Below are 72089 nucleotides of genomic sequence, written 5' to 3'. Positions count from 1 at the left end.
CTCCTTATTATTGCTGGCAGTGTCTTCGAGTGCGATTCCCTGCTCTTGCTTTCACATGCGCCACCTAAATTTGTTTTGATTACAAATAAATAGCAATTAAGATTCTATTATATTTCACGAAGCTTTTAGATCTTTTAAGTCGCCTTATTTAATCAGCTGTTGGCATGAATGCTGCTACTGTCAGCCTGTTTGGTATCGCTGCACTTTGAGCGAGGCAGTTGGTGTGGAGCAGAAAATGATGAGACATGTCAGAACAAGACTGATATTTTCAAGCAGCACATTTTTCTCCCTGTTGGAGACTTCTGTCTGTCTGTTTGGACAAAGAACTACACACACACACACACACACACACACACAAGTGTACTCTCACATATGCATACATTCAGACTTATACGCTTACTTGTGTAATCATACACTCACGCTCTTATTCACACTCACTCATGCAAGCAGGGATGAAGAAAAGCACACACACAATAAGTTTTGTCAACAAGGTTTAGTTTCAGAATTAATAGTGTTCACATTTATGTCTATATTACAGATGCAGAAACCAGGCGATCTACAACTTTTGTGATGACAGTCACTTGGGAGACAAGTACCAATGCCAGAGGTTTGAATGTCAGAATGTAAGCTTAATTAAAGATAATGAAAAATATTTGCAGTTTAAAAGACACCCTCTTGGGAAAATCAAGGTTTGCTTTGTTAACATGCACATGTGGTGTTTGTTTTTTTGTTGGTTTTTTACATGCTGGCAGGCAAATCATGAGTGAAATAAGCAGCTAACGCCAAGGCTGAGCATTTCCACACTGACACTGCAGTGTACTGATGACAGTTTTGAAAACACTTATTCTGACTTCTACAGTTTCGAAACCCAGGTAAGGAACCAGTCCTGTCAACACACAGGGTGAGACTTATACTTCTTCAGAATTGGTTTCCGTTTCAAGCATTTATGGCTGAATTTCTGAATTTTCTCCACTATTACAAATTGCCATTGTAGCGTAGAGTAGTTTTACAGTAGTTTTACAGTAGTTTTACAGTAGTTTTACAGCACTTTAGCAGAGTTGCGGGAGAGCAGGTGTACTCGACCTGCAGCAAGTGGGCATAATTTCTGTTTGTGTTCCATATTGTAAGATCATGAGGGGTGTACTGCAATGCAAAATAAATGGCTAAGCAAGGTATGTTTATGCCTAAAGCCAGAGTTTGGTGGCTCGCTTTTACCTGGTTGGATCACTTATGCTCTGGAAGAGGTTATAGATCCGGTTTAAATCGGCTCCAAGAAGAGTCTCACATGCACCAATGAATTTTCTCATGTTTCTCTATTCGTGATTCAGATTCTCAGTTGACAGATTGTGTTATATCTACACTTGCGTTGCGTTAGTAATGCCATCAAAGGCATCTGTGCAGCTACAGTATCGCTTACTGTACGCATTGCATTACCACAGAAGCTGACATGTATTTAGTTGGTGATGCAGAAAATGCATAGATGTGTTTTTATGTTTGGTCCTGATTTGCTGCTCTTACACAAAAACATTTTTCTATGAACATTTCTTTCTTGCAAAGTCAGTCTTAATACCTCTCTATTATGACATCCTGTTCCCTCTGACTGAAGTAGGCGGCACACGATCGGACCATTTTACGCAAAAGCAGATACTCATGGTGCTTTAAAGGCCCCTTAAACAGTTTTTTGGAGTCTGAAGAAGCAACAAACAAAGAAAGCTGACAACTACCGTCACAATACTCATTATCTCTCACTGGGGGTTTAGGTTTTGTCCAGCTGACTTACACAAAGAAAACCTGGCGATGCTAAACATGTCATGCATGACAAAAAATTTCAAATTGTTACATCACATTACAATGAGATTTAAAATTTATGCTTGCAAAATATAATGCATAAAAATTAGATTGGTATGACACACTGAACAAAGATCATGATAATGGATACTCAGTTTTCCATAACTCATACATACATGCACACGGCCATCTAAAACAGGTGCTTTTATACTCTGTCTGACTCATACAATTCCTGATATGTTAGAATCAATTTCCCAACAGCTTGACAAGCACTTGTTCAAATATAAATGATGAAATATGTCATCGACTTCCTATTTCTCCATATCCTGTTTTGACAAAGCTGCTTCTTGTAAATGTGATCCATGTGGAAAAATGTTTCTTGTTAACTCAGGTTTGACACCCATGGTATAGAAGAAAACGGAGCCTGTGCATACTGATTTCAGTGGGGTTCTTTTTCTTGTTTTTTTTGTTTTTTGTTTTTTTTTAGAGGGATAAGTAGCTCTGCATCAGTTTTAAGGCTCTAAGCAAAAGCTTTGACAAGTGAGACACCTCTGTTTCTCACCAAACAATCAGATAGTATACAACAGCAGTTCTCTGAGTGTAAACATGCTGAGATATGAGCTTTATCGCCCTCATATCACTGACATCTGGGATCTCTCAGCTCTCTTTTCCTTCTCCCTTGCGCTCTTCATGTTCCTTTTTTTTTTTTTTTGTTCTTCTGACATGCCAGTTTATCCGGCAGGGGTTGCATCAGCAGAACCGTTGTCTGTGGCAGTCACGCTCTAATTTAGCCCTTTTTGTTCTTTTTTTAATGTTCTGAATAGGCAGGTGCATGCTAGTGCACACACAAACACACACTTACAACACACTCACTCACTTTATCTCTGTCTCAAACGACCACATATTAACACAGGAATGCAAAACACATAAGTAGAACAGACGTTGAATGCTTTTTGAATAATTATGTTTGAAGTGAAGGGATTTTTTTCAGTTTCTTACACTGTTCAAACAGTCACATCTCAGCTAGTTCAAACGTTGGACGTTTTATGCAAATGTGTGTTTGCCTGATTTAGCGTACACACAAATACAGATTCACAAATGCTCCACACTTTCCACAGACACAGCCTGGAGACATTTGTTACATTCATCTCAGGTCCATGTCCAAACATCAGCATATATTTCAGCTTGTATTTCATTTTGGTAAATTTCCCCATTTCTCCAGATCAAATGCCAAAAACACCCGGCAAGGCTGATTTAAGATGTCTAATAGTTTATATTTCACATTTCAGAACATTAAATCCTCATTCTGTCTGTACCTAACATAAACCACAGCACAAAATAGCTTTGCTGTTTCACTTTCTTCCTCTCTTTGTTCCTCTCTCTCTCTCTGCTGTTTAAAGGCACACCGATCTGACAACGGACACTGACACCTTTCATCACCACCTTCCCTCTTTATGCAAAAACAGCGTCGTGGCCGGATGCCATGGGTAGGTACTGTAAACATCGCTCCGTTTCTCTCCCTCCCTTCAACACAACAGCATCCAACATAATTGAGGCATGCAAGTTTGTGGCTGCCATATGCCAAACATGGAGTGGATAAATTGCTGAAAAGGAAGAAATGAGCACAGAGAGGAAAGGAGAGAACAGTTATCCTTTGATTAAATCATTCATGAGTAATTCACTTAAACGTTGGAAGACAAAAGTTGAATACAGCATTTTTTTTTTGTTCTTGTTCATGTTCTTTTAATCTCTGTTATAAATTGATTAATTCTAAATGGTCGCAGCTTGTTGGCATCCATTAATTTCTTAGTAGCACAAGGCTGTCAGACTGCTATTCATGTAAGTGTTACAAGTTGCTTAAGTATGGCCTTTCCCTGTCAGAGATGAGTGCATCTCTCTCTCTCTCTCTCTCTCTCTCTCTCTCTCTCTCTCTGTACACTATCCTGTGCACTGCAAACAAGTCTGGACAGCTTTGTATCTCATCCCTCTTTGGATAAACACAGGCAGGAAATGAATGTGGTTTTACAATGATTCACTCCATACTGGAAGCATTTGTTGTCAAAGAAATCCATTCAAAGCAGCTTTGGCTTCACATGTTTACTATTTTCTCTTGCTTTGGAAGATATGTATCTTTTCATTTGGCTGTTTCCTACCTCGAAAATGCACCTTACCAGAGACATGTTTCGATTTTTTTTTCTTTTTACTCTCTAACTTGGATAGCTGTGTCTGACTTTTAAAGATTTTTACAATTCATTTTGGTCTTTTTCTTGTCGTCTTTTTTTTTTTCTTTTTAGCTTTCTCCCTTTCTTTCTTCTTTGCAGAATCCCACATTGCTAAATGTTTCTCTTCTACTCTGCTATCTTTATTAGTGGAAAGTCAAAGCGCCCAAGGCCAGAGCTTAAACCATGAAGTACAGCTGGTTAGGGACTGTCGGCCAGAGTAATGAGCTTTACCTTTAGCTGAACCATAAAGGCTGGTTCCTGCCTATGGGCATTCCTGCTCTGAAGTGAGGACAACACACAAACACATGCACGTGGACGCTCAATGCCCCATCTCCCTGGTTGTAACAACTACCACTTTCAAGCTTTAAAATGTTTCCCCTCATCGTGTGCAGCTTAAGATGACAAGACGTGAGTTGCTGTTGGGTGTTAAGGATTAATTGTAAAAGAATCATAAAGAAACTCAACAACTTTGTACATTTCAATGTGTTGACTCTCCATAGATGTTATGTTTGAGACAGACATCCATAAATGTTGTCATAAACTCTTTACTGGCTTGCCTGTAGACCATAGAATTGATTTTGAGGTTGTCAAATCACCTAATGAACTTGCTCCAGATTACAACAATGAAGTTCTCATCCTTCATGACCTTAACAGACCACTGCTTTCAGCTGACTAATTAAAGAATTTGAACGCTACACTGATGCTCACTGATGCAGAACTGCCTCAAATGTGGAAATGTCGACTTCTACAACTTTTAAAAGGAAATTTCTTTTACTGAATCTATTAGTTCATTTGTACCTCAATGTTTTTGTTTATTTTTCATGTTTTTTGAGGTACATTGTGTTATTGAAGCTGCAGTAATTCAAATTTTGTATTAATGTGGGTGAAATTACTGAAAGTGAAAGAAAGATGTTACTGAAAGGTGTATTTCAGGTTAAATTCATACACGCTATTTACATTTTTGTAGGAGCTTGAAAATTCAGTCATCTCTAAAGAGGACCATGTGCCATGCAAGAGACGGCCAAGCAATGAAAACAAGTGGAATAATAAAAGCTGTATTGACATTTAAAGGGCATTTATTGAGCCACAATGTCAACTTATGCATTGAATTACACGCAAGAAGACACTTTTAGTAGCTGTAGTAGGCTTTGAGCATCACAGTGAATCACATTTTTTGAAAGCGAAAGTTAAATAGACAGTCAGCATTAGTTATGAATGCACCTTTATGTGCTTGACAAGTAGTAGAAATGGAATCATTTAAAACACAAACCACTTCCTTGTATTACTTCATACCAAACTAATTTAACCTGCTACATCCATGGTATTGTTTAAAGCTACTTCACAATATGTTACATTGGTTATACTCGCAACATGATCCATGGATGAAACTATTCATAACGTCAGTCTGACATTTGATTGTGTTAACTTGACTATTGTATGTAAACTTGCCACCACAGCTTAACTGTGCACTTGCAAGGACGCATCATAGTTGTACTCAGCCCTTAAACAAATAGCTCTACACAATGGCCTGTATTGACAAACTCACAGAGATTTACACTCGACTCTGCAGTTTCTCTGATTTCTGCAGCACATTTTAACGTCTTCCAGCTCATCGTTTTGGTTTTACAACTTAACCAAACTTACAACCAGTTTCACTCTCTCATTGCTGTAATCAACCGTGATCCAACCCATAGCTGCTGTCAATAACAAAGCCAGATAAAATTTAGCAACTAGCTGGTGGACAAGCATTTAGCAACTAAACAGTGATATTTCCTTCACAGGACTCCAAATGAATGAGATAATGTCAGAATAATGACAAATGTTGGCATTATATGATTAGTTCCTCCGATGAGCATTTCAGGTTTTCATGGATGGTCTCACTGAAGGCTCATCTTAGCCAATTGTAGCTGCTTTAAACATAAAGATGATGGAATAGGTCATACTGTAACAAATGTGGGTATCAAAATATGCCAAAACACACACACACACACACACACACACACACACACAAGAGTCTGCCAAGATGCAGAGATTAAAGTTGTGGCGCAGTGGAATTCATGTCGAACCATTTTGTCCTTAGAAAAGTGTGTAATGTACCTTTTGTGGACTGAGAAAAACAAACAGTGTCATGTGACCTTGACAACAATTGAACCAGTTTCACAGCCAGCACCTTGTGATCAGCAGCATGTCCATAAATTGACTTTTTTTTTCCCACAAGGGTCAGTGTGTGCAATTTCAAGGTGTCAGTAAATCCATATTAGACTGTCCAGTCTATTGTCATATAACAACCAATGATGCAGCATGAGCTGTGCGTAGGATAAGATGTTAATGGGGGGTTTATGTACAGCGAATTTAGTCAGCAGGGCATGACCAAGAAAGCACAACATGCATGCAGGACTCGCAAGACTATGTTGGACAACAGCTTTGTTGAGTCTTGTGATTGTTCTTGTGCTTTCTGAACAATTTAATTTCATTTGCACACGATCTGCGTGACACTCTGAACAAATTATCTTAGAAAAGCGAGAGGAGAAAGATATTAAATGCTTTTTTTAACTAATAAATGTTTTTTTTCTACATTTTTATTGGTAAAAGGTAAATGTTTTTATGTGTGCTGCCTCAACTGGAACAAACACCTAATCTGCTATTAGCATTTTTTTTTTAATGGATAATAAAAATACAGAAATCGTTAAAAAATACACTAAAAAGTTTGCTTCAGGAATAAAGCCAAGGGGTGTTATGTTGCACAGCAAATACCAGATATTTACTGAATCTACCTGTTGAGCTAATTAGAGGACCAGAATTTTACTGGCTTATTGCATCTGAAATTGCTATTGAAACATGTACACTGGTAGATGGTTTCTATACACAATACATCCTTTTTAAATCATATTTGCGCTGTAAATGATCACAAACAACCAGTATCAGTCTGTGTGTTGTGAGAACAGCACTGTAATGGCAGCAGGTGGTTTCTGACATGATTTTAAATGCTCCACCAATGGGATGCAATAAAGGTGACATTATCCTCTGTTTCAGGCGCACATTCACAGGCTCCATTCACTGGGCTTGGGAATCAACCATGTGTACGCCAATGATGATGAAAAACGGATGAACAGTGAGACGGACAGATCAATAATCCCTGCTAAACCATAATCCCATTACGAGTGACAACAATGAGCGGCAAATGTTTCATTTCGAGGTTTTCTGTTTTCTGTTGATTGCTTGATTTCTTGTATCTGCATGAAACCTTTTGAGAATCACTTGAGTGACCACTGAGGCTACACGTGTAATGTCTTGTTGCTGCGTCCCTTTGCTTACGATCTCTGACTCTGGTAAACCAGTAAATAGCACTGTGTGTAAAGTACAATACTACAGCTCTCTTGTGTTTACAGGCCTGTTTGTGGACCAGACAGCTTGTTCTGATTACTGCGCTCAGACCTAGGTGAACAAGACTTGCTTGTATGTTGGTTAGCACGGGGAGACGCCAGATGCTTTTCATTAGATAGATGAGCTGCGGCAACCATCCTGTGTAATTTATCTGTTTTTGTGTCGGGGTAAATAAGAAAGAAGAAGGGTCTTTTACTGGTGGTGGACTGGACTGTTTGTGTGCGAATGAGTTCGTATGTGTTTGTTAGAGATCATCAAGGCCTCCTCTACAGCTAATCCTTTTCCAGTTAGCTAAGAGATGGAGCAGGTTTGGAAAGAACGCATAGGATCTGTATTTTGTAGCAGAGGCTGCAAGAGGCCAGCAAAGAGACACACGTTCCCTGAGAAACCGAGACATCTGTTGTCTGTGAGAAGAGAGCACCGGGAGGAGAGCAGGGATTGAGGGGTTTCTGCAATCCTGTCCACACCGGCAGTGGCTACGATGCTAACTAATTGGTAAGAGGCCTATGCGTGAGCAAGTGAAGGAGGGGTGTCTGGGTGGCAAGCCAAAGAGGAAGCAAGACAGGCCACATCATTCCCACAGGATCGAGGAAAAAAGAAAGGAGGAAAAAAAAAAAACACAAAACAGCAACCAAAATACAGAAAAGGACAGGAGTAATGGCCCCTCTTCCCCCCTCTTACCCTCCTTTCCTTCCCTCTGTAGCCCTTCCAGACCCAGTCTCCAGACTAGCTTCATCCTTGTAATTTAGATTAATTTCTTCCACATTTTCCTCAGGGATTAGGCTGCAACCCCTAACCCCTCCTCCCCCCAACACACACATACATGCACGCACAGTCAGCTCACCCCCTACCGTAGCAGCTTAATGCTCTCATTATTGAACTGCGTCCCCCCCCCTCCCACATCCATCCCCACCCTACCCCCAGCCTTCACACACACACAAACACACACTCAGAAATGTGAAAACTTTCAGCGTATGTCAGTGTTGATGGCTTAATGTCATTAGATGACTCTTCTGATTATATGAATAAAACCATTATATCTTACTTAGCGTTGCTGGTGCAACACTGTCTGTCTCAAAGTGTTCAGTGTTATTATCACTATTTTAAGACTCTGTCACCAGATGCATTGTTGAGCGTTGTGCTAAGCTACTTTGAAATGGCAGCAATTATTGGCTAAAGTGGCTTGTTATGGAACAATGAGGAGGATTTTCCATTTAAGTTTGTTTGAACCCATTTTCCCTCCTAAGACCATCTTTAAAAGGGTTTTCTCATAAATTAAAGGTGACGACCACTTTGGGAAGAATTAATGACTTGGATAGGGATCATAAAACAGTTTGTCTGGATGCTACAACACCCATTTCACAGTGTGTAAGGCGACCAGTATCCTCCAGACACAATCAAACTTGCCATGTTTGTGAAGGTTGTTGAATACAGTGCAGTGGGCAAATACCAACAGAGTATACTTACTGTAAGTCAAGTGTTGGTTTATTGCCAGTGAGTCACACTGGGAGTAGACACAAAAGCTCCTCAAAACAACAAGCAAACCGGGAAAGCAAAGCAAAGACATCTGGGAACTGAATCACGACACCCTAATTTTGTTCTTTTTTAAAAATGTATCTCATTACTTAATGTAATTAACCGAAAGTTAATTACCTTTTCCTTTTTATGTCTGCCAAATTAAAATGACTAATTCCTCTGCCAAGCATTCCTTGTTGTACAGTCAAAAGCAACTGAAAAATCCCAGAGAATCTAAATCTGTGCATGAAAAAACTCTTTGTTTTCTTTGGCTTTCTCTCCCTTTTGTTATTGTGCATTCTGCCACTTTTACATGGATACACTGTCCTTTATGCCTCTTTCTTCTGTCTCTCTCCCATTTTCTTCTTCCTAAAAGGCACCTTTTAGCTTCAGATTTGAAAATGTGTTCATGGTGTCATGTAGCGCTCATGCCATGTGTGTTTAAGAGACACAAAATGCTGTTCAAGTACTTAAAAACTATTTTCTTATAACATCCCATTGCAAACAAAGAGCTGTCCTCTGTCCCGCGCTTGACAAATGAAATCTGCCACAAAAAGGTTTCCTCTCTACCACAGCAACAACCTGTGTCTTTGGGACAAATGATAAAAACATTGTGCCCTTAAGTCATCACACACTACAGTGGTTTTCACACTTCTCCTTCAGATACAAAAAAAAAGAAAAGAAAAAGATACACACCACTCCTGGTAAAAATAGATTAAATTAGCGAACATTAACAGTAAACTAGTATCAAAACAAGGTGTATTTTATGGAAATAATATAAAAATAAAATAAGATAGTCTGACTTTTCATTGTTTATGTCAGCACATTTATCATATTCACTTAAATCTATCATTTACAAAACAATAATGGTCTTCATCATTAGTTTTGCCTAAATCACAAAACAGACAAAGTCTTTTTATCCCAGAAAAAACTTTTTTTTTTTTTTAGTGCTAATGGTGATGTGCATAAATATTACTTTACACACCAAGAGCCTTGTTTTTTAATTAATCTTAAACCAATGTATTAAACATTTGCTTGAACAGAGTTTTTGTGTTAAATGTATATGGCCAGCCTGCATTCACAGTAAAGGTTGAAGCTAAATAAAGGTAATATTGCTTTTTTTCATATTAATTTCACATTATCAGTAGAAAAGATACTGACAGCACTTCGTCTTAAATAGGACATTCCAGTGCTTTTTGTCATGACTGATCAAGTTGCAGTTCATTGTGCAACTTTTAAGTTTCGAAAGTTGCTGTCATCTCTTAATTGTTGCTCATTTCATCCTTCACATATCTCCTCATAACTTGATCTTATTTCTTAGAGGCACCAAAATGGCAGATTTAATCATCTGATGATTTGATTGCTACTCTGTTTTTTTTTTTTTTCTCTAAACGAAACAACACTAATTTTGATATTTTTAATTATCGTCTGCTAACTGTGTTTACAAAGCTGGGAAAGACTTCAGTTCAACTCCTGATTTAGTCATGAAAATCTACCACTGTCATCTGTGTGATTTGTCACTTATGACATGGGAGGTTAAGACTATGGTTTAACTCATAAAGTGGTTTCAGCGGTCAGGAACTGCAAGCAAGCGATTAGTCTGACTGCAAATGAGGCTTAATGTACAACAGATTTCAAAGACAGTTGTCGAAGGGAAGTGGTTAACTAAATGGAAAAGGGTGAAAGCAAAGTGCTAAGTGTCTGAGAACATGTTGGTCAAAATCTGTGAAATTTGTAACAGTGAAGAAATCTATAAAAATCCGACTATTTTCAGAAACTGTTACACAACTCTCTCTATCAATATCTCGTTGTTAAGCTAATAAAACGGAAGTCTTTGTATACTGCTCTTATTTTTTTGCAGAAAAAGCAATAAAAAAAAAAAGAAGAAAAAGAAAGAAAACATGCTCGTACGATTATTCTTTTTTGGTGCATTTTTCTTCTTTCACGGCAGTTTTGTCATGTGACTTGCTGTGACCTACATAGAAAGGTCATTCAGTCAGAGTTGGCATGAAATACAACTACAGTTCAGTGACTCTGGCGTTGACAAGTAGCCCTGGGCATCCTAATGAGATCTAAAGATTATATTAGCATGTCAGTTATAATCTCTAATAAAACACATATTTGAGTTTCTCTCTTTTTTTTTCCATAAAAGAAGAAGAAGTGCAGGTAACAGGTAAGCTCAACATGCCTACGCTTGCCTCCTTTTCCCAGATATATTAGGTGTGTCATAGGTGAATTACTCACACTGCCTTACAGTTGGAAGGAAAATCTTTGACCAGTTATCATGTTGCTTGTGTTTTGGAAAACACTCGATGAAGAAAGACGCATAATAAGCAGGTGCATTGTGGTATGATTCTCAACTCTTTTTTTTTCTGTTGGCATGTTAATGATGTGTATATGGGCTCATAAAATCAGGTGTATCCAATTTTTGATAGGACACCTCTGTTTCGTATCTGCTCAGAGAGAATCAACTCCATTGACAAGAAAGATGAAGAAAGTAAAGAGGACATATGTGTGTGTGTTTAATAACTCACGGCTGCCAAAAACAAAAGCCCTGTGATGTGACAGACTGACAGCATGCAGAGACAACAGAGAGAGAAGAAGAAGGAACAGGGTGAATAACCTCCAATCAAATTGTCAGACACAGGGAGGTGTTTCCTCAACCATGTTGAGCCACTCATCAAAGGCTCTAGGAAAAATCCTCTTGACTCCTTCCACCAACCTTCACTCATACGTCCTTTTCTTTCTCCCACCATCACCTCCTCCTCCTATTATGAGCCCTTTCAGGGCCAAGTGTACAAGCTAACACGAGTAACTGAAGGCAGATAAAGTCAACCGCTGTGAGGGCAGTGAGCCACTGGGTTGACAGGTCTGGTTAAACAGGTTCTGAGGGGAGAGGCTGATACTTGTTTAACTGCTAGGTATCTGCCGCTGCTGCTGCTACTGCTGATGCCTTCTCTTACCTGTAGCTTTGTGAAATGCTGGTTTCACCTACTGACCCCCAGAGCAGGATTTCTGACTATTTTAGAACATATGAAAAGAAATGTTGATGCAGTATATGGTTGCGGATTACAGTGCTGTAGGTAAATTCAACTATATGTCCCATGTTACCACAGAAAAGTGTTTGAGTCAGCTCTGGTTTGGTGTTACTCTGGCTCAGACACTTAGTAATGAGCTCCTGAAACACATAAACAGACAGACCACATGAATCAGCAAGGACTGGCTGGGCAAGTGATGATTAAGCAACCTTGCGCCACATGTGAATCCCATCTACAGTTGTGCATCACTTCTTTTTTTTTCTCACAGACTTCAAAAGAATTGTCATCTGCAGTGAGAAACTTGCAGCGCCGCATTTCCATACGTGAAGTGTTCTTTGAAACTAAAAGCAGACTGACACACCTGTTCCGAACACAGGAAGAAGAGAGGAACTATGCGTTCAGGAAGATTGGACGTTAAGTTATGGACCTTTGCTACGATCTATTCAGCGTGTGCCAAGAATTTTCTAAGTTTAAACATAAACCAGCTATTTGTCTGCTCTCAGCTGCACGACCTTGTTCATCACATGATGTACTTTTGAGGTCTGTGCCTTCACTGAGCCACACAGCCTATTTGTGAAGCTACGTAAGAGCAGATAATGATGGCTACTGTTCCCGTTAGTTTAGTGGGGGGATTTTTCTTTGCTGTTTATTAATAGGAAAATCTTGCAACACATGACTTCACCATCATCTGTGAAATATCGCTAAAAAGGAGGCTACAGAACAATAGTGCTATCCATTAACTTTAAAAAAAAATGTGTACCTATGTGTTTGTGTGGTCTGGGACACATCACTGACTCACTGGATCAGGCTTGAGGCTTTCATTTTATTTTTTATTTTTCCTGAAACTTTCAAACAGTTGTTTTTTTGGGGTTTTTTTAAACATATTTTCAAAAAAAGTATATCATGCCCACTTCCTAACCTCTACTCGATAAAAAACTAACCCATTTATAAAAGTTTAACACGTCATCATAAAAAGTTAAACCATACACCAGAATGATACCATTATTTACACAAGCCCATTAAATTACAACATAAATTAGAAAATATTTACATCCAGGACAAGACACTGGATAAAATTCTATGTTTGGAATTTAATGTCTAATTAAAAACATTTTTAAAGAAAGAAATATGTACATTTACACACATTCTCACAACATACATACACTCTGGCAGGACTGAGCTTGTTGGTTGGTTGATGTTAACTTAGGGTTTTTAAATATTAAGGATAATGAATACCTTCGTCACAAAAATATTCTATTCTCACTGCCATGTTTAAAAGATAAAGTAACAATGGAAGCATGGCTATGCCTGTAATCCACATGAACACTGAAGAGGCTTCTATCAGAGCAACTTTAAAGTCTCTGGTTTCTGATCGCGCACAGACTGACAAACCAATAATCGTGTTTTTCTCATCCAGGCCGACACAAGATTCAAATCATCTCCCATGAACAAAGCACAATAACACTGGAGGCATTTTGAAGTTTGAAGTTGTCGTACAAATCAAGCACAAAAAAGTAAAGAAAATTAAGTGGATTGTCTTTTTTCCTCTCTCTCTCACATATAAAAAAATTGTCCTTTGCAAGTCCATTGAGACACAGGAAATCAGTGGATTTGCCTCCAGACAGAGCAGGAGGGGGAAAGCTGAGAGGAATTCACAGCCACAGCAACTCATCTTGAAATGATGTCCTCTTGGGAGAAAAAAAAACACAAAACACAGAGTGTGCTTTTTTTTTTTTTTTTTTTTTCCTCTTCTTGACAACAAAGCACAGGTCCTATGGTTGTAGCATCAGCCCACTGGCACTGCATAGTGGTTAGTAAAATGTGGTGTGTGTTACTCATTCACAGAGTGGGCTCCCATTAAGACCAATCCACAGCATTCACCATTGGTGCCAACGCCCGGCTGTTTTGCGGTGAGCTGTGACAAGCCATCAAAAATCCTCAACTTCTCCAAAATAGAAATTTACAGAGCAAGCACACATATACACTCACACACAAATTCAGCTCTCAAAATGACAATACTAAATATTGATTTTTAAAAAAAGTCCAAAAAAGGGCAGACAGGGCGGCAAGTTTAAGGGAATCGGAGGGGTTTCTGAAGTTCATAGGGATTCTCCTTTGAGCTCTCATTTCCTGTGCTTGTCCATTTTGTCGGTAGATTTGCTCCCACTGTCTGAGGATCCCTGGGTGTCGCTACCAGAGCTCAGGTACATCTTGTCCACTTGTTTGAGCGCCTCGTTCAGGTAATTCTGAAGTGAGGTCATAGCGGCACAGATGGCCGGCGAGCCGAAGCCATGAGTGATGAGGCTGAAGTGAGTCAAGCAGCCTTGGATTCCAGGCTCCAAGATGGGCGCGGGTCTAGAGTTTCCCAAAGGTGAGCGGTCCTGAGTGAGCAGGTCAGTGAACTCTTTGCAGATTTGCCTGAAGGTAGAAAGCCAGAATTAGAAAAGATACTGATTTATTGTGGCCTGCGAGAAAATCCCATTGTTACCACTGCAGGAAAGGCAGTAATCAAAGAACACTAGAAAACTTGCTTTTGAAAAAGGTCTAAAAAGTCAGCTTGCTCTTGCTCCGTATAAATACTGTACATGCAAATCGTAAAGAAGAGACACTCACTTGGCAGCAAGGAGCATGTTCTTGCGAGAGTTAACCTCGTTGCGCTCCACATGCGGTCTACCCAGGTATTCAGCAATTGCCTTTGCAGGGAACTCAGTCTCACACACATACCCAAAGTCTCTTGCTAAATGAACTGCTTCACCTGAGAGAAAAGGAATAAACAACATGTCGTAAGAGACAAAACACTTAAGTTTCGCACAAATCCAAGACAAACCTGAAGTTTCTCAAACCAAGAATGTATATTCAGGAATAAATTAGGATTGTTATTATTTACACAAACATGATCACAGCATGTCTTTTGACACATTGCAAAAAACATGGAAGAAAAAAAAAAAAGTGCCCCGCTCTAGACCTGATATACACAAGTATCAAGGCGCATGAAGTGAAGCAGCTGAACAACAGAATAATCAGCTGTGCTCAGTCTTCTAGCTCGAGGGAAGAAGAGCTAGTGAGATGAATATATTTCCATCTTGAGGCTGGTTTGACTTGCATGGTCATAATGGGCTTATGTGGATAAATGCTAGCAGAGAGTGCTGAAGGCGCCAACAGCACCGCTTATTGATAGACACGCACATCACTTCGGGATGCAGGCAGCTATTCAGAAGCACAAGCTTTAAGGTCAGCTGGCCCTCCTGGCGAGTCGAACACAAGATAACAAGGCTTAATTCAGCTTTGAAGGTCTCTAAATAACACAAGCCTCCAGTCATTCTCCTGCACAGAATCATCAGCCCATTTATAAAATTAGGCGTGTAGGGAGCAAAAGAGGGAAAAAATATTCAACTTCAGCCGGCGGCAGGTAGATGTGATTAAAGTGATACTGCGATCGCGGTGGGGCGTCACTGTCTGGCTAAGGTACGAGTGTTGATGTACGAAGGTGAAGGTGTCATGTTGTCATTTTGACTACAATGCAGAGTCAAGATCCCGAAAATTCCAAAAGTGTGTAAAGTGCTGTGGATGTTTAACAGCACGCAGAGATTTAACAGAGCAACTTATTTGAGAACATTTAACTTGAATCTCTCCTGTATGTACTTTGCTGCGCTTTAGGTATGTTTGTGCAAACATGATAATACGCTCAGTCACTCTGAAGTATTCTGTTCCTCTTTTAGTGTTATACAGACAGCTGCTAACCTCAAAAGATCAAATATTGAGCTGGAGATTATCATATCAGGTCTATTTTGAATGCTAAAGACAGATGACATCTAGTTTGTATTCACACACAAGTTTAGTCACTCTGATTTTGGCTAAATAAACAGAATCACTACGGGAACCATAAGACAGCTAATGTGCTGCTGACGGTCGAGCAATTACAACAAATTTTCTCAAGAAAAAAAACATAAAAACGCTCCCATTCGCAACGTCTTTATGACATACAGTAACTACACAATGAGTGGGGTTTGGAGAATGGCTTTAGAAAACGTACTGTGCTTTCAAACACACATACTGTGCCGGTGACACTAACATTCCCACATTCTCACACTATTAGGGCGACATTCCAGTCAGTGAAAACAGCAATTATACTTGAGAAGGTGCTTCGCGCTACTGAGTGACATGTCATACCTTCTACGAGTGAGGTAAGTAGAGTTACGTTGGCTGCCTTCCTTCTTCCTGCTGGCAGGTTGAGTCCAATTTTATCCAACTTTTCTCTCAGAGAACGACCTCCGTTTTTTGACTTGGCTCTGTGAAAGAACACAAAAAGGAAAAGTGAGTCCATAGTCAGGAAGGCAGTCACAGAAAAACAACTCTTCCCACACACTGTGTTGAAGTTTGTAGAAATTTCTTAGTGGAGGATTCAGAGTTTAATGTGGCTTTTGCAAATTTATTCACACGTTAAAATTACGTTTTATCGCTCTATACTGGTCTGAGTGTGTGTGAACAGGTGAATGAGAAGCGCTTTAGAACTTAAGGTTTAAAAAGCTCATTATAAGCGTGGATCATTCGCAACTTACTATTTATCTGTCTCCTCAAGGATGTTTATCCCAAAACATTAAGAGGAATAAACTGGACATATTTGTATTTCTATATTATATAAAAATAGAACAAGCTGTCAGAGAAGGCTTTGCACTCACTGCAGAAGTCTAATTTGACACTTACAACAAACAAGTCACACACAAGCAGCCTCTCTTGACCTAAAAATCCCAGAAACAATTGATGCTTACACTCAAAAAGCGCAGCAGAGTCATCACTCATATATGCATTTGCAGAAGCTCCCCACTTGCCACGGCCGATTCAGTTTTCTGCATGACTGGCTTCTCTCTTTCCGTGGCGGGTGAGAGAGGGAGCATCTTTAGGGAGGCATGTGTGTGTACGAGTGGCCCCCATCCCTTCTTCCCCTTCTCCCCCCTTGTCCCTGTACTAACAACCCCCCCACCCTCCTATTGCTATATGACCTACTTAAAAATGACTGCAATTGTGTATGTGGGTGCGTGGGTTCATGTCAGCATTAACACAGGCACATGGGAAGTGGCAAACATGCAGTCCAAGTACAAAATGCTCGAGTCAGGGGTGCTGAGTACGTACTACAACCTCACAGTCCCTCAACAGACTGCCACACTAACATATGTGCCATAAGGTCAACCGCTCTGACACAGATAAACCTACGCACGTTGTAAACTCTGACAAACACATAAATACGTGAAAAAAAACACACCCACAGAGTCTTTGGATTGGTACTAACTGTGTTGGTGTAACCTATCCCCAAAGGAAACACCGAACCAAACTTGCAGACCACACAAAGAATGTCACAAACCTTGCAAAAAAAAATAAATAAATAAAAAATGATGAGCCAGAGCGACTGAGCCAAGCTGTGCTGTTAAAAAAGCCTTTCCCATGGGCTGCTGAGCTTTGGTCTACAGATCGCTAGAGCTACAGCTCCGCAGCTTGATGATTATTTACATCTGAGACAATCAGACAAGCTTACAAACAGCATTTAGATGAGAGAATTATTGATTAAATTAATTCTGTTTGGCTTAGTTACTCGCAGTCTTTGTGAATCAGCGGTACTGTATTCCGGTGTTATGTTAAAGACTTGTGTAAATCACAGGGAAGGGAGAAAAGACCATTAAATCCTGCCCAGCTGTCAAGTTGAATCAGTTTGAGCACTGACCTGCGTAAAACGCCTCCCAGAAGTGATGCGTTGAGACACTCCGGGGGTGACAAACGTCTCTGGACTTCTGCTACGGTAACCTTGTACTTGGATGTGGAGCTCAGCAAGGAAAGGCGGCCCGGTACAGAGCAAAACACCTCTGTGGGATTTGATACCATGCCCAGCAGGGACTCTTTCTGGAAGGGGAGACCAAGTGCGTTGCCTTTGGGTAGAGTGACAGGACCTGGAGAGTGAGGGGGGGAAAAAATTATAATAAAGCTCCAAAGCAAGTCAGTGCAAAAGAAAAAACAAACTGATTGTGGTTGGGCAATAGCATTTGTTTATATGTGCACTTTTTTTCTGTGTTTGTGCATAAGTTCTAATCTTCCTAATCCTTCCTGCGCAACAGGGAATCTGTGTTTTCTTGTACATCATCACAAGACACAGTGCAGCTCTGCACGACTGAGGAAACCAGTGTCTGCTGGACGAAAGTATACAAGAAACGACTACTGAGACCTTTACATATTATGTGGTTTTTGACACACTGGATGCCTGATGGGTAAACAGCTACGATGTCCTCATGCCAAACACCATCCACAAACAGGTACGCACATACAGACTGGCCCTCCTCTTAGCCACAGATACACCTCAACACTGTAAATTACTTGGTCTCACAGACTCCGGGTGATGTCGACAATGTGGATTGATTGTAGATGCACCAAAGATTTGATGAAATTTAGAGCACAGATGTTTTTTTTTTTTTCTTACGCCACCACAAAAGCACTGACAATCATCAGACAAACAAAACAGTACAGCACACTACAATACAAAACATAGCTATCTTCATCCTCACCCGCAAGAATGCCCCCCTGATAATAAGTCCTCTGTAAGCGATCAAGGTTCCTGCCACCTCGTAGTCCTAATACTGAGACAGAAATCACAGAGTCACATGAGTGCTTTATTTCTCCTCTGGGGCACATGGCTGGGAATGACAAGCCATTGTTTACAAGTGGAAAACCTAGATCGCCCATAGCGTGCCCTTGAGCATGGGAACAATATAATGAGCCATCGCTGATTTCCGTAACAAATGCAGACTGGTTGGTTTATTGTGCTGTGCGAGTGGCTTCTTCTTTTTGTTTTTTTGCTTGTAATTATACATCGTAGCAGCGTCCAACTTTTTTTTTTGCTAGCACGCTTTCAAAAAACAACATTGTATTAACTGTAAAATGTCATCGAATTAACCACATCTTTATAATCAAGATGGTGGCCGACGTTGTTTAACAGGCATGTCGATGAGAAGCTAATGCATGAAGTCTACACTTAAACCTATCTTTAACTCATTCAGCACTGCACAGTATTTTAAAACATTTCCATCTATGTATCTACTTAACTATCTATCTATGGTTCAAATAAATGTGCAAAGCTAAGCAGTAACATATCGTTGCTCAAGCTAATCTGGCACTTAAAGTCTGTTTAATGAAGCCCTGATGACAAAACAGCACGAATAAGTTTCTCCCTCAAAACAGGTCATGTCTCAACAAATTACTAAACTGCCCTTCACATGCAAGCCTAATGCCACACCCCACCAAAAGCTGGTTTTGCAGAGCCAAACACAGCTTGAAAAATCAACTCATAATTTCCTTTTAACGTGAACAGAAAAGAGCTGCAATTGCGAGCTTAACCAGCCTAAAGATGATCCAAAGCTTTCCTCTTCTCTCACAATCAACACTGAGGTTGTGAGATTGCTCAATTTTCGTGTCATGTCAGCTAGAGCCTGCCGAATTTGAAAGGGATCAGTTCTTTCCCACTGGGCATCCATTCAAGCACCTTCACCGACAGAATGGGCTGAGGATCACGCCGAGCTTAGATAAGTGCATCTCATGGCTATGAGGATTATGAGTGTATGCAGTGTGAGTACAAACAGAAGACTCCTCCTTTGCTGTAACTCTCACACTGAGTGCCCTGACATGCCATTATAGAAGTATGACATTTCGAAGTATGTAGAGAGTGAAAAACTACCATCCTTATGGTAAATTTCCAACCCTTGTCAGTAATTACTGCACATGTACCCCAGGCAGCATTTTCCAACAGACGTGCAGTTCTTTTTTTTTTTTTTTAATTTCTTTTTGTTTTGTTCTTTTCAAATAGTAAAGTTAGTCGTAAGCAGCAAGGCAAAACTCACCTTTTTTGATGACTGTCTGATCTGCCATAATAATACTGTGGTCATCTACATGCTGATAAAAAAGAAGAAAAAAGTAGCATTAAGCAAACATACTCACTAAAATAATTGAAGCAAACCTAAATTAATTGTGCAATGTAGGACACACACACACACACACACACACATATATATATAGAAAATGCAGTTGGATGGAACTGCATTTCCAGTTGCATCATTTATTGACCTAGTGACCTTTAGTTATTTCTAATCTTCTATATTATGATGTCCCGCTATGATATTTAGTAGACTCATCAAATTGCATGACTGCTGATTTTTATTTTTTGTTTGTTTGTTTTGGAAAATTGTATAAAAATGGTATTTGCATTGTACAATTCACTTCCTCTCGTATTCTCTCTCTCTCTCTCTCACACACACACACACACACACACACACACACACACACACAGTGACTTCGTGACTTTCGACACACCTTTGCCTCTAAGGCGTAATTTCAGACGATTATATCAATCAAACCCACTCACTTGAACGTCCTCCAGTCCGTGGCCCATGTCGTGCATCCCCATGTTATCACTAAGAACCGACGACTCGAGGCTGTGCGTGTGGGGCGGCAGGAGCTCCGGCCGGCGGAACCCTTCCCTCCTCACCCCAGACGAGCCTCCCTCCAGGCCCAGGATCTGACTCGCCAGCCCGCTCCTCCCGTGGGCGCCGAGTCCCTCCTGGCCCTGCCGGCCGGGCCACGGCTGCTGCTGGTTCGACGACGGCGACTGGTGTATGGAGTTGATGTTGAAGGGGTCGCCGAGGTGAGAGTAGGGGTCGCTGGACTGCGGGTAGGAGATGGGCTGGTAGGGAGGCGGAAAGTACGGGGGCTGGAAGTCCGAACTGGCCGAGTGTGACAGGGAGGGAGACGGGCTGTAGAGGTGCTGACTGACCGCCGGCAGGTGAGGCAGCCGGGGGTTCCCGTTGCTGTTTCCATCGTGCCTTTCCTGGGGGACGGAAGAGACAAGGCAGCTGAGAGAGATGCCAACAAGATGGCAGATGGCAGTGACATTTGTCACTCAGGGGAGCTGAGTGTCAGGTATTCTCTGGCAGGACGTGCACTGAAAATGATGCATTAGAGGAAAACCGTTTTACAGTTAATTTAGTTTTAGGGTTTTTATTTTGTTCAACATTATGGTTTGTGAATACTAAAAATATTACATGTTCTCACTTCTTAACAATGACCCAAATAATAATTCATGATGCTATTTTGGGGGAAAGGACGTATATTTAAACATGGCCTTTATTATTAAGCTATTTTTGTTGATGTTGTTATTATTACTGTCATTTCAGGAAATTGCAATTAGACTATTTTTTAAAAACTTTTTTTTTTTTTTAAATTAAAGTTGTAGACGTCACTCAACTTTGAACTTTTCTTTTTTTTTTTTCAAAATGTGTACTTTTTGCAGCAGCAGTTTGTCCCCTGGTTTTCCTTTTATCGCCACTTATTTCATCACTGGTCTTAGCATAAGATTTAAAAATAAATAAATAAATAAATCAAACCACAAAAACTTTTTTTTTAAGTCGATGCCACTTTCTGCAGCTTTTCTCTATCGAAACTCACCTCACAGTCATCTTCATATTTCACGTTGTCGGCTAATTTCCACAACATTTTGACCGAGAAAAGTCTCTCCGTTGCAAGAAAGCAAAGACAAGAGAAAAAGACACAAAATATATGTGTATATATATATATGTGTATCGCGAGTTAATCCCCAAAAAACAGGAGCTTCCTGGTGATCATGAACCCGCTTGTTCTTCAGCTGCAGCGAAGAGGCAAAGTTGCGGGTTGACGGCTGAAGGGCGAACTGACCCACACGCTGACTATCCGACCGCAGATATGAGTTTCCACAGGCACGATGGGAGAAAAATAATCGTTGTCAAGCAATATTTCCCCCTCTCCGGTCAGTGGAGCTCTGTTGTGAAAATGGGCGAAACCGGAGTATAAGAAACTTGACTCCCTCTGATGGACAAAACTGCGATGTTCAGTCTTATTGGTTCAAACTACACAATCTGCTTGAGCCGCACAGCCGCGCGCAGGGGGCGGCACCCCGGCCCTGTGACGTCAGCGAGTGAAGAACGTGAAAATATTGCTGATTGGCGGGGCGCTGGACCAATCAGAGTTCGGTCCGTCTCCGCGGCGTCTTTATGTGTGCGGTGTGACACATTAAATCCCATGAACTTTACTGTAGCTGCACTTTTCGTGTCTTACAGTGAGTGAAGTCTTTCACCACCCACTAATTTGTTTTACTGTGTTTGTTTTTATCTCCTCCAGTCCCATGGGCGGCTCAACCGCAGCGCCTTTCATTTCCTCGGACACTGTTCTGTTTCGGGATTAGGCTGTATTTTATGTACAGTGAGATTTATGGTGATCATTGTAGAATTATTAAAATTAATTCCATTTATCAATATTGTCTTCTTGCGGACTAACCCGTGACACCAAATACAAAAACAATACTTTGCCTGATCTTGTGTAGCCTATAATTTCATAGGAGTTGGCATAGTTTGTGTCAGAATCAACACAATGTGGTTTGATATTGTTGCATTGACAGGTTGCTATAGGTTACGGAGAGCTTTGACGCTCAGTTTAATGCCTCTCGGCCAATCACATTGCTCGGTTCGAGCTGATCTATAATTTTAGTAATGTTCTGGGCAATTAGAGGGGAAGAAAGCTTCATTATTATAAATAAAAGCCTTTATATTTCATGCATTTTAACAGTAGGTTAATAAAACCTAGACTATTAATTTGTTACTGATGTCAAGATCTGGTAATAATGAACATTTTACCTTTATTTGGTATTGTTTATAATATTTATTTATATCTATTTTAATAATTGCTTTGCATTGTTGTTGTTATTATTGTTATTATTACTATTATCATTATTGTTGTTGTTGTTATTGTTGTGTTGTTATTATTTATATTGGTAGTATATGTATTTACAATATGGAAGATTAATAGTGTGTTTACTGTACGTCCCTTACCTGTGTCTCCTAACTAAATCTTTTTGCTTATTATTCTTACTAACTCAAACTGACTTTATTTGATGTTTTTCTTTTGTTTTATTTTTGTTTAGCTATGTTTAGATTTTTTAATCTTAAAATCTTTTTTGTTTTTTTAAAATCAACATAATGCATGTCTCCGGTTTGAATGCCTCAATAGAATAATAGGGATTGAAAAAGGCCTATGACATTTTAATGTTGTCTTTTCACAGTGGTGGTTAAGAGCTCGTTTCAAACCGCAATAAGCCCGGGGGCTTAGCAGCATCATTCTCTCAAAAATCTCCAAAGCTCAAAGGATCTCAACAAAACAGCCCTTTCTCAACTTCATTTTCAATTTAGTCCAAAACAAGGCTACTTTGAAGGTTTTATATTCATCTAAACCCCAAAACACCACACACATTATTTTTGATTCCTTTGTTTAATCTCCCAGGTTTGATAAATTGGCCTATTTTATTTCGATGCTTGCAAGTTTCACGTTTAGCTCAAGAAAATACACCCTTCCTCGATCATCACTGGGCTGTTTTTGGAGTTAGATTAGATTAAATATAACTTTATTGATCCCTTTGGTAGAGTACCTAAGGGAAATTGTTGTTACTTTACTGCTTGGTTTTATATTAAATAAATGTCAGATTTGAATTTGAGAGCGTACTGGACAGACTGATGTCTCTCAGGAGAACAGCCTGTGGCGTCCGTCCGTCCACCCAAGCTGTGCATGGAAACAACAGGACGTGGGCAACAGAGGATTATCTCTCTTTTTTTTTTTCGCGTGTTGGTCCTTGGCTTGTTGTGATGCCAAGCAGAAGTGCACCACGCGCTGATTAAACGTTGTTCTACGTTGGAACAGGCACAGATCAGGCAGGCCTAAAGAAAGTTAGTCACGCTTGGTCAGACGGTAATGTCTTCAACAATCCTGATGCCCAGCTTGTCATTTTAATGACAGTCGGCTCCTGTGACAACTGATGTCAGGTGTAAAGATTAAATGGATCAGTGCCCGGACAAATTAAAAAAAAAAGCCACACAAGTCAGTGGGCGAGTTCTGCTTAGTGATTTATCAGCTGGCTCTGCCCTGAACGTGGAGCCCAGACTGCAAAAACAAAAGATAGAGCTCAACAATTATGAGCTTATTTTGAACTCTATTTGCTTTTTATTACAGACCAACAAACACCACACAGCTCCAATAAACATCCCAGTTTTATCCAGGTTACAGACATGTACTGATAATTAACTATATAATGTAATGCAAATGTATATTATATATGTTTGCATCAATCAGTGGGTAGTCAGTGCTTTCTCCTACATTTCTTCTAATTTTAAACACATTAAATTAAATCCTACTGTTTATAGGAATCATAAAAGAAAGTGAAAAAAACAAATACATGCCTATTGTAATAAAGAAAGCCAAGTCATTTCAACGTCTATTTCAGTTTCGACCGTAAACAGCATCACGGTTTGTAAATCTAGTTGCCTCAAACCAAATTGCTGGAAGTTTTCTGAGAGAATAAAGCCTTGGCCTCCTTGACATTAATCACGGGTTATTTCAAAAGCGCACACGGCGCAGCGCGATTACAAACAGGTGATTACGGTGGAAAAGTAATAAAACAAATATAGGCTCAGCAGCAAAAGCGATAAACATGAAGCAGGGTTTTTGGTTCAGTTAAATCAGCTGTAAGATGAGAAAACACACGAGTAAACTCACCCTCCAGTCTATCCTCTCCAGCACAGACATCTGCAAGGCTCCGGTCGCACCAATCCCGCTGAGAGGCAGCGAATGAGTGAAACCATGAGACTTTTACGTAGCTGACTTCACCTGATGCTCGTGCAGTGCGCATGCGCCATCCGGTGTAATACACCTGAGTGGGACAAATGAAAACAATTCACGCAGCTCCTTGAAAAAACACATTTATTTCGAACTATAAAAAGCAACAAGCACGTTAAATTGCTTAAGGGGAGAAAATGAGGGCATGAATGAGTGAAAAAAAAACACATTTTGAAATATTGTATGTTTAATATTTGACTCATAGGATTAAATCTATAATCGAGATTAAACCTAATCTCATAATTACCTGCAACTGTTGAATAAAGAAAAAAAAAAGAAAAAAAAAGAAAAAAAGAAACAGTGTCAACGAGGCTAAAGTTTAAGAAAAGGTGAAAAAAAAGACGTGGGGAAATTTTAAGATGAGGTAATTCCACCCCCAAAGCCTCACCGCCTCAGGCTGACCAAAAGAATCTGCTTTCAAAAGCCACTGGAGCTTTTTAAGGCCTAAAATGGCTCCTGTTATCTGATCTCCTCAAATCTTTATCTTAAACTAATGAACAGATCAAAGTGTCTTTGCTATGTGGTTGAGAATGTAGCTTACATATCTTGTTCTGAGAAAATAATCGTACACCTTTCTGATCTGCAGGCCGACACCTGCCATAAAACAGAAGCCTCATCAAACAATGCGATTTTAAACAATAGGAATCAGTTCAACAACAGATACGTCTGACACTGATGCTTTTATAGTTATGAAAAGATGCATTTAATTCCAAAACATGTGAAGCCTTTCGGCCCTAATTGCAAAAGACCAGCTGTATGTACCGTTTTGTGTTTTTGACGAAGAAATAATAGTTGGATGTGGGGGGAAATCCCCGAAATGTGTTTGAATCACAAACATTTGCGTTGTTTGGTTAATTTTTTTCAAAGAAATTTTACAAAGTCTTACAAATTAGCATTTACTTTAGAGTGAAACCGTTGAGATAAACATTTTTAAAGAAGCATCCAACAACAGCAAATCTCATAGTTGCTTCCTCATGCTGTCGGAGGTAAATATCTATTTACCCAATATTATGCGGCAACACACAGTCAATAAGGCTCTTAAAAAGAAAACCGCTACTGACAGTTATGTATTTTTGCCGTTTTGCAAAGACAATGCGATTTTTCAATGACAAAAAAACAAGAGGTTAGTGAAAAAGTGTGCTTTTGTGGTTCCTGCTATTGATGCACTGATTCTTTGTGAAGCAGCAGATGTTGGTTCAAACGCGTGCGCAAAGACGTAACAGCAAAACGCAAGACAAGACGACGATGTTTATTTCAATTTTTAGCCACAATAATTGGATTATTTATGGTATAAGTTACATTTAATGGGAAGCAGGCAGACACCCCTTTCTGTGTTCTTTTTATTCTTTTTATTTATTTATTTATTTTTTTTTACTGCAGCCTTATTTCTAGAATCCCAGTCGGCGATAAGGACGCCTCTGCTGCCCCCTTTTGGATACATCCTCACATTACCACTGAGAGCTGGACCGAGAAAGGATAAACATCACTTGGGGTCCAGTTGATCTTACCTGGTTGAAATTAAAATTTTCGTACTGATCTATTCATTGGAGGAATGGAAATTAAGGATGTTTACTCAATCACTATGCGGCAGTTTAACGAAAGTGAATTATTTTTTTTATTAATGGCAAGTACTTCTACTTTACAACATCAGAGAGAAATACTGTACTTTTTCACAGCTATATATACTTGTTACATTTCAGATTGGCATTTTTACGCAAAATGAACAGACGCATATGTGATGCACTTGTACATGTTACAGGAGAGAATAAACAACCCAACAATACACGTACAAAGTGCTGCTTAAACATGAATGCATCAGTCATAGTAATACGCTTAAAAATAATCACACGGAACCATTTACTGCCCTAAGTTGTTTGTTTTTGTTTTGGAATCATAAGTTGTCTGTCTCTCAGCGTAGCCCTGTGATAGACTGGTGACCTGTCCAGGGTGTCCCCTTTCATCACCCCAAGTCAGCTGGGATAGACTCCAGCCCCCCGCGACCCCAGTGAGGATTAAGTATAGATAATGGGTGGATGAATAGATTTAAAAGTTAAATTACATCATTACATACTCACCCTCTCTGACATTGAATAATCCAGAATTTATGTATATGCAAATACTGCATGTTTTCCACGTTTTATGTTCTCTTAAGTGTGTCCTCAGTGTGTGCACTACAGGCTTCAAGTTTTCACATCACATTTGTGGAGGTTGCAGAACGGAACAAGACTGCTTCCATGTGATGTGGTAAAATCGTGCTTATATGTATCTGTGTTTAACTGAAATTGTACAGGTGAGCACAGGGAAACTTTCCATCTTCAGCTGATGAATGTAAAAAAGTGCCTTTTAGTCAGAACTCATTCTGCACAGACCAAGTTAAACATCCAAAAAGCATTCACTGGAGCATCTTGACGCCATTGGGAATTTTTTGTGTTTTATTGTATCTTTTATTTAAGCAAAAAGATCTGAACATTTTCAATCACACAGAACACATTCACACCTTCTGAAAAGACATGCAAGCTACGCAACAGGAGCTTTTTATAGCTTGTTTACGGTGTGAATTTTCCCTTGAAGGGCACAGCAGGGGGTTGATGTTTTTGTCATCTCAGGTAGTTACTGCACGTTCTTGCGCTTAGCAGCACTGTGTAATCGATGATAATACTACAGATTAGAGACAAAATAGTAGCAACTAGTGCATTGTGCTTGGAATATAATTTGTATAACACAAAGTGAGAAATTAACATCAAACAGCTTAATTTAATTGAATGGAAACTTGTCATGACAGCTGCATGTTACGTGCAAAAAAAGAGAGACAATAATAAATGACTGGATTGCAAACTGGATAAAGCAAAATGTTTTTAATCTCCTTTTAAAACACTTTCTCAAGAAGAGTGGTTCAGTTTCAATATGAGTATAACTGGAGACCAGTGTAACATCCTGTGTTAGTTTTCACATCAGAAATCATCCACAAAGGCCAAACACTTAGACAAAGGCTTTGGAAAAAAAAGAAAATGCTGACATTTGTGATGCTGAAGACTGAAGCAAAATGTGTATTTTCCAGCTTCGAACTCCTTCTTAGTAAAGCTACAGTTTGTCTTTTGATGTGTGTGGGCTATATTTCTGCACATCAGAAACTTGAATAAATAGATCAGATTAATATATGATCTTTGCTAAGCTCAGTTCCTCCCCCACCAACCCACTTTTGAGGGAAAATAAAATAACCAACACAAAATAAGAACAATTCTCTGCAAAACCTAATAATATAAAATATAAATGACAGTCCAGCACATACTACCAGCTTAGAAGGAAAGAAGATGTAGCTTAAGTGTTCATTCACAGGCCACATGCCATGTTGAGATGTCATTAAAAAGCTGCACTCCGTCCACTAGGAGACAGCAGAGTGACAGAGTTAATAAAGTCACCCATGCATTAATTCTCAAAGCACCTTTGAGGGAGAATGCAGAGCTGTGGGTGAATACATGGGGGAGGAATTAGTCAACAAAACAAATGGTATGAACAGCTTGGGGAGCTGTTAACAAAATGTTCACAACATGTAAACACTAAGCTACTGGGGACTAAAGAGTCAAGTTGGGAATGAGTCCACGCATTGGTGACATTATCAGAGCTCATGTGGGTCTGTGTGTGTGTGTGTGTGTGTGTGTGTGTGTGTAGGTGTGTGTGTGCATGTGAGAGAGAGAGAGAGAGAGAGAGAGAGAGATTAGATTTCTAAAGAGTAATGAGTCTTTAAATGGGTTGCAATTTCTAAAGTAATCTTGAATTGGTGGCCTCTGCTCTGAGCATTAGTTACTAGAAGTGATAAGGGGTGTGGGTGACCCAGTTGGATGTCTGGTCTTTAGTGCGCTTGGCAGAGCTGTGGGTGGTAAACAGGGATTTAAAAGCCTCGGACTTCTCCTTCATATCCTGGATCGACCTCTTGGTGGCAGATGTTGTGGAAGACTTGGTGGCTTTAGAGGAACCGGAGGATCCAGAGGGTCCAGCCACAGCTGGGTGAAAAAAAGACCGGTGACATAGCAGGATGAAGAAGAGGACAAAGCCAGACAAAAGAAGAGAAAGCATTTGTAAAAACAAGGGAAATACGACAGAAAGGAGGAGAATTTTCTCAATAAGCATTTATCTTTCTTTCATCTTAAAAGTTTGTTAATGCACTAATACAGTCTACTTTACCTCTGTGATGTACAGACACTGTATTGTAACTAGAGTTATTTCAGTAACTAAAATAGCGCTTAATATGATGTCAAGAGACAAAGAGCCTAAAAGAGCATTTGAGTTTATATTAACTGCAAAAACAGTATTCAAAACCAACCTGTTTAAAAAAAAAAGAAGAGTTTTTCAGATTTTGTTTCTTTTTATACATAGCTAAGGATGCTTTACTGCAGTTTAAAGTGCATAAGACAAGCTTTTTGCGATAGTTAATTATTATGAAGTAAACCTTGAATGCATGAGGAATAATGACATGACTGACATTTAGATTGGTTTCCTATGACCCTTGCTTTTATGTGAAGTTCTGTCTGACACCAGGTCTGTGAATATTTGATTTAATTCTGAAATTCACAACCAGAGTGACTGGAAGTAGAAACGAAAGAGGAAATACAATGGACACAGAGGTAACAAACGATGTGAGCCTCAGATGGCCTTCCTCAATTGAGAGAGCTTCGGCATTTGAAAGGGATCTAAAATTACATTCAACTGGAAATATTTCTGATAGACTGGTGACCTGTCCAGGGTGTCCCCTGCCTTCGCCCTAAATCAGCTGGGATAGACTCCAGCCCCCCAGCCCCCCCACGGCCCTCGTGAGGATTAAGCGGTGTATAGATAATGGATACATGGATGGATGGATGGATGGATGGAAATGTTTCTATAAGATCTGTAAGTAACAAAACCACTCTACTTAGTAAATGTACTTTTCCTTTATCATAACACTGAACCTGGTGTTTCAATTTTAAATTGAGACTCTTGAGGTTGTTTCCAGCTTTGGACAATCGCCTGGCTGTTAAAACTTTAGATACTTCCTGATGTCTCGCTGATTACACTGGGTTACAAAAATGTTTTTTTGAAGGTGTCTAGGATTTATTAACTGATTTAGGTCATTTTTGCAATGCTGAATCTGCTTTTATGTATCAGGTCAGGTTTTTATACCAACTCCATTTAAAAAAAAAAGAAAAGATTTTGCCACTAAATCGATTACATTTTCTGACATTAGTGATTGGTTTATTTTAGTATGTCTCATATGCAATCGGATTTCAGAGGAAAAAAATCATTTTCTAATCCTTTTCTTAAGCTAAATGATCCAGAAGTTGATGAGCGTAAACATTTGTAAAGATAAATACAAGTTCACAAGTTCATAGGTTCATAAACCAGGGAGTAAACTTTCTATCTAAATTTAATTCACCTGCAAATATTTATAGTATCAACTTGTTAAGGTTTCAGAATTTGTTCATTTCAGGAACTAGAAAAAGAATTTTGTATGATGCAAAGCATAGATACCCGCACATGTACATAAAATATATTTTTTAAAAAGTGCATGTGGCGACAAATCAAAATGTTGACCTCATTGAGCAAAACCAATGTAATATTTGGATTCAGCACATTGCAACTGTCCAAAATCAGCTCAAAAAACTTTGACAACAAAATGGGTGTAGACCAGTGTTATATATAACAGTTCTCTTTCGGAAACATTGCTGTTTAAAGGTGGAACATTTTTTACATGAATTCTGCTGTCTTCTGAACAGTGGCTGGGTTTGTATTTATGAGAGCAAAGTGTGGTTATCTACCTGACTGGCTGCTTTCACCACCATTCTGTAGTGAGCTCGTTCCAGTCGCATCCACAGGTGGAGACTCTGTGTCTTCTGTGGGAGACAGGAGAATCAGACAAGACAGATCATGTCATTCAGTGCAACTGGTGAACAGTCTAGAGTGTGCCCTGTGTTCTGAGACAGGCTCCAGCCCCAACACGACCTTCTAAAACTATAAGGGGGTACAGCTAAAAGATGACTGCTACACTGATTTAGACTGATACATTTGTTATGAACTTGTAAACATTACAAAGAAATTGTAAGAATCTACTCCAGCCGTCACCAGTATATATTGCATGAAGATTGTGGACATAGAGAGCAGGAGAGGTTGTGGCCTTAAACCAAAACTTGTCCGTTTTCTAGTGTTTAAGCCCAATACTTAAAAAAAAACAAAAAAAAAACATAACCTGCTTTCATAATCACAAAGAACTTTCATACAGGCAGGAGGAGGAAAGAGCACATTTTTGTTGTTTCGGTGCAAAGTTTTCAGGTTTAAGTCAAATAAACATCAGGTGTTTCTTAGCCAACATCCTGTTCATTTGTAAGGTTAGAATCCAGTCCTGTACAGGAGAACTAAACAGGAAACCACACCAACGGTCTCTGAGGACACACAACACTGGAAGCCTCTGAAAATTCATAAACACAGGGCCGACGTTAAGGTACAGTACCTGCTCTATTATCACTACTTTAGCATTTCTTTGCTCATTTATGAATAAATAAAAACTGGGATTTGTAATACATGTGTTCACAACTCTGGGAATCATAAATAATAGGACAGATAATGAAGACCTAATCCATAACGATTCCACTAAATATTTGTGTTTTTCTCTTAAAAGAAGTTATGATTCCCCAAAAAGCCCACCAAAATCAGGTTGTTATATGCATGAGGTACTTTACAAATAGACACTGTGGGTCTGTAAACCATTACAAAACCAATTTAGGAAATCATGTCTGACTGACAATGACTGTAAAACCACAAAAAGCTACTGAAACAATTTTAAAGTATGACTATTGTTTCGACTAATCTACCAGCAATTGGTCATGAGATGCGATGCGTCAGGATCCAGGTGGCTTACCAGAAGATATGTATGAGATGCAACTATTAAATAATAACTCTAATGCTGTAATCTAATTATATTTATTTTAATTTCACTTATTTTGAGCAGATTAAAACTCTCAAGGGTTTTCTGGTCTGGTGCCGGCACAAATCACGCTGGGGTTCTTACACCTTGTGTATCATTAGTGACTAGACCTAGAGACTTAATGCGAGTCAAAGGTCCAAACAACCTGACTGCTGCACTTTCAAAACATTATCCAAATGAAGGAATACCTAATCTGGTGTTTTGCAAGTTGCATAGTTTTGCTTATGTAAATGCCACACATTTGTCTTAAATATAATACCTTACTTAGGCTTTACACAAACCTTTTGTTTCTGATGGAGTGGACACGGTTTCAGCTGCTTTGCTCTTCTTTGTTTTCTAAAAAGGGAAAGGCAATGTACAGAAGAAAATCAAGCTTAGCTACAAACAGCTTGACTGGATGAATCATGTTTTTAAGCATTTAATTGTAGTGAAGAAAAATATTTTAAAGCTGACAGACACCAAATCAAGCTCAAGAGTCCGGTAAGATAATTTATATGTAGCCTATTTGAAATCATAAATTGGTTCAAAGTAAGACCCACCTTAGTTTTGGCTTTGGCCCGCCTCTCATCCATCCTGTCCTTTAGCTTTTCCACTTCCTCTTTAGTGCCATTGAGCACCACAATATCTTCATCTTTAAACGGATCCCCACACTGAAACAAAGATAATATACCAGGTAAGACACACTGACTGACTAATACAGAAAAAACTTTTCCAACAAATGCAAAGACAGTTCATATTCTGCCTTGAAACGTCAGTTTACTAACTGTTATTTATGTTGATTTACCATTTAACTAATGTTATTGTAATTATGTGACTAATTGATAAATGTTTACAAAAATTAATACTGATTGTGCAGATATTGAAGCTTGTAATGAATAAGAGTTAAGAATTTTTCTTGAGTACCAGTAGATCAAGAGCAGAACAAAGCAGATTTAGATGAACATCAATTTGACGTCCTGTAATTTGGGGTACATGTTTTGCTGTTATATAGTGATTTACACTGATTCTGTACAACTTTACACTGCTGATTTCAACAGATTTAATGCAATATTTCAGTGTTAAATAATTAATTAGTTAACTACATCAAGTGCATTAACATCCTAAAATCCAAGCTGCTGTATTTTTGTGGTGAGGTTAAACCTTACACTTCTTAAAATATGTGACTTCAAAGGACACTGAATGTGCCCCATGGATTTTTCCTCACCTATACCTTGAGATGTAAATTTCACAATTTGAATGTTAGGCTAGTTTGAAGACACAAGTCTGAAAAGGTCAAAGATCTTTGTGTTTACCAGCTCAGGTAGAAGTTCAACTTTACAAGTTCAGGTGCACAACAGGGAAGTAGATATAGTCCTGCTTTGTCTTGCAAAACAATTGTTTGTTTATTCTGCTGGATGAAAACCTCTAAAATTGTTCATGAGGTATTTGTGGCAAGAATTAGCTAGGCTGAAAAAGCAAATAGTAAAATAAGTCAAGTTATTTTCATATGCAACTGCATATCTCTGCTCTGTGAATATATGTGAATGTGAAATACAAACACAAGGAGATGAACACAATTATGAAAGATCAGCATTCAAGCCATTTCTTTGCCACATCCCTTTTCACTATATTTGCATGCAGGCTGCATTTCATGTACTCAGAGGGGAAAGCCATCTAAATACAGTGGAGCACAGGGAAAAAGGCAAATCCAGTCAGACAAAACATACACACTGATACACACAAGCCTAAGGATGCTGTAGTTTTCCACTCTGAGCGCTCAGTCAGAATTCATTAGAAGAGGAGATTTTGTCAGACTTCATCAAATATTTACTCGTTTGTTGCAGACCTAATAAAATTTTGACGGATAATTCATCATTTTTGATGAACTGATTTCTCTATAAATATTGCTAGTAGTACCAACATTTGCTTTATCCACAATAGTTTATAAAATGTTTTAAAGCCTAGCCAATAACCAAAGCCTCATTGTAGTGAGTCTAACCTATTAAAGATGAAAAAAGTCTTTACGCATAATTATGTGTATTACTAAAACAACATAAGTATTGTGACTGCTTTATTTAAAAAAAAAAAAGAAAAAAAAAAGAAAGAAAACCCACCCATATACAAACACAAATATTAAACCCCTGAGTAACCAGCAGGGGATCTATTGTGTGTTCGTAATGCGGGCTCAGTGGGTTTGAACTCAGGCCATGTGCTCTGTTCAACACAAGAGGGATAATCTCAGAAGCTGACCAAGCAGCAAACAAACTCTGTGGGTGCTGCTCTGAAGTCAGTCACTCTGCTGTTGCTATTACTAGAAATGACACAGCTCACCAGTGAGCTGAGCACTATACCATGAAGTCAGGAAACAAGAATCCTGCTTTACATTTAAAAAAAAATCTTGTTTTACTTGAAAGGCAACAAGCAGGTGAACAAGACACAGAGATGTGCTCAGTGAAGAGACACTGCAGATAATTCAGTACTAACTTGGCAGACTAAATTTAGAATATTGAAAAGACAAATGAAGGAACTAGACGTAAAGGGGTTTAAGGAAAAGTAATGGAAAGCAAGAGGACAAAAAACAAACAGATGCCACACACCGGTGAGTAGAAAAACCTCAAGAAAGACGTGTGAGTGTGAGTGTGTGCGTGTGGGGGGGTGGTGGGAGGGGGGATGTGCGAGCATGTTCTTGTGTGTGTCAGGTGTGTGATTGGGTGTTACTGCTGGTAACCAGGCAGGGACGGACCTTGTCTCCTGGGGGTGTGGGGGGAGCAACTTAATCAGGAATGAGCACAACTAGAAACAAAACACACACACACATTCGCAAAACACTGTGCCTCACCCAGACGGGGTCTCAAGCTCAGAGAACGAAGCCTCCCAGCCAGGATATAACAAGACAACAACCAAATTTAGCTCTAAATTAGCAGACGCTGCTGCTGCTGTTGTTCCTGCTGTTGCTGATAATGGCGCCAATGGAAACTACTTCTGTTCACCGCAGCACTCTGGATGTATTCTAATAACTCTGAAGGTTTACTTCTTCATCATAGGGACCACAGACTCAACTGCCTCGAAGGTAACTGGCTAAACTTATCCTGTCTTTGGCATTCTGTCCTTACATACTGTATCTACATTTTTGTGTGTCTTACACTGATATGATCTTTAGATGTGCGATCTAGACACCATAAACATGACAGCAGTTGTAATCCCAAAACAAATGTTAAGAATCACCTTAAGCAATGGATCTAAAGGTTACAGACTGAGAATAAAAATCTCTGTCTACAAACAGTAGGAGCAAACAAGCAGGAAGCTATTTCTTATCCGTTTTCTTTCATGCTATGTAGTGGCTGCTTTTTTCAGTGTCTCGAGTTAGGGCATCTTGGCAGAAGATTAAAAATGTGCACATTTTCATGGCAGCCCCCCCTGTGGATATCTGCATCGTTGGTGCTGCTCTCAACTGGGATTTACCATCGGGGGGCTAAAGTGAAGATGTGATATGTGATTTAGAATAGTCTTTAGAGACCTCCAAAGCTTCTCTGCTCTCTAGCACTGGGACATAAAACCTATTGTTTTACCCATAGCCTAGTTTGCTCAACACAGAAACACCCAGCTCATCAGCTCAATTAAAAGCAACTATATGCCTGTTACATCCTGCAATATGTTGAAATCATTAACCATTCAAAAGTGTATCACAATTTGAATATCACAATTTGAATATCACACTTTATACACTTCAAAGGTGAACTGTGCAAACTTAATGTTGAGTTTGCCACACAAATGCTACCCTTAAAAGAGATTCAATTCAATTCAATTCAATTTTATTTGTATAGCGCAGTTTACAACACATGTTATCACACAGCGCTTAACAATATAAGGAATAGACTTTACAAATGTAAAAAGAGAACCCAACAACCCAAAGTAGCCTTTGGATTGTTGGGTTCCCACCCCGCGGCAGAACCAGGCTCAGGGAAGACAGCCATCTGCCTCAACCGGTTGGATTAGAGTGGGGATGAGGAGGGGTGGGGAAAACAGGATAGCAGACGGAGAGCAAGCAATAGAACAGAACAATAAATATGAACATCAGTACAAAACAAACATGCAAAAAAATCGATAAAATTGTAATCGCTTGAGTGAAATGATTAAATTGTCCATGTGCCTTGAAAATCCCTTTCATAAAAAGTGGTCAAATACAATAGAATATATTTTATTTATCCCAGACCTGGGGAATTATTGTAAACAGCAGCATCCAAAAATCTTGAAAGAAAGTACAAGAAAATAACAAAAAAGAGGCCTTATTTCGGTGGAACATGTTAATATGGGGCTTCAGTATCAAAAGTATGTGATATAATGTTCTCCATCCAAAGTCAGTCGGCTCTTAAGTCCAGACAAATGTCTCTCTACTGAGCAGCTTAGGAGGTTCCACAGAAATATTTAGCAAAATATGTTCCAAATGACACAAACTGCGTTTTAAATAAAAACAATCTAACAACATACATTGCAAGGTATCACACTTACTCCCACAGTGCTGCCCTTCACCGAACTATTCTAGTCAACATAATGCTGTTTGTTTACCGAATGCTATCTGCTGTACCTTGCACATGTAGCTCCTGATGAATTCCTTAGGTTTCAGACGATCTGCTGAAGGTTCATTCAGTGAGTCTCAACTAAGGCTTTCATGATTTTTTATTGCTTCACCGCTTTCAGCACTGCTAAAAAATGTTTAAACTTTTAGGTATGTTTAGTCTATCAATTACTCTAGAAGCAACTTCTGTCTGAAAATACCATCCTCAAATACCCACATCTTTATCTCAAGATTTGTTTTCGTTTTGTTTGCAAGATGCTTCAGCTTATGTCGACCAGACAGTTTAAATAGCAAATGGGCCATTTTTTAACTTGATAAGTAATTCAACCTATTATCAAAATTGTAAGTCTGGCATTTTTTATTGATCAAACAATGGAATAAACAACTATGTAATCATGGTAACGCTTGCCTAATATTATGTATTTTAAAACGGGAATTTCATGGCTGTGTTGAAATTGTTTAAGTAATCCATGCTTTGCCAATTTTCTGTCTATTTCATCTCTATTTCTCTATTTTTATTCATTGGTTTGTTGTGATATAAAATAGAAGGACAGCTCTCTTCAACTGAAATTTGTCACTGCGTTATGATTTGAAAAAGGGACCTGACAAAGTTTGCTATAACTACTATATGCCACAGTACGATAACTATTTGAGAAAGAGATAATGTGCAGTCAGTTAATGTGTCACATCTCAGATACGAGTTATTAATAGACTAGATTTGAACACTAAACTTCTAAAAACTGGCTTCATCAATTAGACTCAACCTACATATTTAACCCTATTTTACATTCCTCAGGGGGTTTAGGACACTTTTGCAAATAACCAAAGTGGATGTCTCTATTGCAGGAGCTTCATCTGTGGTGGTGATACTGACAGACTACAGAGAAACAGGGCTATTATGCGTCAGTTTGAACGGAAAAAACGCAGCTTCCTGTTGTGCCTGGGGATGAGCGTTATCGTCAGTTCATTTATATATTTGAGGAGTAGGATGCCCGCTGAGACAAAGCCCCTACAACCTCCAAGTTGCAGACCCTTCTCCTCTGAATGTAAAGCTTTTCTGCTCGGCAAGGAGAAGGAAGTAGAATGGAACCGGCGTGACTGCCAGGTATGTTTTTTTTTGTTATGTACGTTTGTGCAATGGAATGCAGAGAAAATTCTGGATCAAATGAACCTGTGTTAGCAGAGTAATACTTACACACTTATGTAATTGCTCTAGTAAAAACAGAACATCAAGTTGAATTTTTTTTTTTTTTTTAAAAGAACTAAATAAGTCTGGTCACCACAAGAGTGGAGACCAGACAAAATAGATTCTGTAGTGGCAAAAATGTGTAAAACAGTAAAATAAAACAATCAGTCAAACTGAACAAGTACTTTAGAGGATTCATTACCTGATAAAGCCCATAAATGTGAGCACACATGGAGAACGAGAGCCCTGTTTTATAACAGCAATAATGTTAATATGTCTGTCAACAGGTGGAAAGCTATATTCTCAATAGCAGTGTGCAGTGTTCCAGTTTGACCACAGATCTACACTTTATCACAAGACCTCTAAGTCGTGAAGAGGAGGACTACCCTTTAGCTTTCATTGTGACTGTTCACAAAGAGCTTGAGCTTTTTGTGCGCCTACTGCGAGCTATTTACATGCCACAAAACGTCTACTGCATTCATGTGGATACCAAAGCACCATGGCAGTATCGAGCAGCCGTACGGAAGCTAGTCAGCTGCTTTCAAAATATCTTCCTCTCCAGTCGCAGTGAGACTGTGACTTATGCTGGGTTTTCTCGCCTGCAAGCAGATTTGAACTGCATGGAGGACCTCGCAAAGTCCACAGTAGGCTGGAAGAAGGTGATGAATCTATGTGGACAAGATTTCCCTGGCAAAAGCAATCTGGAACTGGTACAGTACTTGCAAAGCAAAGAGTGGAGGGACAGAAACATGACCCCTGGGGTCAAACAGCCAGTGACTATGAGCCACAGAACACAACTCCAGCACAAGGAAATTGTGGGGTCACATGTGGCTCCAAAAGGGCCAGGACTGAAGAAAGGTCCTCCTCCACACAATCTGCAAGTATATTTTGGAACAGCCTACTTTGCTCTGACGAGGCCTTTTGTAGACTTTGTTCTGGAAAGTCCAATAGCACGTGACTTCTTGGAGTGGTCCAAAGACACATTCAGCCCAGACGAGCACTACTGGGTGACACTAAATCACATCAAAGGTAAACTCAAAAACACAACACCTACATACTACTTCTGACATAACCTGATTCTACTTTCTACAGCATAAACCCTTGTTCAGATTAATTATTAACTAGTGTGATTATGATGTTTAAACAAAAGGAGACAAAAAAAAAAAATCAATGCAACAAGGTCGAATGAGATCAAACAACACATGTGATCCTTAAACTTTACATGCTGGCTCATTCATTGACTGTGCTTTTATAGCACAGCTTAAAATGCCAACTTTGCATGATAAATGTGATGGACAGCAATCAGAGATTATGGAGGAAGACATGAGCTAGGTTCCTTTTCAAGTGACACATTTTTGAAGAGCAAAATAATTAGCTGACATCAAAGATGGAGAAATTGGCTGACAGTAGAACCACCAATTTAGAAAGAATGGAGCCTGGACTCTTAGATTTACTTGAAAGCGAGTCATAACATGAATACGGTGATTTACGTACATTTCCATTCATCTACTTTGATGTGGGAATGCCAGACATTTAAACCAAAAATAAATAAATATTACAAAAATATTTTACATTTAGGTAAAAAAGTTGCTGCACTGAAGTGCAACAAAGACTGGCCCTCTTTGACTTATTTTATCTTGTTTTACACTCTTGCAGTGATGTAACTGCACTCTACTGAAGAATTAGCACCACCGAGTGTTTCTCTCAATACACCTAGTTGTTAATATTTGCATAATAATGTTGATAATAATAATAAAAAAAATAATCTAAAAAGCCACATTAATTCATATTTTCATTTGACTTTTTTTTAATATACTGTACTTCTGTTTAAAGTTGCATTAAATGTTTAAATGTGCTCTAGCACATAAGGAAAATGTGGTATGAAATACAATCGTGACTCGATAATGCAACACTACGTGTAAAACCTTCTTTTATGTTGATAGCAAGGCTGTCGGATTGTCAAGACGGAGGTTGAGATACAAGGAGGGCTTGATGCTTGAAGGGTAATTTGTTGTTAATATTTATTGTTTATAGTTGTTATGATAACTAGGGTATTGTTAGAACACTACGCTGGATTCCACGCCTAATTGACCGGTGCACTTGTGCACATTCTGGCCACTTCCACCCCATCGGAGCGCACCCCTGAGGTGGAAGTGGCCGGAACGCACAGGCAGTACTGGGCTGCTGATGCCAGTTTAGGATAGCAGTAACAGTTCTGTTTTCACCATCGGTGGCGGCGGCGGCAGAGGAGTGGCGGGCAAGATACACTCCACCGTTACCACCTGTGTTTACTTCTGAGCACACTCGCTGCGTGTGATGTCGTTGTGTCCTCTTCTGTGCAGGCAGGACACTTTTGGGTCGTATGAAGTTCACACAGCAGATCACATACAAGTTGCATTTAACTGGAAATGTGAACGAACTTGCAAAAAAATCTGACTTTATAAAAAAAATCCGAATTGAGCATTAAATCCTGCAGGCTGAACAAAGCCAATCTGTCAGATTGTTAAGTCAGATAGTACGCTGTTATCCTTATATGTGACATAAAATGTCATGTCGGAGTTGGAATCCAAGGCTGTCGGTATATTAAGGCTAGTTTTAATGGGTTCAGTTCGTTTTTCCTAAACACCTGTTGGACAGCAAGTTTTTTTGATAGTTAAGGGTCGGATTATCAAGTCACGACTGTAGGTAGTAAGGCTAAACCAAGAAACCAGTCATTATAGCCACTGATAATAGTTATTTTGTAATAATGTATCTGTAGATAAGATAATGTATATTTTATCTCATCAGGTTGATCTTGTTTTTTTATGGTATGCATTTGGATGGTTCCTTCAGAACAGCTTAGGGAGGTGACTATGCACTGCTTGTAATTACAAATGCATTGAATCAAACTAACCTGCTTGTCTGGATGTGGGAATTCATTTCTCTCCTTCAAAATCAAAATGCATTGTTAAAAAACATTTCAGTTAACATATTAACCTCAACTTTGCGTGGCTTGTTCATGAATGTTTTTGCAATGTGCTTGTTGGTCTGTCTTCAGCAGAAAAATCACTCAATACAACTACAACTGTGTCTAACAATAGTTGGAGGGTCAGTTTGTGCTCTCTGGCCACAGTGGACAATAATGAGCCTCAATATGGCAAAGAAGATGCAATATTTGAAAAAACCTAATTGTACAAGCTGCACAAAAATTAGACTTATGGAAGTGTTTTCCAGTTTTATAAGATAAATGGCTTTAAGGATGAGAACTAACTGGTTGTTTTGGTAAATGCATCTCTGATGAATGTCCTCACTTCCAATAAAGACAAGTAACACAGTGCCTTCTCGACGCGCTTTGATGGGAAGCATGCAGGATTGCCTCAGAAGCAGGCTAAGACAGTCCCAAACAGGGCTAAGTAAATATTTACAATTCAATTAGGTCACATGATCATGATTAAGTTTGTCTGGTTATGTTTTTGAAGATGCTCCAGGCAGCCACATTGATGGAGGTTGGGCAGGAGCAATCCGGTCAATCAAGTGGAGGGATCAAGAGAGAAAGACACACAATGGTTGCAAAGGTACACTAAAGTAAATATACATAAACAGAAATACAATTTTATTGATTATCCACTGCAACACAACTTAAATTCTGTTCATTTTGCTCAACTGTGCATTACTAATACTTGATATTTTGGAAATGTCAGTGTCATAAAATCTGCTGAGTAGATAGATGACATCATTTAATAGTGCCTCATGATAACTTTAATAGGTTAAAGATTTTTTTTTTTAATCTAACAATACAATACATTCATACACAGGTAGATGTACATGTTTTACCTAACAATAAAATACATACATCTTCTCACCCACAAGCACACAAACCTGCCGACAAACTCACACAGCATGATGAAAGCTCTGAAATTCACAATTGAAGGAAAAAAATCCCTTTCCAGGACATTATGTACGCGACATCTGTGTCTACGGAGTAGGAGACCTACCATGGATCATCGACAGGAACAGCATGTTTGCCAATAAGTTTGAGAGGAACACCTATCCCGAGGCACTGGACTGTCTGGAACAGTGGCACAGGAACAAAGTGCTGGACCAGGCAACTGTTCCTATAGAGCCGTCATGGCTGCTGGCCACACAGAGAACGTCAAGCAGAAGCCGCTACATTAAGAGCAGTGCTGGTGCATGAAATGTCTGTTGATATTGTGAACAACAGTCAGGATACATGCAATTCAGATAATTTCCACTTGTTTTGTGGTGTCCATGCAAAAATGTGAATAAGAGAAAACTTAAGTGAGAACGAGAGGATAATATCAGTGTGCACTTGCACAGACTGTAGTGTGGCTACTGTTCCCATAAATGTGTTGACTTAACAATGAGACTATAGGATGGCAGTTTTTTTAATGATAATTGTGTGACAGTGTATATGCCAGTAGACTATCACTGTCATTTGAGACAACTACTATACAAAGTATTGAAGAAAACATGAAATAAAGATCTCTATTGGTTTAATATGTTTCAATGTTGTACAGCTAAAAAAAAAAAAAGAAAGAAAAGATATTTGTTGATAAATCTATTGTCTGTTATTCCTATGAAATAAGGTGCAAACAAATAAAGGAAAATATTTTGAAATATTGTACTCATGGTCTTGCTTTATAAAAGACAGAAAAACATAACATGAATTTTAATTCTCACATTATCATCTGCAACGTTTGTCAGTGACTGCGGAGATTAGAATCTTTGAGTAATTTGAGATATTTTTAAGTTCCTTCATTCTCAAAATAAAGGTTCTTAGTCATTTAGGTCATAGGATTACCTAGTAAGTCACACCTTACTGAGGTTTTTCTTGTTTGAGGTTAGAAACTTGTCTAGATTGAGATATGGATATATACAATACTTCTATTGACAGATTATGTAACTCAAAAGTGACTAGAAAGAGCTATAAGTCCCATACCTCTAACACAAATAATCAATGTAACATCAATGCTTTATGGTATATTTAGACCACTACTAGCGCGAAAAATACAAGGGACTGGTTAAATGTGGGCATGCGGCTTCACGACATATGTAGAGTTTAAAAGACAGAGCAAAGAGTCTACTATAAAAGGTTAATAAATGCACTGAAACAAAGTAGGAAAAGAAAAGAAAAGAGAAGAAAAGAAAAGAAAAGAAAAGAAAAGAAAAGAAAAGAAAAGAAAAGAAAAGAAAAGAAAAGAAAAGAGGGAGAAAGGGAGACAGGCTCAATCTTATCGTCCACCCAATGACACATCCTCTGAACTCCTACAGACTAGTCAGACCCTGACCTGCTCAGCAAATCACATATTAGGGCCATTAAAAGCCATTTCATGTGCTACACTATTAGGAAGAATGCAAAAGTGGCCCTCTGAAGGCAAGGAAAAACAAAAAATACAAGGAAGAGCACTTTCTAGGGAACTAGAAAGTGTCCGAAAATCATGACAAACCTTTTTTCAGTCATTCTATGTTTTTTGCTTTGAAAGATTAAGTCCTACAACTACATATTTCCATATTCTCTAAACTTGCCAACAACTGTCTATACTATATTATCTGGACAGTCAGACGTGCTGTTAAATATGATGCAAGTTCAGTCCGCCAAAATATTGAAGCTAAAAAAATGTCCCTGTGTTGCCTAATAAGCCTATCTTAGCAAAAACCTCCCAGTTTCCCATGAGAAGCACTGTAACTTTTTGTGGCTGGTTTGTTTGTCCTATTTCTCACAAAGTCAAACAACTGATCTGTGACTGATCCGAGGTGCTTTCACCTCACAAGAAACCACAACAGCAACTTGCTAGCATCTGCTGGACTCAAAATAGCTTGTGCATGGGAAATTCTGACAATTTTTTAAAAACCACTTAAAGTTACAACAGGCCAAGACCCAAAATAGACCACAGGCCTTCTTCTGTGAGATTCTTATGTGGCTTTAAAGAGGTCACTGATAGAAATGGTTTGACAGGATAAACTGTGAAGCTAAAAATGTACAAAAGATATTTGTTCACATAGGTAACTAAAAGATAGGCACTAAAGACATACAGTCATGGAAAAAAATTATTAGACCACCCTTGTTTTCTTCAATTTTTTGTTCATTTTAATGCCTGATATCACTAAAGGCATATTACCTGAAGAATACAATGAAAACAACAAAAAATGCAGCTGATCACATAATACTGTATGTCCTATTTGACTCATCCATCCATTATCTATACACCGCTTAATCCTTACTAGAGTCACAGGGGGGCTGGAGCCTATCCCAGCTGACTTAGGGCGAAGGCAGGGGACACCCTGGACAGATCACCAGTCTACCAGGCTACACTTAGAGACAAACAACCAAGCACACGCTCATTCACACCTACGGACAATTTCAGAATCACCAATTAACCTCCACATGTGTTTGGACTGTGTGGGAGGAAGCCGGAGAACCCGGAGAGAACCCACGCTGCACGAACATGCAAACTCCAGGCAGAAAGATCCCGGTGACGTGAACCAGCAACCTTCTTGCTGTGAGGGAACGGTGCTAACCACCGAGCCACCTGAGGTCACACAGGGCACGAAAGAAGCCCTTCATCAACGAAAGGCAGAGGAAAGCCCAGTTACTCTTTGCTGGGATCACAAGGATTGGACTGTTGATGGTTGGGCAAAGGTTCTCTTCAGTAATGAATCCAATTTTCAGTTGATGCTCACTCCAGCCAACTTACTGGTTATGGGAGGAAGCCTGGAGAAGCTTCCAAACCAGACTGTCTTGCCCGACAGTAAAACATGGGGGTGGATCAGTGACGATCTGGGGTTGTTTCAGTATGGGTGGAACAGGCCAAATGCAATTGTGTGAAGGGCAAATGAACCAGGTCATGTTCAGGGCTACTCATGAAAACAGTCTTCTTCAATCAGCTGGAAAACTCTTTCCTGCCTTGAATGACTGGATTTTCCAACAAGACAATACCCTTTGACACACTGCGAGGTCAGTTAAAGCCTGGATGGAGAACCAAAACATTCAAACCATGCCTTGGCCTCAATCACCAGATCTAAATCTAATTGAAAACCTGTGGAAAATCATCAAATGCAAAATGAAGAACCACAAGCCCAAAAACAAAGCAAATTTGTTTGAACTTGTGCAACAGGAATGGGCTGCTGTGACAGCAGAACAATGTCAGAAGCTGGTGGAGAGCATGCCAAGACACATGGCTGCAGTCATCAAAAACAATGGTTATGCAATCAAGTACTAACTCCTGTGTTTATCATGTGACTAAAACAGACAGAAAAGAAAACATGGAATGCCTAAAAGCACTGTTTTTGGCAGTACAGTGCCATAGCTATTGATGTAAGAACTTAAGTGATTTTGGTTATTAGCAAGAAAACCATTGAAAGTGGCTAGATAGCAGCTCTTAAGTACAACTTTTATGAGCTATTTTTGTTGTTATCATAATATCTATCCAAACAAATGTACCTTTTGTAGTACCAGGCATTAAAATGAACAAGAAATTGAGCAGTGAGGCGTTTAGGGAACATCAGTAAAACGTAGCATCTACCAGAGCAGCATGTTCAGCAATTGTTTAGCCTGTGTCCAGTTAATGAGTGATATCAGAAGAGGATTGATGAAAATATATATATATATTTTCAGATTAAAACACTTTACAAATATAAAGTCTTGTATCACTGAAAATCAATGCAACTAAACTAAGTCAGCATGCATGGTGTATTAATAGCTGTGGTTATGCTGAACCAACAAAATTTCACATTACTCTGATTTTCTGATAGCTAAAGCAATTAACCAACTCTACACAGGCATGATGGGAAAATTCCTCATGCCTCCCATGGACAAATTAAAACATTACACTTTAGACTTTTAACTCACATTGTTATTTATCCAAGCAACCAAGTGTGCATCTGGAGCTACGTCATTGCCAGAGTGCTATTGTGTTATCTACATTAATGTCAACGGTCCCTATTTGCAAAGCATTAGCAGTGACAGTTTGGTGTAAGAAAACAGAACCGCTGCCAAACACCAAGAGGCTCACTGATGGAGAGAAGTCTGTTGGTAGGAAAGATTATTAAGCTTTTCAAGAAATTCTAAGTATGGTCACAGTGAACAACCAAGTGGGGAAAACAACCTGGATTTAAAAAAGGGTTACATGTGGCTCACCTTGTGGCAGATTTCTGTCTTAACCTCCTTCAGGGCCCTGTCAGAGAAGACGCAGCCACAGGTCTGCAGGTAACAAAACCTGAATAATGAAACACAGGGATATACATTCAACATTTTTATAATTCCAATAAATTTTTACCCTTTCTAGCTTTTCTAGTGTGTAGGGCTGTTTTCTGTATGAAGTGATATCTAAACCTGCCACAGGATTCTATTGACTGTGAGGTGTTGTGTACCTTGTTTGATCTTGACATGAGAAGATTTAAAATCAGTAATGAGAACAGCTGAGTGCTGTCACATGTTTTGTTTTTTTACAACAAATAGCAAACATATATATGCACAGAGTTGATCTGTTAAACAAACCAGAGAACCTTATTGGATGCATTTCTTCAGCACAGAGGCAGTCTCTTTATCATTATAGTTATGTTCAGGTGATGTTTACCTGTGTTTGCCATTCATCTCCAACCCAACAACAGGGCAAATGAACATGCCACAGTGGATGTCCTCATATCTGTCTCCTTTAGCATTTCTTCTCTCTCCCTCCCATTCAGGGTTGTCAGTTAGGTTCAGCTCCTTTATATCCTGCAGAAAGAGTACAACAGGTTTATTCCTGCCTCTGACTACATAAGGTTGTCATCATGATCTAGCCACATACAGAAAAGGCAATTTTAACACATTTGACGCATTTTTATGTTATTTCTGACCATTTTGTACACAAAAATGTCCATATATACAGTGCTTAACAAATTTATTACACCACCATCCAGTGTAACGTTTATGCCACAAATGCTCTACATTAACTGCACTGCTAATTACCAAATCATTTTTATGTTTTTGTAATGGTTAATACACCAGTATGTAGAAGCTCTTTTACCAAAATGATATTTTTAATGCGAAAATAAAAATATTTTCGTTATCTATGAATTTTCACATTTACTGTTTTACAAAGAAAACAGAAAAAACAGTAAAGCACATTATTATTTCTTGATTAAGATATCAAAATCTAGTTATCTACTTGCATTACTGACCAGCAAAAATTGAATAGTGGCTGAATGTTATGGTTAGATTAATTTCTGATTTGTCAGAGAAGCCCAGTGAGCCAGCTCAAATTTTGGTATGAAAAAGTGAATTCAGTTTGAAATTTCGTATTCCTGCTCAAAATGATAAAACATCTAGAGGTCACTGAAAATGAAAGGGTTTGCAATAAAGCACTTGATGCTGGATGGTCTCTGAAACAAATGGGGAAAGACATCAAGTGTTCTCATAGTGTGGTCAAGTATGCTTTGGAGTCAATCTTTTTTCACTCACATGCATATGTTCCCATGCTTTTTATTGGTTTTGTTTTTTTGTTCGATGTTATGTCTATGTGTCTATTTGTGTCTGTATTTTACATGTGTATTTGTTCCTGATGGTGCCTCTTGGCCAGGTTGTGTTTGTAAATGGGAACTAGTTCTCAAACATTTTTACCTGGTAAAATAAAGGTGAAATAAATAAATTGCCATGACTGTTATTTATAAAACGTGCCAAGGAAGAGACTTCAAGATTTTAAGTACTAGAGACAGAAGGAAGACCACTGCTCATCTTCAGGCAGAGATGAATGCTTCAAGATCAGAGTCTGAGAAAGTCTCCAGAATGACCAGAAGCAGACGACTGTTGGAACAAGGTTTAAAGGGAAGAATAGCTGAAGAAGCCATTTTTGAGGCTTGCAAACATCCAGAAACGCCTCAGATTTTGTTGATGCCGTCCATATGCCAACATGGCAATGACCCCAAGCATACTTCAAAGCTGTGCAGAGACTATTTGACCACGAAAAAGGAATCTGGAGTTGAACAAATTTGGGATGTAGTGCATTCAAAGATTGAGCACACAAAAGTTTAATCTAAAGCAAGTCTGTGGGAACAGCTAGAAACTATTTGGAACTCAACAACAAAATGTGTGTGTGAAAAAGGACTATTTAGCCATCCACAAGCTTCTGGTTGTTTCTTTGACTTGCTAGTTCATCATAGTGCACATGTTCTTAACCCTAGAACACTAACGCCGGGTGATTTTCACCCGCACGATTTTTGTCATGTGATTTTCATTGTGTTGCTGCTGTCTGAGTTGCATGGGTCCTTGTTTAGCTTCAGACTGCTCATTGATGTCATTAATGGTTTGTTTTCCACCTCCCATCTGTGGTTTTTTCAAGAGGCATGCGTTCGGGTGATTTCCACTCGGCGTTAGTGATAGAGGGCAACATATTTTATGGGTGGAATTTACCCAATGCTAGTGGTTACGTGTTGAAATCAGGCGCTCTTTGCACAACATTCAGGCCGGCCACATCCTCTGCCCCATTTCATCCACAGCTGTCATCCTGTCAAAGGCCTAGTTTCTCTGCAATGCTAACAAGTGATTAACATGTAGCTAATGTTAATTTACATCTGCAATCATTGGCTACGCAGATTTTTTTTCTTTTTCTACTAAAGCTAGGCTTTTAGCTAGTTAGCTACAAGTGAAGCTGTAGCACTCAGAGAGAGGAAAAAAAAGAAATTTCCAGAAAATCAGTGAAATTTCTGACTGAGCACACTAACGTTAAAATTAATAACACCATCACTAACGCCGGGTATATTTTACCCAATATAATATTCTGGATAAAATATAGTTTTCATCAATTTATGTAAAAGTACAACACTGTATGGCAAATTGTAGGACTGGGGCATGTGAGCCTTGTCTGGTGAAGGCACAGTTTGGTTCTGGTATGGAGTCTGTCTAAGGAAATTCATGTAGTCAAAAAAATTTGGTAATTTTTCCCCTCTCAAAAAATGCCATTTTTTGTCAATCTCTGCCACAGATGTCAGTGATGCAGGAAGACTGTGCCTTCACCAGACAAGGCTCACATGTCCCAGGAATGGGTGGACCAAAGAGCAAGTTCCCAGCTCCATTATTTTTTCTGTTTGGAAATTTCTCGTTAAGGATTGCCTGATTTTTCAATAATTTTGCTGCCTTTTTATAGGGTCTCCCATGGTACCTTTTTTTAATTTTATGTGATATTGTATATTAGGAAATTAAAGAAGAGTACTACAATTTGTCATACAGTGTTGTACTTTTACATAAATTAATGAAAACTATATTTTATCCAGATTATTATATTGGGTAAAATATACCCGGCGTTAGTGATAGTGTTACTAATTTTAGCGTTAGTGTTCTAGGGTTAATGGTGTTTAAGTCAGGACTTTAGAGAAACCAGTCAAAAACTTTAATTGCAGCCTGATTTTGCCTTTCTTTTTCTCACCACTTTTGATGTGAGTTTGGGGTCATTATCTTGTTGGAACACTCAACTGCACCCAAGACTCAACCTTCTGGCTGATGAGTTTAGGTTTTCCTAAAGAATGTGGAGGTAATACTTCTTCATCATCAGTCAATTTACTTTGTGTACAGCGCCACTTCCACTGGCACCAAAACAGCCCCAGAGCATAATGCTACCACCACCATGCTTGACAGTAGATTTGGTATTCTTGGGGTTAAAGGCCTCACCTTCTCACCTGCAAACATATTTCTAGCTACTGTCTCCAATTACCTCAATGTTTTGTTCAATCTAACCCCAAGTTTTCTCCAGAAGGCTTTTTTTGTCAATGTGATTATTGCAGCAAACTTCAGTCAAGCCTTAAGAAGTTGTTTCTAGATGAAAAGCTTCCTTCACCAAAACTGATAACTGAAGTTGCTGTATGTATATTTTTGACCCAGCAGATTTTGTCATATTTCAAGAAGACCTATAATAAATCTATGAAAGAACCAAAATGCCAAATAATTATTGTGTCAAAGACCCACAAGTTTCAATGACAATATACATGATCTTCACAAGTGTATGAAGGATGCCTAAAACTACTTTACAGGGTACAAAAAAGACCCCCTGTCCAGTAACTTAGTATCCATAAATGCAAAGCACAGCTTTGAATCTGACCTAAACAAGTAGCCTTTCTTTAAGACCACAGAGTTAAATAATGCAAATATACCTTGATCCCACGGATGTGTGTTACAGCCTCAGCATTGGGTCTCTCAGCAGACTTATCCAGAAGATATTCAATGACAGCATCTTTGTTATACAACCTGAAACAAAACATGGACCAGACTTTCAGAACATAGTACGTTGAAATGAGGCTACATCATTTAAATGATGGCCACTCAACAAGCCATCATGTTTCCGTAAACGTACCTAGACAACTCATTTTACTTGACTGACGAAATAAAAATAATAAAAGAATAAAAAAAAAACTACAAGGCCAAGACACCTCCCTCCTACCTTCCCAGGTCGCAGGCAACGATGGGACGTCGAAGTCTCTCCTGGCTCAAGGCACAGTACTTCCACTTGGCAGCCAATTCTGCATTTTTATCAACCTGGACATGAGAGAGGACATGTCATAGCACTCTTAACTTTCGTCACCTTCGTCTATAGTCTACAAATTGTTGTCATGAAAACTAACGTTAACCACTTCATCGTTGTAAGTTCAAATACCTAAATAAGTGAATTAGTCGCTTAATAATTTACAACACAAATAGCCGTAAGCTAATCAGTTTAGCCTGTTAGCTTTAGCAACCGACTGACAGCTTTCGACAATGTCTCCCGACACGGAGGCATTTGAAAGGAAAGTCGGGGAGAAAAACACGAGCAACACACCTTCTCGACTTTTTTGGGGCCTTTCACCAACTCGTGTCTTTTAGGAATCGTACCACCATCACATCCCATTTTGTAAGCTGTCTCGTAAAGTTTAATCAGACCAGTTAGCTTCCACGGACAAAGCTACTCACGGGCAGGAAGTTCTAAGGTTGTAAACAAACAACGAGAGATCTGCAAAGCTCGCGGGAAGTGCGACTATTTTGATGTCGCCCCCTAGCGGTTGAACAAGTAACACATTAAACACTCCAGGTGTATTTTGTAACTCCGGCCACTGTGTGGAAGCATCACTCTGAATATCAGTTTGCTTGACTCACTTAGGTAGACTACCAGAGCAGTGGAAAGCATTGGAAAGCTACCATTTCTTATATGGGGTATATATATATGTGTGTGTGCGTGTGTGTGTGTGTGTGTGTGTGTGTGTGTGTTTGTTTACAGCTTTCTATTAGTTTTTCAATTTTCACAGAGAAAACAGAAAAAGCATGTCACTACACAGCTGACTGACATATATAAGCAAAGACAGAAGAGAAGACGATAAAGTGAGAAGAAAAAATAAAGGAGGAAAAGAGAGCATTTCTGTATGGTTTGAAAAAAATATAGGAAAAACTTTAGCAGTTGAAAAAAAAATCTGTGAACCATCACCATAATGTTCATAATGTTATCAATGATAAGTTATATAAAAACGATCTTGTACACGTTTAACAAAAAATACCACATCTTTGACTGTTCCAGTCAAGCGTGTCAACATGAAGAGAAAAAAAAAAACACCTTCACACAGATCACTTCACTCTCTTACTGCTCATCCATCTATTAGACATTTTCAGTCAGCCATTAAACCCAGAACTAGTAAGTGACATTAGTCTGGCTTTCAGGCTTGTTGTCAGAGTGGTCTAAAGATGAAAGTTTCCTTGGAAGATAGTTCAATGAGTACTAATGAGATCTGTTTCCTGTGCCTTGCAGGCTGAAGATTAGTTTACTATCGATGGTGCTGTCCAAGAGCGACCATTAGTTTGGGGAATACCTCAGTGGAGACATCTCTGGCGGCATGACTGATAATCTGTGTGGAAAAGAAGGTCGAATAAAAACACAGCACTAGACTTCATTTTAGCTGAGAAAATAAATTTCAACTTCTTCACGCTCGCCGCACACAGGCAAGATGCACAATGTTCCCGAAATGTAGCAAAATTAACAAATATAAACATAGGAACATTTCTCCATTTTGCCTGATGGTTCGATTGGTCCTTCCTGTAATTTATAAATTGTGTTATGTGTCTTATTGAATTTCCCCCCTTTCTCACACAGAGCTAAATGTTTAGTATGGATTTTCATTAGAGGCAATGGAGTGAAAGCTCTGTTAGCAAACTATCTTTGAGAGAGTACAGCGCCCCAGGCTGATAGTGCAAGCCAACACCTCAGGAACACACAATGCACAATGGCCACTGGACAAAAGAAGACTAGAACAATGATCTTCCATCCCTGTCTAACATGTTTGGTTGTTTTTACAACTGCAAAAATACATAGAGGGTTTTTTTTGGTTTGTTTTTTTTTCTTTTGTTTTGTGTCAGGTGCACCCATTTGTAAAAACATGGTACACAGATCTTACTTTAATCTGGGTTAAAGGAAATAATACATTGGTATATTTTGCTCCTTTCTTTTACATCTTTATGTTCTAAATCAACTATAAAGACTATCTACAGAACAGTTTTAAATAACTTAGCCTTTGGGGATGCATACAATTTTCTGGAATTTTACTATTTTCCCATGCAAAAAAGTAATTTAAACATGCTGCCGCTGAAGCTGTAAAGCTGGATGATGAACCAGATATTATAGTTGGCAAAATGTAGGAGTACACATTGCATATGAAAATGTTGGGTGTTTTAAAAGAAGGTGTTTCATGCAACACTCCAACACTTTAAAAATGTAAAACACGCAGAGATTGCGGTGGACAAATTGCAAAGTAATTTCACTTCCAAAGCGACGGTAACTCGAATCCCCCAGCGACAACACAAAGAGATCCTCACTGTGATGATCACATCTTCTGTACTCTGTAACAGTTGAATCTGAAGAATTTGTACGGCTGAAATGTAGTTTCCTCTTCCCCAAATCTCCCCCTATGCTTGACCTCCTTACCACACATATCTTGGTGGTGCTACCCAGCACGGTTGACCCAAAGAAAACCCCAACCACGGAGCGCCCATCCAATCTTATGTTTATACTTCCATGATGAGTCCAACCTGCCCAATCAGACTTCCAGTGCCTGGCCTTGAACTGAAACTGTATACATCTTAACTATCCCAGCCATCCAAAGCAGCCAGTGGAGACTAAGGCTGCATTAATTGCATGGACCAGCCCATTGCACCGAGTCCAATGCATTTAGCGTTTCTAATTGGGGAGGAATTGCTGTGTTTACATTGGCGCTAGTTGATAGAGCCGGACCCTTAGCCCTGCAGCCAACCAAGTTAAAGCTCTCTGAAGGAGAAAACCTGAACTGCCTAGTCCCTAAAATCTCTCTGGACTGAGCTGGAAGGAAATGATTTGGAACAGAGCAGAGGCCTATTTACTCATATTTATCATGGGGGATGGTGAGGCAGCTTTTTTTTTTTTTTTCTGGCAGACCTGATGTTAAATCAATAATGGCCAAGTACATGAATTTTATTAGCCTATTTGTAGTAATTAGGAAAATACAATTCTGGACGTTAGCTACAGATTTAGTAAGACAACTGTTCAAATTAACCACCACAACTTCTTGGAGCCCGAGGTGAAATCTTATTTCATTTATTTGGAAGAGGACAGTGCATATTAATGAGCACATACAGTACAATGACTTTGTGTAAATATGCCAGATTTAGCTTAAAGCTAGTTTCCATCCGTAGTCCTCGTTATTAGTAAAATAATAAAGATGTTATTTCATATTAATCATAATACAATCTAACAAGGTGCACAAACACAAGTTAACACCACACTAAATACAACATTTGTAAAAAAAAAATAAACAATTGGAAAGATTTCATATATGATCACAGATTTGATTAGCGACCAATCATTTTTTAAGCTGTTTTTTAAAAGAAGAGAAAATAGAACATTCTCTAACACCAGCAGGAAGACTGTTCCAACTTTTACAAGCTCTTACAGATGAAGAGTTTTGACCTGTAGATGTTCTCCTGAACTGGATCTCACAGTATCCTCTGCAGACCAATCTTGTAGGCCTGCTAACAACACTGCTCTTTTGTTTGAAGAAGTTTTTAAGAGGTGGTGAGGACATGTTATTACCAGTTTTATAAATGAAGTACGCATATTTAAATATTTTAAGATTTTTAAATTCCCAGTACATTGTACTTCCCTAGAAGAGCACAGTGATGAAATGAGTTTTTTGTTGTTGTTTTTTTTTTTACACACTAACACTTTAATGGACCTCTTATACAGTTGCTCTAATAGGTTTTAGAGAGGTAACACTGGCAAGAGACCAAATTATGAAACAGTACACAATATGAGACATGATCATGCAATGGTAATAAGATTTTGCAGCATCATTTGATATATAAGGTCTAATTTGCCTGAAATTTTGCAGGTTGAATTTTATAGTGTTAGCAACTTTTTAAATGTGTTTATTGAACAATAGTCTGGAGTCTAATACAACCCCAAGATACTTAATCTTTATATTTCTTGTTTTGAATGGTCCAAACTAAAAGAGATTTTATTTACAGTTTTATGAAGTAGATATAAGCAGCAAATCACGTGTCTGAGAGATCAAAAGTGGTAAATATTCTTCATAAAAAAGTTAAAGTGGCAGTCTCACAACTTCACTCTCTTTGGTGGCACTTAAGATGAAATTAAACTTGATTGATAAATAAAACTTTCTTAATTCTGAAGGACATAATTATGTAACATATAAGGTGATAAGCAGAGATTGCACTTGTGTTTAAATTAGAATTAGTTTCATTGAAGAGCAGGAACCTCATTTCCCAGAGATCCAAGCAGTGTTGCCTGTGTGATGTCATTTGGCATATGGGCCACACCTCCAAAACAACTCAAGGTCACCACACATGAAAGCAAAAAGGAAATAATGTCTTCTGAGATTAAGAAAACACAGCAGAGGAAGAAACAGAATGCTGTTTCACACACAGAAGAGTTGAAGAGCAAGTCTGTTGCATTAGAACCGCCTACGCTCTCTGGAAAAAGATAACTTCTGAGTGGTGGAACATGCGTCACTAACCCTTGGCAGATTCTGATTTTGTAACAGTGTAAAGGCAATGACTTTCAAATAATTTAACCAATGGGTTTTCTCATTTTGCAATAGAGATGCAGACATGTATTTCAATGGAAATGTTTAGGATTTCCACTTATAACTACTAATCAGTTACCAAACTTTTTATCAATCAATTTTCTGTTGACTATCAGTCACAATCAGCTTTAAACTACAGAATTAATGTTGGCTCTGCAGCACGTACGCCCTCAGTTTTTTCTCAGTGACATGATTGATTTCTGTTTTATGTTACCAAAGTTCTCCAACACTGGAGGGCAAAATTCTATGATCCATACAGGAATAATTTAATATAAAGTCTGTTGTGAAGACATTTCACAATTTCCTGTAACAACTACAGTGAATGAACTGACACACTAGCATGTGCAAGAAGTCCCACGCACATCAAGAATTTCACTGCAAGTTCTTCACCTTCACCACAACATTTCCCCTCCATAAAAAAGCCTGCTATACGAAAGAATATTTTATTTGTGATTTTAGGTTGAATAGGGAATGCTGCTGTACTCAGTCAACTCTAACACCATGGATCAAGCCATACGCAAGTTCATGTACCTAACATATAATGAGAAATCCAAAACCCTGGAAAAAGCACACCGCATCCAACATGAAGACTGAAACGGGCTACCACACACACCAGTCAACCACAATTATTTTCTCATTCCTTTTTCTGTTTATGTTGAAACGCACATTGCTAAAATTATGTCAGTTGGAAACGTTGCCCAAAACTAATTTTTCTATCCTCTTGGTCTGAGCCGTACTAGTGTTATTAACCGCTTGAGCTTTAGCCACATACTGATAGAGTTTTCTGATAGCTTGTACCGCACGTTCCCTCTTGTAGTCTGGCATAAAATCCTACACAAGGAATCTGAGCAGAAGTCTTGTTTTTATTGTCATTGTTTATACGATCAGAATAAAATGCCAAATTAAAGGGCCTGTTATTTTAGGTGATTCCAGTTGGATTTGGAAACACGATGGATGAGTCAGCAGGAAGAAGAAAAAAAATCAAGTTTTGTCTGCATCTCTCAAACTTCCACGCTATGAGTGATGAAGAAAAACATGCCTAATGTTGCCATGATTCCTCCAGCAGATGATTGCGGACCATTTTTCCTTGATGCACCAGCCTGCTGTGTGACAGTTTTAATCCATTGGCTGCACTGAAGTGTACAGCTCAACATTTTATTTACCACAAACTTTCATGAAGCTCTGGGACCTTTTTGAGCCCAGCCAAGCCGAGAAGCAGCCCGACGCACCAGCACACAGGCGCAGTCCACCTGGGTACTTTTTTTTTTCTTTTTTTACATCACCCAGCCAGTTTATGATTATCTTTTCCACTGTGGCAAACCAGACTGAACACCCGCAGACACAAACCCACCAACAGATAAATGGATACATACACGCACACACAGCTCAGATGCAGATATATATACATTCACGGTCTGCATAAACAGACAACCATATGACACATGCACATGATCCAGGGTCCCTCCTTGATGCCTGTGACTGGGTAAGGAAAGTCTCCATACATCAATGGAGGCTATATGAATGGAACAATTGCTTCTGCGCTGGCAACACAGACTCCGTCACAACTCATTAGCTTGACAGGGTACCCGAAAGGTTCTGACAGCGTCCTGGCTGTGATTGGTGTGGCCTGGGGTGATGGGGACATACCTGTGGCTGCCTTGTGTACTCTGTGGGCACGTGGTGAGGACTAAGCACACGTAGCAGCTGAGACCTGGCAGCAACGGTAGCTAAGGGTCTGGGTGTCCACGCCAGCCGCCGCCTCACCATACACGTCTTCAGCAATAACAAAATTCACTCTCACTTTCTTTTTTATGATTGTTTTTTTTTTTTTTACCCTCACTTTCACCGTCTCATGCCCTCTCTCACTCGCTCCTGCCCACACACACTCACGTTACAGTCATGAGGGGAAACAGTGGGTGATTCTGAGTGCCGCTGCGCCATGATGAGCTCAGTGCTAACTTTGGATGCTAATCAAAAAGCCATTTTGAGTGGAGTTATTATTGAGTTTATTAACCAAATTGCTTAGTCTTTAAAGGAATAGTGCACCAGTTTGGAAAATGCCTTCAATCGCTTTCTTGCCAAGAGTCAGTTTAGAAGAATTAAACTGCTTTTGGCCTATAGTACCTGTCTGTACAGTTAATATACGGCTACAACCAGGAGATAGTTAGCTTAGCATAGCATAATGACAGAAAACAAAGGAAAAACTACCCTGGCTGATACTAAGAAAATGTACCAACCAGCAAATTAAAGCCAAAAAGACTTGTTATATGTTGCTCATTTAATAAGTACAGCAAACGTGTGAAATTCATCATTTAAGACACAATTTTCTAGTTAGTGAGCTTTAGAGGTGCTGTGAGTGGATTTTGTTTGTAGCTAGCTGGTTGACAAACATGCCAAGACCTATCCCTTAATTTTACGTTGGACTGTTGTTCTTCTTTTTTTTTTATTTTATGCTTTTCCTCTGAACACTGTTCTTATACCCGAAAAAAAGGCAATCATCTGTGTCACGGTCTGGCCTATTTGTCTAGTTTAAGACAACAAACATTTATTCAGTAGTGTACTTGGTTGTTCACTTACTAGTAGTTCACTTTCAGCCTATCATAACTGTCTGTACAGTAAATATATGGCTACAACCAGGAGGTAGTTAGCTTAGCATAGCATAATGACATAACGACGGAAAACGACTAGCCTGGCCAATGCTAACAACGTCTACCAATCAGCAAATTATAAAGCCAGGAAGACCTGCTATATGTTGTTAATTTAATGAGTGCAGCAAAAGTGTGAAATTCAACTTGAAATTGTAATTTTTTAAAATACTATTTATTCATTTGTGATCTTTAGAGGTGCTTGTGAGTGGATTTTGTTTGTAGCTTATTGTCTCTCTGTGTCTCCAGTCTTCCTTGCTAAGCTAAACTAATTTGCATCGAGAAGGCAAAAAAGCAAACTTGCCAAGCCCTAGTCCCTTAATATTACATTATTATGTTGTTGTACTTTTGCTTTATTATTTTTGCCTTTCTTCTCAGCACTGCTCTTATGCTCTAAAAATGTAATCACGTGTGTCACTTTTTGGCGTCTCTATGTGTCTAGTTTAGGACAACAAACATTTCTTCAATAATGTGCTGAAAATGAGCCATCTGCAGCCTTTTTATTCAGTCCCTTCCTAGATGTCTCTCAGAGGGGTCTTTGGAAGAACACATGTTTTTAATAAGGGTCTTTGCGTCTGGCCTTGCATAAATGTTTTGCAGCGTTCCTTCTGTGAACTGGGGCCTGTCTTTACAGTGGAGGCTAATCAGCTGTAAATTCTGTTTTAAAAAGGAAAAGAAGGGCATGGAAGGAGTTAATCTCCAAGGCCCAATGCACTCTCTGTCTCACCCTTTATTCTCTCCCCCCTCTCCACTCCTATAAGTCTGTCCCATACACATACAGTACATACACACTCCATCCAGAAAGTGAATGGAGCAGATGATGACAAAAAGAAAAGAGGGAGAAGAAAAGCTCCGGGCTTTGACAAATGATCTAATAAACGGGTAGGGAGATTACAGGCAAGGTGCCCACAGGGAGAGGAAGTGGGGCAGTAAATATTTTTTAAAAGCTGTCAATAAATTTGCAGTGTTGAGTTGAGAGAAGTATCCGCAGCCAGAGCCAACGAGATTGGGCTCCTGTGCTGGGTGGGTGCTTGTCTGTGAGAGCTATTGGTTAATAGCCTATAGGCTGAGAGATGTTTAAGTGCCAAAACATTGTTTGAAAGAAACTTCTGCTTTGAGACTGAAGTGTGCGAAATTTATACCGGAATCAAAATTGCCTTGTTTGACATTTAGCTTCAATACAGTCAAATAAAAGTCCCTGCTGTCATGCGGTCTGAATGCTGAAAGATATATGAAGGTAGAGAATGCAATAAATAAGGAAGTGCTTTTTTAAAAAATAAATAAATAAATAAATAAAATTTAAAAGATAATATATAATGCAGCAATAAAACTCAGCTCATATGCTGATGTTCTTCTGTGTTGGCTTGAGAGAAAACTCAAACTTAGTGAAAAAATATACTGGTTTCACATAATTCAGTGCATGAAGTCTGTGGCTACTCTTTAGGAAAAACAGAGAGAAAACTGCATGGGATGGGATTTAAAATGTGTAAAAAATTCTGATGTTCTCTTCTGGTAAAGCTATTGTCCAGTTCACTCCAAGTGATAGAGAAGTCTTCTATCTGTCTAGATGGAGAAACTATTATCACAGTCAAAGCGCTGTAAAGTTCACAGACACCAGTCTCACTTTCCCACACCTTTCAACCAGGCTTGTTACTTAGCAGCCCAATTAAAGCTGATTTAAGGGTTCACCTGCATGCCTATTGGCAAATATTCCCCACAGGGCGGCGCTTCAATGTGATTGATGGGTTGATGAGATAATGACAGACAGCCACAGGTCTCACCTGCAGTTGTATGTTTTAGCACTCTTACACTCATTGTCTAATTATCTGGATAAGTCTGATCCTTCAGAAACTAGAAAAACTACCTGACAGTAAGATTAAAATGACGAATGATTAAGTTGTAGCAAAAGTTTTATATGATTTTGTCATTTGTTATGCAGACAGGTTTACCTTTTGACTTGTACTGTTGTAATTATCAGTGTCATTCCCCTTGACAGGTCTAATTCACTTCTGTTAGCATATTAAAAGTCAAGTTGTTCTTACACATGCAGGGGATAATTGCTGGATTTAAAAACAGATTAAAATCCCCTAAAGACCCAAACGCATGTTAAGAGGTCCCCTGGTGTATGGAGATGTTGTTGTGACTTGTGGGTGGGGTGTGATACATAATACATCTGAGTGAAAATTTGAATAAAAACTGTACTGAATGTTGAACCTATTGCCACTTACTTCTTTTGTTAATAACTGTAGGAAATTGAATTTTTCAGACCTCCCAGTCATCAGACATAACAATAAAAAACACAGATTTAATTCCCCTCTACTCCCTTTCCCACAAGCACGTACACTTGGCAAAAGATCATAATTAGTGGTCAAACTGTAAAAATAAAACCTAGTTCTATTTAATGCGGGCCATGATGGGCAGTGCAAAATATTTTTCAAAGGCCAAGAAATGTTACAGAAATATTATCTTTTTGACAGCGTCACATGTTGTCTTTGTGATCATTACTAACTACATATATATGTGTGTGTGCTCTATCTTACACTAACAGACACACACACACACGTCCATGCACAGGCTAACATGCAAACCGCAAACACAACAGTAGGCCCTGAAGATATGGGAGAAGTGTCAGGATACCGATATGTTCTTTAACACCTTCCTCCCCACTCTTGGAACAGATCCTCTTGAGTTTCTGTTTGGTAAGCAGAGAGAACATCCTCCCGTCGCTGCCGTTCTCCACTTCCCAGCTGGTTTCCCGTCGTGTGGATAGTGTTTCACTGATCCCCTAACACATCGTGTTGCTGCTGCCAAGGTGTGGCGGCCAGAGGTTCAAGACCTCCGAGCCAATTAAACACAACACAGATGAAGCTTGATGAGGTGTTAAGGGTGCAATAACATTCGGAATAGGAAATTACATTGATTCTCAAGCTGTTTTAACTGAGCAGGATTCATTTAATTATACAAACTAAGTCATTTTAATAAGGAAGACTCGTTTGAACTAAAATATATATCACTAGGATTTTCTTTTTTTCGCATGTGTGCGAAATTAAAGAAATACAATGCAAATTATAAATGGGATAGATTTAGAGGTGCGAGAATAATTTTTGACATAATCTTTGCAATGTGTTTGAAATGCTGACACACAAAATTTTAAAACTTCTAAGTTTTTCTGCATACAGATGGAACATTTTTGCAATAGTACCCGTCCAAAAGGAAGCCTTACCTGGTTGCCGTGAAGACAGCATTGGCTAATAAATGCCACTCTTAATCACTCTTCAATCCTTTGCACACTTTTGGGTTTTACCCTGCCTAACTGTAGACCAAGGTCCAAACTCGTCTGACATTTATACAGCTGCCCTTGAAGCAGAAGCAGCGGCTACCAAACAGACCTCACTTCCAATCATCATCACAACCTCAAAGTCCTCTGAAAACAAGCAGCCTTCCCCGGGTCTCCGGTTTCTCTTCAAAACCCCGCCAGCCTCTCCCGTGTTCCCTCAGATTTACTCTAACCTGTAGAATCTTCCTTCTTCTGCACGAATGCATGTCCCCCTAGCGATAATTGAAAATCAGTAAAAAATTGCTGTTATGTTTTTTTTTTTTTTCAGCCATTATCTTTTTTTTGATGGGCAATTGACTTTGGGAACGGGACTTAGAGGGGCGGGAGAGGAGGGGTGGTGGGGTTCGGCTGTGCTTGCCAGTAAGAGCTCCGGGGCCTCCTGTCCTGTTCTGCTGTGATGCCTGTGTGCTGAGTTTGGCTTGGCTTGAGTCTCTGCACTTGATGGTTTATTCATATTCAGCGGTGCAGGACGTTGTGCCATGAGGTTCCTCTCACACTCAATACGTCTGAAAAGAAGTGACAGAGAAGAAGCCTGAATCCTATTTTTGCTGCATGGCTGTTAAAAACGCTTTGCTCTCGTCTTAAGATTGGAACAATGATCACTTTCTAAGTCGGCCAATACCACAGATCTTCACCGTTTCCCTCCCCAAATGCAAACTTTTACACTTATTAAACAGCTACATCTAGCCGTACGTAGTCTAATCTTGTCTGTCCAAGTCTGTTCTGTGTTCTTTTTTTCCCTGCTGTGTTTATTTTCTTCTCCTCATTTCCATCCTTTCCTATTCTTCTGTAGTGACATCTATTTCAGCATCAAAACCCACAAATTCCTGCGGCTTTTGGAGCCTCTAACAGACCGGGATAAGAATTGTTAGCAAATATAGCTCATGTTCATCTCACATCAAAGCACATTAAAGGCAACACTGAGGAAAAGTTTGGCATTCAAGGAGAAATTTATTCTCTGTATATATTACAACCTCCCAGCAGTCATCACCCGGTCCCGCAAAGACACGCTGTACTTGTACATGAAAACTGCACATAAATACACAAATAGGTAAACACCGCAACTGCTATATGTCTAATCTGCACAGTCATTGTCTCCATGGCTCGTACTCATCAATTAACAAGCCACTTGCTATTCAAAAACAAACAACATCAACTTCCCCCCGAAAAGCCCAGTCAAAACAAGCAGCAAAGCCTGGCTTGTCCACACTGCCCGTCTTAATCAAAGCCAGATGTCTCCTCAAAAACTATTTCTCTCTTTTCCTCACGGCACCCCTCTCTCTCCAATCTTTCATTCCCCCCCTGCTTCTCTTCCCCCACATTCCCTTTCCTGTCAGAGACTGTGTAGACGGCTGGTCCTCAGCATTCGTGATTTGGCACTCTTGTCGGCTTTCTGTCTTTTTCCCTCTGTCTCAAGCTTTCCCTCCCTTTCCCCCCCCCCCCTTTTTTTTTCTGTCTCTCGAATCAGCATCTTGTCAAGAAGGCATGGACCTACAATGAACCTCCACAGCGTTCACAATCATTCAAGGTGAAAAATTAGACCCACATGGCAGATGTCGCCGAAGAAGTGCCTCTTGCAGAATAACTTCCAGTTGATCTGGACAGCCCATTTGATGCCATGGCGATTTTGAAATACATGCCACAGCCTGCCTGTCCAAGTAAGAGCTCTAGACTTCTGTCTGTTTACTCAAGCACGAGCCATGTCCCTTTAGTTACAGCTCTTTGAAGAGAGCAATCTTGTGGCTGTCAACACACCATTCTCAGTTAGTCGGGGCCAGAGCCAGGCACAGAGGGAACGCTAATTTACTTTTCCACCTCAGTGCCGAGAGAAAACACCCTTTCCCGGAGATGCTAAACAATACGGGCAGTTCTATTCTGCTAACTGCTCTTTAGGGGGGAAACCTCTGGAGCTCGTCTTCCTACTTCCACCGCTTTCAGCTGGCTATCTCACTCAGCCTCTTTAATCTGAGAAGCAAATAGCCCCCAGTGTTGTCCTTAGAGCTCAGGCACAACCCTGGACAGCTCAATGGGTCCTTAGAGAGAAGCAACAAAAGCACAAGGCGGTGTGTTTGAAGTCTGCCCTGTGATTGGCACTAATTAACTGGCTCTTTGGCCCCTTTGTACTTTTCTATTACAGTATGTTGTAATGCCTTATAGAATTAGCTGTGATTTATTCTGCGCTGGTAAAACAGGAACTGCTTTGTCAAAATGTCAAACTCTCTGCGCTCAGATGAACTCCTCAGAGCCATTCATTACGGAAACCACTGATGGGATCCAATAAAATGTGAAATTTCCTAATTTGCTCCCTTCTTTTCTTAAGAGTAGCATATTACAACAGTGACCCAGAGTACTAATTTTGTTAGGGGTATGATTTAAAAAAAAAATAAAAACATGCAAGGATTCAGTGCAGTTTGCTGAAACTCTACAATACTTTTTAAAAGCTTTGCACAATCATATCTAAGCAATAATCTCAGTTTTGCCCTACAAGCAAAATCATGTATATTAGCTTTACAAGACATAATTGCTGCTTTATGCTGTAATTTAATAAGTCAATGTGCCCTTTTTCCTTAACATTAAAATGAATGTTGAAAACAGCATGTTGCCAGAGTTGGCACTTCAAAATGGAGTGTATGTACACTTAATTCAGACGTTGTTCATCTGCAAAATATAAAACCCTCCTCGTAAACCTCCATTCTGTGCAAACCCATATAGAAGCATTATGAAAATTATTATCTAAATTCTCATTTTCTTTGAATTTTGATAATTATAATTGCTTAACCAGTACATTTTATTTTATTGAATAAAGCATCACCAGTTGCTATATTATGATGGGGAATAAAATTTCTCTTATCAGGGTGGACTGCGTGCCTGACCTGCTGGCTTTAAACATTGCTTTGCTGCTTCACTTGGATTGAAGGGATGGAGGAAGGGGCAGCAGATTCTTGAACGGGACACTTGTGGGAAGGAAAAGGGTCTCATTGCGAGAGATCAGCTTGTGTAAACATTCAGGTTAATGAAGCTCAGTGGGCCTAATCCTCAGCCCTCTTTCTCACTCTCCTTTACCCTGGCCTCAAACCCTGTCACCCCTCCCCGGGACCCCCACCCCCCATTTTCCACTATAATCCCTTGCAGGAGCAGGCACTGTCAATCAAAAAGGACCTCAAGGAAGAAAGGCAAGAGGAAGTCATGTGCATGCACTTGTGTGTGTGTGTGTGTGTGTGTGGATGTACTGTTTATGTTTGCATACAGTTCGCGTTTGAATGTGTTAACATTCGGGAGTGGATATGCGTTTGCGTTCATGAACCACAAACATCAAGTACCTATGCAAGTGGGTGCCGGGTGTTTCAAGGTGGGAGTCAGTCAGGGGGGAATTTCCATCAAGCTGCTTCAAACCATATGAATGGAAACGGTGGAAGCTCTGGGTCCAGACCTGGACTTGGGGGTAATCAGGAACACATGAAGCATATATGAGGAAGGGGAAAAGAGGATGAAGAAGTAAAGAAGGGAAGTATGGAAAGGCAGATTTCTAGTCTAAGATCTCCAAACAATGACATCACGTATTGTCACACATTGTGCAAACACAGGGCATGAGAATCTGTTTTTACACCTTGAAACAACATCAGTATGTTGGGTTTGTGGAAAAATGCAGGATGTGTTGCTCTAATGTTAGGTTACATGTTATATGTTTGATTCTATGATTTTGATTAATCACACAAAGTTGACAAAACTTGCCACAGCAGATAGGTCCAGGGCTGAATTTCTTTCCAAGTATACTCCCCAGGAGTTGCCAAACTACATTACTGCACTGCAATAATCTGATGTTGGATTTTTCTTCATAATCTTTATAATGCTAACGCTTATTTACCCTCCTTTATTTGTCCTGCTTAGATAATCAGCAGGTGAGGATGCTGACTTTGCAGCATTACCTGCATTTTTACCTCTTTTACAGGGGTCTCATTTAAATATAAGTTAGCTACAATCAAAAGGCCAACCGGACACACAATTTTAAACCAACAATGATGCTGTTGTTTGTTGAATTTGCTAGGTGGCCACCATACACTGAAGAATCTCATTGCTGAACGTAACTGACACAGTGTACTTGGTTAGATTGTCCGAAAGCAATGTCATTTCCTCCAACTTGTCAAAACTTCCCAGCAGTGGCATTCACACATCTAACAACCGGGATGAGGCTATATGGCTTGACATAACTGAAAAAATCTGCCTGTCACACGATTTTAGGTGGACAAAAACGATGGCCAAAGGCTAGTAAGTGGTGCCACAAGTGTATGAAAAGTGCTATACAAATAAAATTTGATTTGATTTGATAGTAATGACAAGCCTCCTTTTGTTTACCAGTGTTTCAAAGGACCAATCATTTTTTTTAAAAACTGCAAAAAGTTGTAAAATGTAAGTCTTCCACAGTTGTCAGTGTGACGTGTACGCAATGTGAGAATGGCATCGCAACAACACTAAAGGAAGTAGGACTCAAGTATTTCTAAACGCAGAATCAAGTTGTGTCTCATCATGTCGGGGATTTATTTTTAAAAATCTTGTTTGTGAGTGGCTACTAAAAACATAAATAGGCTGCTGAATTAGCAATGATATAAAATTATANATATATATATATATTAAAAAAACACTCAATGCTGAAAAAACAAGTGACACTCTTCAAAGGCCATGTTTTACTTTACATAAATGTCAAACAGATTTTAAGAGATATTTTCTTACTTTAAAATTCTAATTTCATTTTGGCTGTCTATATTTAAGTCTCTACTTTGAATTTCCTTGTGTGCAGCAGCCATGTTTAAGGCTGTGGGGCTGCCCTCGGGAACTGTAAACAGCATTAACTAACTAACTAACACCTTCACCACCGCCCCCACTGAGTGGTTACAAACCAACTGGCTGCTGGCTGTTTCAGGAAACAGATACCTGAGAACAATGTAAGTGTGAGCGTGCAGGTTTGTAGCTACACTGTGTATGCAGATGGATGCAGTTTTAACTTCCTCGACCAACTCCCACCACTGTCTTCCCAACAGCAACACCGCATACCAAAGATGAGGCCTGAACCAGCTATTCAACTCCACTGTTGTGAATCGCTTCCAGCTTTACATCAGGCAGAGGATGAGTAAACTACCCTCACAGCAACATTTTCTGTTAAAAATGTTGCTGTGGCTGCTGTTTCCACTCTTGCAAACCTTAATTTCATTTACTCTCATAATGCTTTCAAAATTAATATGATTTTGAATGCTGTGGGTAACTCACTGTTGCAATGAAATAAGAGTTTTGTTTAGAGGGTAGATAGTGGAGAAAAACGAGCTGACATCGCATCCACATACTGTACTTGCCAGTGACAGGAGAGATCTGTTGGGGGAAAAAGATACTAATTTTTGATTAACAACAAAGGATTAACCAGACAGACAAGATCTTTTACAGCTCTAGTAGGCAGGCTGTTTGTAGGGCACGTGGGGCAATTTTAAAAAACCATAGATGGCATGACTAATCATAGCAGTATTAGCTTACTGGTCATATTTGGTCTTTGGTCTTTCTACTTTTTCTCACAGTTCTCATTTTTCTACCGTCTTTACGGATTTCTCTTTTGCCTCCACCAAAGGTTTGGCGGCTGTTTTATGATAGTGTAGTTATTTGTGATGATGATGATTTATGCTCTAATACGCTTCTCTCTCATTTACTCCAACTCCCTGGTTTCCCATAAATCAGAGTGTATATGGAGCCAAGCATGGTCTCTCATGGGACATGCAAAGGCTAAAAAAACTCAGGAGCATGAAAGATAAATCAAACAGTACCTGAATATTATCATCCTTTTCTCTCCCCCCATTCAATTCAGTGACAATTGCAGATAATCTTAGGCTTTTTTGTGCTTTTTCCTTCACTCGTAAAAAAATAAAAAATAAATGAATAAGAAAACTGCAACAATTTATTGCCTGTCTCCAAGTATTTATTGGCAAAGCTGTCGCTGAAGTTCTTGCAGCGAGATTTGGTGGAATAGAATGAGCCCCGTTAACGCCACACGGACCATTATAACTGAGCTGTCTGAGCACTTCTGTCAGAGGTCTGTTCACTGAGGCCAGATGGCAGAAAGAGCGAAGGGGGAGAGAGAGAGAGACAGATGACAGAAAAGGCAAAAAAAAAAAAAAAAACAGCCAAGAAAAAAAAGTGAGGTAGGAGAAGGACAAGATGAAAAACTGGGTGGTTTGGGATTTCCCTGGCATTCTGCATTAAGCTCAGAGTCCAAACCGCACACTCACACACACAAATATACCTACACATAAATACTGAAGTATTCAGTCCAGACTCTGAGTCCAACTGCTGGCTGTGATCCAACATTAACATGGTACAGTCCCTAGCCACGTGTGGCACCATGGAGTAAGACTGGGTCGCCCTGCCAACTTTCTGCTTCTGTGGCGAAGCTGGTGTAAGGAACTTGAGAACCAAGCCAGCAACATCCCACTGTCCATGCCAACCCCTTGCTTTCTTTCTTCTTGTGTGGTGGTGGGACTGGTGCGGTGACAAGGGCAGCCCGGGATACAGCGAGGGCCTCTCACATGACTGCATTGTCTCATCAGGGTCCTTTTATTAGGAACTCAGCAGGCTTATTATTTTTATTATTAACTGCCTGTGTTTTCATCCTCGGGATGCCAGGCTTCAGTGCACACAGCTGTTTCTCCTCAACTCCAATGTTTTCTTAACTTAAGAGGTGCTTTTGCAAAATGCCGTTCAGATATTTTTCTTCAGCATCCCCCCAGCCCATGCCTATCTTTTCACTGGTTGGGCTTTCTCTCTCTTATTTCTTTTTTTTTTCCTGTTCCTTAGCCAGGATTAGGCCAAGTTGAACAGCCATGTCTTTAGGCTGGAGTGACATGCTAGTAAAATTATGTCGAATACAGCGAGCCAGATAATCATTAAAGTATGAAATAATAAATCCAAGTTAGCCTGGTTTGTCTCAAGCGAGGCACATCAGTCTGCTCAAACATTCAAAGTGACAGTAAGAAAACAAAGCCTACCTTTCTGGCAGCATACTCGTGGAAGCCTTTGGTGTGAATTCTATGTGGACTTTGAAATTATGTAATAATGACTAAATATAAAGTACAAAAATAGAATAGTCACTTGGGGGAAAAATCGTTAAATGAATTATTGGTGAGGAGCAAGATTTATAATAAACACACTTGTGCATCTAAAAGATGAATTTCTGCTGCGAATATTTATGTGGTGTATCTTTAGCTATCATTCATCACACCCCCCACTTCTTTTAGAAGAGGATCATAAAGTGAACGTGGAGACATCAGGCTGCTAGCTAACAACCTGGAAGTCTGATCAATAGCACAGCTCAGGTTTCTCAGCTACATCACAGAGAGAAAGTGAAGCAGCAGCTGTTTAGAGGTTCAATCTTGATATGAAGTGCAAAGCTTACAAAGAGCAGAAGGGCATTCCTCAGTGAGGTTCAACATATGGACACTTTGTTAATGTAGAAGATGCCAATTCAGGTCAGAGGACAGATTTCCTTTTTGTGTGAATATCTCAAGAGACCTTCAGAGATATTCACAAGAAACATAGACTTTGGTTCCACAGACATTTATTTGTGGAATTAATGAATTTCTGCTTTTGATGTAACTTCTTAACAATAAGAAAATATAGAATGTCTTCCAACTTGTCCTATATAGGATGCAACAGCACTTGTTGATTAAAAAAGAAAAAAAAATCCCAGTCATTTTTTTGACATTAACCTTAAGACATTTCATTTATATTGTACATTTGCCTGGAGAAACATCTGCAGCTTTTGGTATAAAAGATACTTGCAGTATTTATAATTCAAGCTGATGCCATAAATTATTTTGCAGAAAGAAATTCTATTGTTACTAATTAGAATAACAGACTAAGTCAAAGTAGAGCTATTCAACACGCAAAAAAAGACAGACAATAATTTATAGTTGTTGCAAAACTTTTCATCTGTCACACATCCAGTAAAAACCGTTCAGAATCAGACTGAGGATCCTCTGTTCATGAGCTCCCTAACACCATCTGAACACTGTGATAAAGACAGAGACAACCAGAAACATTTCTCACAAATCTATCCCATACTGCAGAGCTCAAGCTGTGTTCAGAAGCAGAAAACATGATTCACACATTGAGACATGCAGACACCCCTGCAGCCGTCAGTTTTTATGGATCCCGAAAGCCCCATTATCACAACCCTTCAGCATGAAACAAGCACATACTCTCCAAAGCTTTGTCACCAGGCCCCGCTAGTCAGGGTTAATGTCGGCTATTCTACTGCTCCCAAAACTGTTCGGACTTGTTAAGATCTCGGTGTGAAAACAGAGGATGAAAACCTTGCCCAGACTCAGGGAAGATGAAAGAGAGATAAGAGAAGTTGGATTGAAGCAGTACAACTCAGAGACAGTTTGAGTCGATAATCTACTGGGAATGTGTAGTGTTCCATTGAAAAATATGATTATAGCTAACCTTCAGTTGTCTAAAACTACTTCCAGTGTTGTAACGGATGATTTTCTGTTAAGAGTTACGGGGCTTTGCACAAATCTGTGTGAGCTCTTGTTGGGACACAATGCAGTTTTTATGTAAATCATTGTGTATTAAGAATGTTTTTTGTTTTTTTTCCCAGTGGACTCAACTACTGACTCGTTCTTTTCTGCTCCATCACCACAGCCTGATGGTGGTAAAACTAGACTTGGTAAAACCAGAAGCGGGGGGATGGTAAAACTGGATGACCTGTCACAATGTTAAAAAAAAACACTCAGCATCCATCAGTTGTGCTCCCAAGACACTTGGCTCCCTTTCCGTCCTGGTGGTTCATCAATAAAGTGATTACCTTAATAGAAAGAACAGTGCCTCCTAAAAGCCTTGTTACTTGTGAGATAATTAAATCAGTCAATAGGGAATCTGTTCCTGATCAGATATGTGAATTATTGATAAACCGGTTGGAATCCGTGGAGGGACTCTGGGGTTTTTTAAATAATTGATACACTCCATCTGGATTAGCAAGTGTGTCTGTGCATTCCTGAAATCTGGCACGATTTGAACTTTGTTAACATGAGAAGAATTTAACCTGTTTTTCATTCATCCGTCCGTCATGCCGAACCCATCACGCTCTTCAGTAGTTTCGCCGCAGCAATGAAAAGCAAAGTGCAGCAACCATGACTATAAATGCTTGTCTGAGTTCAATTGCTTGCAATTTTTCCCTCAGTTGTGTGCAGAGTTATTAAAACCAAGCCTTGCGTCCTTTGGTACCCAGTCTGAGTAATAACAGGGTAATGCAGTAAGTCAAACAGTCTTGTTCTAATTAGGTGTGGTTGTGTGCGGCGTTCCAGTGCCTGTCGGCTGCTCACAGACATGACCATAAACACATTGGCCTCAGTATTCGCTGGATTCACAGCACAGTGGATTTAAGACACAAAACACAACAATCACGAGGGAAAGAGAGAAAGACTCTGCAAAGTAGCAAAAAAATGTTTTTTCTTATCTTTGAAGTTAGTCTTTGTGCGACTGTCCTCTCCTTGAGGCCAAGTCAACATCTTGGATTATTTGTACAAGAATTTCCTACAAAAAAGGCCAAAGCAATGACTGAAGAAATCTTTAGAAGAAAATCCATCACTTTTTCTTATCTTCAGGTCGTGTAATGAATGGACATTCAAGAAATTACAGTGATTTCATGCAACTGGAGTTCAGTTATGGCCATCAACTAGTGTCCTTGCACTGTTTGTGGTATCTTGCAGACTGGTGCGGTTTTGGTTTTCATGTGGTTTGCAAAATGGCAAAATGACACAGTGGGCCAAAGCTTTGAACTGACATGATGACAAACTGTTCTTCACCAATGTTTGGTTTACAACCATAAAACATTTGTTACATCCTCATGTTTAAGTGTTTACAGAACGTATCAAGTTTTACAAAATAAAGATGTCTACCACCGTCACAGCCATTGGAGCAGTGTATTAATGCGATATTCAAAAAGGAAATGTTTATTTGACGAAATGATTTAAGGGGTTAAACAGTTTAATCTAAGACGGAAAATCAGTCATCACATAGTCCACAGATACTGAATGTGCAGATTTTACAGACACTAAATCTTGAGTAGTTACCAATGACCTTGTGAGACCAAACTGGGAACTAAATGCTACTAAACAGCTCGTGAGCAGTTTTTAATAAAAGAACAGTCCTATTTTAAGACATAATTTCATATAAAGATACATAGTGCACATTCAGAAATTCATGATATACAATTACAGTTTAAAAGAATAACAAATGTATAAAAAGGTCTGCTATGGTTTCAGATTGACAAAATAAATCGCTTTGAGTCTCATTCATTCGACTTCAACTTTTTCAGCAGATGTGTTGCCTTGAAAATATAAATATTCAGGTTTGCATTTTTCTCTGAGCAATTCATGGACTTCTTGTTCACGTGAGCCCACAAGTTGATGTTAAAGTTGCCAATGGCACATTCTCAATATGAAATACAAGTTACAAGACCCAGGTAAGTGTGATAAATCGCAGTGTAATGTTAAATCTCTTGATATCTGTAAATTAGCAAATTTAGAAGTTTCTAAACTCAATCAGTGCATTTCACAAAAACATTAAGCAGTTGCTTCTTTTTTTTTTTACTTAGGGGACTATCTTTGTCCACCTTGAAGTAAAGTGATGGTGCTCATTAATCAACACTTGACTTGCTCTTTACTCACTCATTAAAACTACTCAGGATTTTGAAGCGTTAACTTAGACTTCCTCGTTGACCGTCCCTCTGCCTTTAGCTTGTTGTGGGTGGAGTTTTCACACACTTTGCAGTGACAAGACAATGTGCAACAAGGTGAGGCTTCGGTGGAAATCCACTGCCTGGAGCCACCAAGCAGAGTGAAGAGGAAATGAACACAACTCTTCTTTTTTTCTTCTTCTTCTTCACACCTTTACCTTTACCCCACCTCTCCTGTCCTTTACTGCCTGTTTCTCTCTCACTCATTCAACCTCAGGCAATGAACTGATAATCCAAAAGGTCACTTGTGGCCTCCTTCTCTTACTCCTCCCTGCTATTTCTCTTCTACAATGAGAAAAAAAAAGAGAAAACAAGCCTGAGGGAGTTTCAATCCTCATCACCTATGGGTAGGTAACTCTGGGAGTCAAACAAATGTCTCGTCTTCTCCCTGCACTTTTCTCCCATGTAATGTTAGCAGCCTGTCATTCTTCATTCATGAAGGCTAAAAGGTGGCACAGATTATTGAGTGGCTAGAGCTTTATATTCTTTCTATTCTTAATCCAATCTCTCAAAATTTTCCAAGATAAGAACAATATATATAAATGGAACACTACATATACCACAAAGAAAACACAAGCAGGACCAGAAAATTGAATTTGCAGTTGCACCACAGATAAACTGGTTGAAAGACATCGTTTTCATTTCCATTTTCTTGGTCTGCATCATCTTGGCTTCTAAACTTGATCATCAAAGTAAAAACTTACGGAGGTATAAAATAAAATAAATGCATGTAATGAGAAAAGTCACGTAATTTAATATAGGAAGAACAAATGTGTCACATACAAGAATTTGTGTAATGTAATTAGTCATTTAGATTTAATAACTTTATTATTTTAAAAAACATGAATGTAGGTAAATGTCAATGTTACTGTACTTTTATTAATTTTACTTAACTTTTAT

At 39.2% G+C, this 72089-nt stretch overlaps 3 protein-coding genes across 6 annotated transcripts; 1 reads left to right on the top strand and 2 right to left on the bottom strand.

Annotated features, from left to right (window-relative positions):
- Nucleotides 1-12815: 12815 nt before the first annotated feature.
- Nucleotides 12816-24617, bottom strand: tfap2c (transcription factor AP-2 gamma (activating enhancer binding protein 2 gamma)). Of its 4 annotated transcripts, none has more exons than XM_008279287.1 (8): nt 24554-24617; nt 20346-20807; nt 19825-19876; nt 18496-18567; nt 17664-17886; nt 16118-16236; nt 14561-14702; nt 12816-14365 (listed from the first exon to the last, which is right to left on the bottom strand). In XM_008279287.1, exons 1-8 carry the CDS (start codon nt 24581-24583, stop codon nt 14071-14073), a joined length of 1395 nt encoding a protein of 464 aa, XP_008277509.1. In that variant the 5' UTR covers nt 24584-24617; the 3' UTR covers nt 12816-14070. The 4 variants fall into 4 exon arrangements, with proteins under 4 accessions (XP_008277509.1, XP_008277508.1, XP_008277511.1 ...); XM_008279286.1 differs by lacking the exon at nt 24554-24617 and adding an exon at nt 21425-21836; XM_008279289.1 differs by lacking the exon at nt 18496-18567 and having other exon boundaries at nt 24554-24614.
- Nucleotides 24618-27513: 2896 nt separating this feature from the next.
- rtf2 (replication termination factor 2) lies at nt 27514-50307 on the bottom strand. The gene is made up of 9 exons (XM_008279285.1): nt 50152-50307; nt 49777-49871; nt 49490-49583; nt 45943-46082; nt 45504-45582; nt 32165-32275; nt 31907-31961; nt 30463-30537; nt 27514-28674 (listed from the first exon to the last, which is right to left on the bottom strand). The coding sequence occupies exons 1-9, from the start codon at nt 50218-50220 to the stop codon at nt 28478-28480; spliced, it is 915 nt and encodes a 304-aa protein (XP_008277507.1). The 5' UTR covers nt 50221-50307; the 3' UTR covers nt 27514-28477.
- On the top strand, nt 34525-41983 carry gcnt7 (glucosaminyl (N-acetyl) transferase family member 7). The gene is made up of 5 exons (XM_008279284.1): nt 34525-34674; nt 37027-37285; nt 37654-38395; nt 40825-40920; nt 41296-41983. The coding sequence occupies exons 2-5, from the start codon at nt 37079-37081 to the stop codon at nt 41538-41540; spliced, it is 1290 nt and encodes a 429-aa protein (XP_008277506.1). The 5' UTR covers nt 34525-34674; nt 37027-37078; the 3' UTR covers nt 41541-41983.
- Nucleotides 50308-72089: the final 21782 nt, after the last annotated feature.

The sequence above is a fragment of the Stegastes partitus genome, unplaced genomic scaffold (genome assembly GCF_000690725.1).
Source record: "Stegastes partitus isolate 25-593 unplaced genomic scaffold, Stegastes_partitus-1.0.2 Scaffold151, whole genome shotgun sequence".
Lineage (NCBI taxonomy): Eukaryota > Metazoa > Chordata > Actinopteri > Pomacentridae > Stegastes > Stegastes partitus.
Note: the sequence above shows the minus strand (reverse complement) of the source record. Positions and strands in the feature narration are given on the sequence as shown.

Excerpts from the sequence above, each read along its gene's own strand:
- tfap2c (XM_008279286.1), bottom strand. The coding sequence starts at position 21,472 with ATGTTGTGGAAATTAGCCGACAACGTGAAATATGAAGATGACTGTGAG. Across the intron at positions 18,568-19,824 it reads TCAGACAGTCATCAAAAAAG|TATTAGGACTACGAGGTGGC; the intron begins GTGAGTTTTGCC and ends TTTCTGTCTCAG. Across the intron at positions 14,366-14,560 it reads AACATGCTCCTTGCTGCCAA|GCAAATCTGCAAAGAGTTCA; the intron begins GTGAGTGTCTCT and ends TTCTACCTTCAG.
- gcnt7 (XM_008279284.1), top strand. The coding sequence starts at position 37,079 with ATGCGTCAGTTTGAACGGAAAAAACGCAGCTTCCTGTTGTGCCTGGGG. Across the intron at positions 37,286-37,653 it reads GGAACCGGCGTGACTGCCAG|GTGGAAAGCTATATTCTCAA; the intron begins GTATGTTTTTTT and ends GTCTGTCAACAG. Across the intron at positions 38,396-40,824 it reads GACACTAAATCACATCAAAG|ATGCTCCAGGCAGCCACATT; the intron begins GTAAACTCAAAA and ends ATGTTTTTGAAG.
- rtf2 (XM_008279285.1), bottom strand. The coding sequence starts at position 50,220 with ATGGGATGTGATGGTGGTACGATTCCTAAAAGACACGAGTTGGTGAAA. Across the intron at positions 49,872-50,151 it reads GCCCCAAAAAAGTCGAGAAG|GTTGATAAAAATGCAGAATT; the intron begins GTGTGTTGCTCG and ends TCTCATGTCCAG. Across the intron at positions 46,083-49,489 it reads CACACATCCGTGGGATCAAG|GATATAAAGGAGCTGAACCT; the intron begins GTATATTTGCAT and ends CTCTTTCTGCAG.